This window comes from Cajanus cajan, chromosome 2, assembly GCF_000230855.2.
Source record: "Cajanus cajan strain Asha chromosome 2, NIPB_CcT2T_4, whole genome shotgun sequence".
Classification (NCBI taxonomy): Eukaryota; Viridiplantae; Streptophyta; class Magnoliopsida; order Fabales; family Fabaceae; genus Cajanus; species Cajanus cajan.
In genome coordinates, this window is record NC_138518.1 from 8,585,220 (window position 1) to 8,657,308 (window position 72,089).

Genomic DNA, 72,089 nt, shown 5'->3' on the forward strand with positions numbered 1-72,089 from the left:
AATTACACAATTGTATGCTAAATTTTTAATTTCACTAGCTTACCCTTTTGTTGTTTTTCCATGTTTTTGGACTGCGATGATCATACTATGTATGGGAGCAGGGCAGGAATAGAGGTGCGTCTTGTGGTGAGGTTGGTGGACCTTGCAGCTGTTTTGCTTGGCGATGTTGTTTTGCTTGTGGCTACGTGGGGTAGTAGCATTTGGTTGTATTTTTCTTTAGTACACTTTAACTCTAGTCAGACTGGAACCTTGTATATTTATATATTCTAGATCCTATATTCATATACTTGTTCTATCTGTCTGGTGTTTCTAGTGTGCTATGCCGAGTGTAGTGACCTCGGGTCGTTACACTTTAGTGGTATCAGAGCAGTTCGAGTCTAGTGGACACTCTTTGGGGGTGGTCCCTTTAGGCTTTTTGCTGTGTTAGCTCTGTGCTGTGTTGTTTTGCTGTGATGTCTGCTGTGCTGAAAATTGCTGTGCTGAAATTGTTGCGGTGATTTGTTGTGCTATTGATTTTGTGTGGTTTAGTTACTGTTTACTAAAGATGTTGTTACCTTTGTAGAAGATGACTAGGACAAATGAGCAGATAGCCCGTGCCCTAGAGATGTTGGCCATGGCTATGCAACAGCAAAATGCCTATTTTGCTAGGATGGAGGCTGAGAGAGCTGCAACTGGTGCAGCAAGACCTGCAGGGTCACAGGAGATCCGGGATCTTGCTGAGTTCCGGAAGTGTAATCCCCCACAGTTTGCAGGAGATGCGGATCCAGAAGTGGCTGACCGCTGGATCCGTGAATTAGAGAAGATCTTTACAGTACTGGGATGTCCTCCAGAGAGGAGGTTGGCATACGCTGTATACATGCTTGTTGGGGAGGCTGAACATTGGTGGAGAGGCACCTATCAGATGCTTGCTGCTAGGGGAGTTACAGTGGATTGGGAGTGCTTCCGGACAGTGTTTATGGAGAAGTTCTTCCCAGAAAGCGTGAGGCATGCCAAGGAGGCAGAGTTTATGCGATTGCATCAGGGTGGGATGACAGTATCAGAGTATGCGATAAAATTCGAGCACCTAGCCCGTTTTTATTCGCAGGGTATGCCTGAGGCTTGGAAATGCAGGAAATTTGCAGATGGATTAAAGTATGAGCTGAAGAGGATGGTGGTGCCTATGGCCATCACGGAGTTCCCAGCCTTAGTGGAGAAGGCGAAGGTAGTTGAGCAGTTGGAAGGTGGCAACCGTGTGGCGAGGACTATTGGGGGACCATCTGGGTCCAAGAAGGGTGAGAGTCAGAGGAAACCATATGACAGGCCCCAACCATAGCAAGGGGGTTCTGTTTCTAGGCGATCTTCCAGTGCTGCTAGTGGAGGTAGACAGAGCGGAGGTGCTACTCTGAGATGTTTTAGGTGTGCTGGGCCCCACTTTATCAGGGACTGTCCGCACACGGAGAGCCGTTGCTTCAGATGTCATCAGATGGGCCACGAATCGGCAAACTGTCCTACGAGGGATAGACCAGAGAGGAGCACTCAGAGGAGTAATGTACAGAGGGCTGATACTCAGAGGAGTAGTGCACAGAGGGTTGATACACAGAGGGGTGACAGACCTACTACTGCTGGTAGGGTATTTGCTTTGACGGGTGCGGAGGCTTCGACTTCTTCTGATCTTGTGAAGGGGAAGGGCAAGGCCGCTGGTAAGGATGTGATGATTCTATTTGACTCTGGTGCTACGCATTCATTTATATCATATGCATGTGCTGCTTTGTTGGGTGTGCCTGTGTGTGAGTTGGGGTTGAGACTACTTGTGTCGACGCCCGCTTCTACTTCTGTGATCGCTTCTGAATTATGCGTGGGTTGTCCAGTTATGGTGAATGAGAAGAAGTACAAGGTGAACTTGATTTGTTTACCTTTGGTGGATATTGACATAATCTTAGGGATGGATTGGTTATCTGCCAATCGCATCCTTATAGACTGTGCCAATAGGCGGTTAATTTTTCCTCAAAAGGAGGATGAGCTGTTGATCTCAGCTGTCCAAGCTGAGTCCTTGCTGAGGGATGGGTCGGAGTGCTGTCTTCTGCTTGCTGCCACGAGTGTGGAGACCGAGAGGATCTTAGCTAGTATCGATGTGGTGAGGGAGTATGCCGAGGTGTTCCCTGACGAGGTGCCTGGGTTGCCTCCTGTTAGGGAGATGGAGTTCAGCATTGACTTGGTTCCAAGTGCGGGACCAGTGTCAGTAGCTCCCTATAGGATGGCTCCTGCTGAGCTGGCTGAGCTGAAAGATCAGTTGGAGGACTTATTAGAAAAGCAGTTGGTGCGACCGAGTGTTTCGCCGTGGGGTGCCCCTGTGTTGTTGGTAAAGAAGAAGGATGGGGGTAGTCGACTGTGTGTTGATTACCGGCAGCTGAACAAATTGACCATTAAGAACAAATATCCACTTCCCCGGATAGATGACTTAATGGATCAACTGAGGGGTGCGTCGGTGTTTTCTAAGATTGACTTGAGGTCGGGATATCACCAGATTAGGGTGAAGGAGGGTGACATACCGAAGACTGCTTTCAGGACTAGGTATGGTCACTATGAATATGTTGTGATGCCGTTCGGTGTGACCAACGCCCCCGCAGTGTTCATGGACTACATGAACAGGATCTTCCGGCCGTTCTTGGATAAATTCGTGGTAGTGTTTATCGATGATATCTTAATCTATTCAAGGAACCCGGAGGAACATGGGGAGCACTTGAGGACAGTGTTGGAGATTTTGAAGGCGAAGCAATTGTATGCTAAGCTTTCAAAATGTGAGTTCTGGTTGGATGAGGTGAAATTCTTGGGCCACGTGATTTCAGCAGAGGGGATTGCTGTTGATCCGGCTAAGGTGGAGTCGGTGTTGCAGTGGGAGCGCCCGAGTACTGTCACGGATATTCGGAGCTTTGTGGGCTTAGCGGGTTACTATCAGAGGTTCATTGAAGGGTTCTCTAGGATAGTAGCGCCTCTGACCCAGTTGACGAGGAAGGAGCAGCCGTTTATTTGGACAGATGCCTGTGAGCAGAGCTTTGAGGAGTTGAAGAGAAGGTTGACTACTTCTCCTGTGTTGGTGTTACCGGATTCTGGTGAGCCTTTTGACGTGTACTGTGATGCTTCTCATCAAGGTCTGGGGTGTGTGTTGATGCAAAACGGGAGAGTGGTGGCATATGCTTCAAGGCAACTGAAGATTCATGAGAGGAACTATCCCACTCATGACTTAGAGTTAGCAGCTGTGGTGTTTGCCTTGAAAATTTGGAGGCATTATTTATACGGTGCTCGGTTCAACGTTTTTAGTGATCACAAGAGTCTGAAGTACTTATTTGATCAGAAAGAGCTGAACATGAGGCAGAGGCGGTGGATGGAGTTTCTGAAGGATTATGATTTTCAGTTGATGTATCATCCGGGCAAGGCCAATGTGGTGGCAGATGCGCTAAGTAGGAAATCCATCCACATGTCGAACATGATGGTGAGGGAGCTGGAGCTGGTTGAGAAGTTCAGAGATTTGAATCTCTGTGTGAAGTTAGCTCAGGATCACATTAGTTGTGGGGCAGTTACCATAACTAATGAGTTCTTGAGGCAGGTTGGACTCAAGCAGTTGCAGGATGAGGAATTGGTGAGACTTATTGGTTTTTTGGGCACCGAGAAAGCTGCTGGTTTTGAGCTGGGAGAAGATGGGATTTTGAGGTTTAGGGGCAGGATTTGCCTACCTCAGGATGCTGAGCTGAAGAGAGCTGTGCTGGAGGAGGGCCACAAAAGTAGGCTTAGCATACACCCAGGTATGACTAAGATGTACCAAGACCTCAAGAAGACTTTCTGGTGGTCTGGTATGAAGAGGGAGATAGCTGAGTATGTGGCGGTCTGTTTGACCTGTCAGAAGGCAAAGATTGAGCATCAGAAGCCGAGTGGGTTAATGCAGCTGATGGAAATTCCGGAGTGGAAGTGGGATAGCATTACTATGGATTTCATTGTGGGGTTGCCTAGGTCCGCTAGGAATAGTGATGCTATCTGGGTAATTGTTGATCGGTTGACCAAGTGTGCGCATTTCTTGCCTGTCAACATGAAGTGGTCCTTAGAGAAGCTGACACAGTTGTATGTGAGGGAGATAGTACGGTTGCACGGGGTGCCTTCCAGTATTATTTCTGACCGAGATCCGAGGTTCACTTCCAGATTTTGGCAGAGTCTACACCAAGCTTTAGGCACAAAGCTGAAGCTGAGTTCTGCTTATCATCCGCAGACGGATGGTCAGTCGGAGAGGACGATTCAGTCTTTGGAGGATCTGCTGAGGGCTTGTGTATTAGACCATTTGGGTAGCTGGGAGGAAGTCCTACCGCTGGTGGAGTTTACTTACAACAACAGCTTTCATGCTAGTATTGGTATGGCGCCATTTGAAGCCTTGTATGGTAGGAGATGTAGGACTCCTCTGTGTTGGTATCAGGATGGTGAGTCAATGATTGTGGGACCAGAGCTGATCCTACAAACCACTGAAAAGGTGAAGATGATTCAAGATAAGATGAGGACTACTCAGAGCAGGCAGAAATCATATGCGGACAAAAGGCGTAAGCCTTTGGAGTTTGCTGAGGGGGAGCATGTGTTTCTAAAAGTGACTCCGACTTCTGGTGTGGGCAGAGCGCTGAGGGCAAGAAAGTTAACACCAAGATTTGTGGGTCCCTATCAGATCATACACCGGGTAGGTCCAGTTGCTTATCGGTTGGCTTTGCCACCGTCCCTTTCAAACCTGCACGATGTGTTCCATGTCTCCCAGCTGAGGAAGTACGTCCATGACCCGAGCCATGTGGTGGAGCTAGATGATGTACAGGTGAAAGAAAATTTGACGTATGAGAAGTTGCCAGTAGCTGTGGTTGATCATAAGCTGAAAGAGTTGAGAGGCAAGTCCATTCCTTTTGTAAAGGTGCTGTGGGATGCAGCTACTGGTGAGGCTACTTGGGAAGTCGAGCAGCAGTGCCGAGTGCAGTATCCGTTTCTTTTCCCAAGTGAGTCTGTTTTCGGGGACGAAAACTCTTGTTGTTGGGGAGATTGTGAGACCCCCGTACGGATTTGTTTTTTTCCCCAACTCACTTTTTCTCTCAAGCACTCTCACTTGCACATTTCACTCTCTCAAATTCTCTTTTGTTCTTCTTCTCAAAATTCTGTCTCAAGGTGGGGGTGTGGAGTAGATTCGGGTTGCTAGCTGAGTAATTGGAGTTCTCTTTTTCCCTCCTTCGTCGTTCAAGCTTCTCATTCTTCTCCTTTTCTCTCCATTCAAGTTTGCTCTCTTCCCGGAAGTTCGGATTCTTCACCGAGGTAAGGGAAGCTAGTTTTCTTGTTGGGGTTTGGCTGAAATGAGTCTAAGAACTCGTGTGGTAGATTTTAATTTCGGATTTTTGGCTGTTTGGGTGACACATTGAGTTTTGGGGACTTTGGGGTTCATGAGAAATTTGGGTTTTTCTTGATTGTTACATGCATGGGTGAAAAGATACTATTTTTGGACTCTAGGATGAGAATGTGGTATTTTGGATGGTTTGCATGTTGGATTGCTGGTTGTTTTTGCAGGTTTTGAGCAACTTTTCGAACTTGGGGAGGTTACTGATGAGTTCGCGCTGAGCGCTGTTCTTCGCGCCGGGCGCGCGACCACCAGGAGACTCTGTTTAGGCAAGCCCGCCGGGCGCAAGGTTGTGTGCGCTGGGCGAGCTTGCAAATGGGGGTCTCTGGTTGGCCCGTGCCGGGCGTGACTCGATCTGCGCTGGGCGCGATATCAAGAGTAACATGTTTTTGGGATACTTGGACTGCACTAGGCGCACTTTTGGACTCGCTGGGCGCGGAGGCTCCTTGGGAGTCTCTGCCAAGGGCACGCCGGGCGCAATTGTGAATTGCGCTGGGCGCGAGACCCTGGTAGGTCTCTGCCTTCCCCACGCTGGGCGCGGATTAGGCTCTGCTGGGCGCACGAGACTCCTTAAGTCTCTGCCAGACAGGCGCTAGGCGCAATTTGGAATTGCGCCAGGCGTAGGAGAGCCCTGGTGCTCTCGGGTTGAGCCACGCTGGGCGCGGATTAGGCTCCGCTGGGCGCGCGAGACTCCTTAAGTCTCTGCCAGACAGGCGCTAGGCGCAATTTGGAATTGCGCCAGGCGCAGGAGAGTCCTGGTGCTCTCGGGTTGAGTCGCGCTGGGCGCAACCTCGAGTGCGCCGGGCGCACAAGGAGATGATGATTTATAGGATGTTGACTGTTGAGTTGTGCCGAAATTGTTAAGCAATGATGTTATACGCTGAACCAAGCGAAGTTGATGAATATGTTGTGATGATTAGGGGATTAAGCTGAGATAAATATGTTAGTGGTATTAGAGGTGTATTGTTGAGCTGGAATCAATCGATTAATAAGAGAAACTATATAGTATAGCGGTATTATAGACCGTTGGGCCGAATTGTAGAAAGTAATAATTTTGTTGAATTGTTGTGCTGTGCTGTGTTGTGTTGTGCTGAGGTATGCTGGGTTGGGTGATACTATAGCCGCTAAGTCGGTGCTGTTGTTAGCCACACATGTGGTGCTGATTCTAACCGCTAAGGCGGTGCTGTTGTTGCCGCTTTGCGGTGCCGTTACAGCCACTAGAGTGGTGCTGTTATTGCCGCTTTGCGGTGCCGTTATAGCCACTAGAGTGGTGCTGTTGTTGCTGCTAAGCAGTGCTGATTTTGCCGCATTGCGGTGTTGATATTGTTGAGTGGTATAAGCTGTACAAGTGTGTTGATAACTGTATCTGTTGTTATTTATATTGACAATTACACAATTGTATGCTAAATTTTTAATTTCACTAGCTTACCCTTTTGTTGTTTTTCCATGTTTTTGGACTGCGATGATCATACTATGTATGGGAGCAGGGCAGGAATAGAGGTGCGTCTTGTGGTGAGGTTGGTGGACCTTGCAGCTGTTTTGCTTGGCGATGTTGTTTTGCTTGTGGCTACGTGGGGTAGTAGCATTTGGTTGTATTTTTCTTTAGTACACTTTAACTCTAGTCAGACTGGAACCTTGTATATTTATATATTCTAGATCCTATATTCATATACTTGTTCTATCTGTCTGGTGTTTCTAGTGTGCTATGCCGAGTGTAGTGACCTCGGGTCGTTACAACTAGGACTAGGGGAGATGTTTTCGAAGTTGCTCATCCCATTATGTGGATTGAGATAGTTGTGGTGCTCTAAGAGTCCAATTTGTTGAAAAACCCTCCTTGGAAAGTTGTCCCTTGGAGTAGACGTTGTGTTGTTTTCCTCTAGGACTTAGTTGATCCCGTGTGTGGGCAAGGTCAAGGCACATGTGCACAAAGCGATCACGATGTAAGGGCCAGGCCGAGCTATACCGATTACAAGCGGCCAATTTGAGTAAAGTACGAAGTCGGGAACTTAGTTCCTAACCGAGTATCAGAAGGTTGTAGTATTTGGAGGATAGTCGTTAGGCTAATCCCATAGGTGGCTTAGTTAAGCTAGCTAATGCCGTGGTAGGCCTAAACCCAGTTGTTCTATCCTGACATAGTACTATACTTCCTTGTTTAAGTGGCAAAGTCTGAGAAACCGTTATCGTGTTGTGGATTGGTATCCAAATTTGTTGTTTACCTAGCAAGCCCGAAAAGGTTTTGCGTTGTCGGTTCGGTAAAACCTAACCACTTAGACTGTTCACCCATGTTGTAGGAGATCTTCGAGTTGAAATGCGTGACGACGCATAAGTTGTTAATGAGTTGATTTGTTGTTGATACGAGTTGTATATATGTTGTTGTGTTGTTAAGCTGTGATTGTGTTGTATGTTGACCCTGTTAAGGATGATGATAGTGTTGTTATGTTGTAAGTTGCTTTTAAACATGTGTTGTTGAGAGATGTGTAATACATGTGTTGGTTGTTGTTATGATGAATATGGTAACTATTTCAAATGGTTTGTACAGTAGTTGTGTTGAAGTATTGATCAGTGTTGATATGTTGAATATAAGTTGAAATGATGTTAAGATGTATAGTATATGTGTTGTTTGTCTTCTGTGTCAGATGTGAAGATGATTATATAGTCGTTGTGTTTCATATTTATGAGTTGTTTATTGTCTTTAGCTTATCCTTGCATGTTTCCATGTGGTTTGGACTGCAATGATCATACGTTGTATGGGAGCAGGAAAGGGAAAGGCTGGGAGATAGTTGCTAGAGGCCACAGGAGGTGCCTGGAGATGGATATTTTTTTTGTAGGCTACTTTATAGTAGCATATTTTGTTGTATATAACTGGTTTCTGTTGGTTGCTTGATTAGAAACTTGTGTTGTAAATATTTTATTATACTATTTTAGTATATATATTCCAATAGTGTGTAGTGTTGTTTCGTAGTGTGACGGCCACAGCGGGTCGTTACACCAAAATTTGATAGAATCAAAATAAAAATAACTAAAATTAAGAGGATTAAAATAGAAATAACTATACTTAAGAGGAGTAAAATTAAAATAATATTATTTTAATTATACTAAACTTCTATTTAAGCTAAAAAAAAATTAAAAAAAAAACTTTAATTTGCATTTATACAAAGCAAAAACAAAATAGAGACAAACTAAAAAAATTAAACCTTAAACATAAAACTTCATAAAAGTTGAGTAACGTTGTCATTAGATAAAAAAAATCTTGGATTCCTCATAATATACGTTTTTATGTTAACAAAATTGAATGTTTTTGTTAAAAAAAAGATTTTTAGATCATATAAAAAGACAAAATTAAATAGACGATTGGTTACAATGAGTTGTAGTCTTTCAAAAGAATCACTTCGTTTGTCTAAGACGAATATGTTAAATATATATCATTTATGATGTTTGATAATCAAATCATTTTTTGTCTATGTTATTCTTTAATAGATCATAGGATTAAAAGCTTTTGTGATACTTGAACATCAAAAGGGAACGAAGATTTGCTTTTTGTTAGAGGAAGGACAAGAAAATATCTCAAAGTATGTGAAGTCTTAGATAATATCTTTTTTAAATGACTCACACAACAACTTTTGCCATTTTGTACTTTAAAAGTATAATTAGTCTCTTTGATCAGATAAAATATGACAATTTAATAAAATGTATTTAATGTACCAATGGACATTTGATTCTAAAAGGAAGGTAGATGTAAAAAGATGAAGTAAGCTTGTGAGAGAAGTTGAAAGATTTTCAATGGTCATCTTCTTAAAGCGCGCGCGCACACACACATATATATATATAGAAGCTTGAAGACTGAAAAAGAAAAATAGAGAACAATTGTATAAATTCATTCATTCTTTCCATAAATCTCTAAAATTAAATTAGTTGTATCACATCTTCTAAGTAAGATGGAACAACAAATGATTTTTCATCTTAAACTTTGTGTTATAGCTTGAAGCCTAAAAAAGTTTTATTGTAAAAAATACTTGGTTGTTGAAGTCTATAGTGGTTTCATTGTTCAAAAAATATTTGGATAGTTGTTTAAAGAGACAAATTAAAGAATATTTAAGTTGAATTAGAAATAACTTGTAAAAAAATACTTATATCTTTCCAAAGATAATGAACTATTGATTTGATAAAAAAATTGAACATAATCTTAATATAAAAATATTATGTGTTCTTTGCTTTTAACTCTTTGTCTGCATTCTTAAGATCTTATATTACTTTATTATTTCAAAAAGTGTTGAATTTTTTTATTAATATTATTCAACTTCTTTTTAACACCTTTTTTTTTTCTCTACAATATTTATAACCTTCATGTTATGAATAAAATATATAAAATGGAGGATAACAAAAACAAAATATTTAATATAATAAAAATATCAAAATAGATGATAATTCAAGAGCATGAAATAATAAAAAATAATTTTTTTAATATAATCTATAAGACTTGTGTAAATTTTTCTTTATACCATTTTGTTCATTTTTTATGTAATAAATTATTATACGCTATAAATAGTCCCGTTAAATGGGATTGATTTGACAATCAGCAAACAAAGTATTAATTTTAATGAAAATAAATATTTCACGGCGCCATAAATCGAGACATATGAAGAAATATTGATTTTGATGAACATATTTGTCATATTTTAATTTCAATTTATATAATGTTTAAATCTTTTTAAAAATTTATCAAACTAATTTATTTATTACAAATTTTAATTTAATAATTACTTTAATTTAATATGGACCATTAATTGTTAAGTAGCTTTCACTCCATGCTTGGTGATTTATTATTAGTTAATATTCTCCTATTAATAAAAGTTAACTTTTTTGGGTTACGAGCTGCTACACACCCTATACTTCAGTCAATGCTCGCAAGTTGCGGGAATGGCTTCACTAATTTTTTAAATTTGAATTGTATGAAAATATTAAATTATTTTGCACAGTTAAATATATATTATTTTAAGTATGCAATCAACTGATGTAATCTCAAATCCAATAGAAAAATGATTGAACCTTTAAACGTATGTGACGAAAATCATTCTAAATAATTAAAATAATAATTTAAATTATAAAATATTAAATTAAATAATTATTTTATAAAAAATTTATTAAAAATATTAATATTTTAATATTCAAAACATGATTCCAAATTTGATTTCAAAACGTATATCGTTGCTCAATAATTCAATAATGTACAGACCAACAACACCGAATAAAAAATAATATTACAAACCGACAGATTGTCGCTAATTGCTATTTATAATAGTAATAACTTACCTTTCGGTCAAGTCGATAGCAGCATTTCAGCTTCTTCATCATTAAATCTTGATTTTAGTCTTCATATCTATTTTTATTTTTATTTATTTAAAATTTTTATAAAATTAATAGATTTTGATTTGATTTATAAAATACTTTTTTATCTTTATAAAATTATTATTTATAATTAATAATAATAATTTTAAGATAAATAAATAACATTTATTTTAAAGATTATAAAAAATTTAGTAGTACTATACATTAAAATAATGTCATTAATAATTACGAGTAATATTTTAAATAATCACTTTTTTTTTAAATAAAAACATAAATAATTAAAGATAATTATATAACTTAATCAATAAAGCAGTTTTAAATTTTAGAAAAATAAAAAATTATATAAACTAAATTTAAAACTTGCTTAATTTATAATAATTAAAAATATATTTAAGTATTTAGCAATGCATAATGGTATCCTGAGAGTTTTGGATAATATGATAATTAGATTTAGACTAGATAAATAATTAAAAAAAAATATTCACGAAGAGGAGAATTATTCGTTAATGTTTTATTTAATATGAGAAAAACTCAAAAAAGAAAAAAAACAATTATGTTGCTTAACAATTCTTTTTCTCTTTTATACATATAGAGAGAGAGATCGAACACAAGTCTACTAATTAAAAAACTGTACTTACTACTATATATAGTCTACTAATGAAAAAACTATATACTTACTACTATATATATACTTTCACGAACGAAAACACCCTATTATTAATAAATATTGCTATTAATACTGTAGAAATAAAAAAAATAAAAATAAATTCGTTGATATAAGAAAGTGGTATGTATTAATTATTGTATATTACTACGTATGGTATTATACTATTATTTCCTACGGTGTATCACGATCAAATCCTTTCTTAGGAGAAAATAAAATATCATTGAAAAGAACTAATATATTAACCATTCGCTCACCATTATAGAGTTGACATATTAACCATTCAAATTTTCAACAAAATTTTGACCGAAAACACGTCTGAATTAATTATGATTAACGTTTATATTTTTTTTTAATTATAAAATATAAATTTTAATTAAAAAGAAAAAAAAAAGCTTTCTAAGGATCATTCGGAGGACAGCATTAATAAATAACAAACAAAAGTCCTTAAAAAGAAAAGGAAATCTATTTCGCGGTACAAACATGGCTCCCCATTTACAGAAACCCGACAGATTCAACAATGAGAAAGTTATTAAGCATTCAATTAATCAAACGCAATTAAAAAAAACAAAAAAAAAAACAAAACAAAAAACAAAAACAAAAACCCAGAAACAAAAGGGTAAACTGAATCACTTAAGTACCTCAGGATAGATCTTGAGATAGCATCAAAGACACGAACCACTTCTAACAATGTTGTTGATCCGCAAATTTAGTACACTTGTCACCTTCATCCATGAGATGTCGTCAATCCAAAGTCATTCTAATGGATTTTGGCATTACAACAAAATATTGGTCTCTGATTCTGAATGCCCCGACTAATCATTCCAGCAAGGACTCAAGTCCTTGATAGAAAAGACGAGAAAACTCCTCCATTTGATCCTTGGTCAACGCCAACCCAATCTCAATCCCTCCTTGATCTCTACACTCCGAAAGCGAAAACGCCCCCGTTTTATCGATCGAAGTAACATCCACCTTCTTAGGCCTCCCAAACCCAAAATCAATCCCATAAACCTCAAACCTCGGAGACCCCGCAACCGAAAACAACCTATCACCAAGCACACCCTGAATCTTCTTCATCCAATTTTCAGCATCATGCAACGCCCCACTCTCCTCCAACCCTCGCAAAACCTCACTTATCCCTTCAACGCCCTTCACAAACCCATCCTCCCCCAATAACTCACTCTTCTCCACCACCACCATCTTCGGCACCACACAGTTCCCGAAATACGTTTCCGATATAACCGCATCCAAACGCCCCCTACAATCCACCGTGATCACAAACGCCGCTTTCTCTCTCTTCGGCGTGTCCACCTTCACCGCGCACGCCAAAACATAACCACACGTGACGGAAAACGATGTTACCTTAACCTTCTTTCCGACAACCTTAGACTCCGCTAACTTCTTCAGCTTTTGGATATGCGAGGGCCCCAACTCGAAAAACCCTTTCACGACGTCGTTTTGCACCCCGTCCAGCGACCCCCACGCTTTCAAGCTTCGGTTGTTGGCTTCTCCGCCGAAGTTCAACCACGAGTTGGCGTAGGCCTCACCGATCCCCGAAGGGTCACGGATCATAGACCTGTCAAACGAGGGTGTGAGATGTTTCGGTAGTGAAGGAGGGTTTTGAAGGTGAGAATGAGAACAAAGGTGTGCCCATGCTTTCAAGAACAAGGTGGAGGATTTTCCGTCGAGGACTGCGTGGTGTGTGGTTATGCCGAGGCAAAAGCCTTGGTTTGGGAAGAGGGTGACTTGAAGGGCTAAGACCGAGGCTTGCTCGTGGGAAGAGGTTAAGTGGGGTACGAAACGTTGTCGTTGGGATGCTTCACAGAGGTTGGAAGAGAGGGTGTTGAAGCATGCGTGGGATTGGGTTACTGTGAGGGGGACGGTGTTGCCGGGGACGTAGGTGATGAGGGGTAAGGGTGAGCTTTGTGGCCATGTGATGGTGCCGGCGAGAGTGGGGAAGTGGTGGAGAGTGAGGGAAAGAGAGGCTTTGAGGTTTGGTAGAACTGTGTCGAAGAATGAAGTGTTGGAGAGAGGGTAGAAGAAGAGACGCTCGACGGGGGGGAACCTTAGCCAAAGGACGTCGAAGAAGGTGAAGGGGAGGGAGGTTGGAGGGGTTTCTGGCGGCGGAGATACGTGGTGGACTTGGTGGAGTTTCAGGGTTGGTGATTGTTCTGCCATGAGGAACAGAGAGAGAGAGAGAGAGTGTGGGTAACTTGACGGTGTTTTTACTCTACCAAGTCTACTCTATCATTGACGAGTGCCGGTGGTAATACGAATTTTAATAGTATTCTGTAACACGAGGTGCATGTTTATTATATATTTTAGGGAAACATGTGAAGATATTTTGAGTTTTACTCTACCAAATCTACACTAGACAAGCAGCTGCACGTTGTTAGATACTTGTAGCATTGACGAGTGCCGGTGGTAATACAAATTTTAATAGTATTTTATAACATGAGATACATGTTTATTATATATTTTAGGGTAACTTGTGAAGATATTTTGTCTTTTGACGGTGTTATTATGGTACTTTTATAAGTTAAGGTACTTTAGCATAATCTCTTTTTTTTATTAAGTTATATGTTTTATATTTATATAATTTTTCTTTTCACATTTTAATTACGTTCTATTCTCATATTACTTATTTAATAAAAGTGTAGAAATATCATTTTAAAATTTATAAAACGTGAAATGAAAAAAATGTTTATATTAATTACTAATTTGATCAAACAAAAGATCATATGTCTAATTTTAATTTCTATTTTATTTGTTCACCAATTTTAAATACTCACAATGTTTCTAGCTAACTATTTAATACAAGTGTAAAATTATAACAATTAAAAAAATAATAAATTAATTATTATAATTTAAAATTTGACAATTTTAAAATCCATTGAATTATGTGAGTATGATAGAATTTCTCTATATTTTATTCAATAAAAATATTTAAAAATTATTAATGTTTGTTAAATGAATTAGTGTTGTGATTGGACATGAAATTATAAAGTCTTAAATTTGAGTTTTGTCTTTGTAAAAGTAATTATATTTTAATAATATTTTTTTATTATTTAAAAATAAAATTGTTTAAAAAATTGTCTACATCAAATTAGACTATTGTTTTTATATATATTATTGTTAGATCAAAAGGAAGTTTGAAGAATTAAAAGATAATCTTAAATCCCTTGAGGTGTTATAAGTTTTCATAATAACAAACAATTTTTTAAACGGATTAGAGTTTTATAAAATACTTTTTTATGACAACAATGAGAAGTCATGAGTTTCTCTTATAGAAACTATTTCAGACGAAGCAGATGTCATATTTCGTCTATAGGACGAATTACACCAGACGAAGTATATGATAAGGATTAATGTTACATTTATTTCTTGTTAAAAAGTCAAATTATTCTTTTAGAAACACTAATACTTTATTCCTTAACAGATTAAATGAAAGCTTTCAAAAAAGGAATGTCAAATCATTGTATCAGGATAAAAAGAGCAAGATCTCAGATTTCAAGGAAAAGGAACTAAAAAGGACTGTTCTACTCCAACCTCAATTACTCTACACTGACACCACTCTGCCACACTCAAAATAGAAGAAAAAAAATGATAAGTAGTTGCCTATATCAGATAGGGGATGCACACATCTCTGATCAGCATTTAATGCTTACATTAAATGCATCAACGGTAATCCCTATGATCAACCAAGAAGAAAAACAAAGTATTTAAATTTGAACATTGTTGCAACGGTCATCTTCGCTAAAACCATTATATAAGGGTTAAGCCTTCAAAGAACAAAAAAGAGAGAATGCACAATGTGAGTAAGAATGAATGTAACATGAATGATAGAGTGTGCAAGCAAAACAAAAGAAAGTGCTGAAAATAAAAAGCATCATACACATTGCAAACTCACGCAATAAGAAATACAAAGCTGAAGATCTACAAAGAAGATGTTCATAGAAAATCTTGTATAAAGTTCTTTGTAGACTACTTGTGCTTAATTTGTATAGCATCACGTCTAGAAAAGACGGAGTTATTCTTGTAACTCTTATCAATTGTATTTGTAAGGGTTGAGTCTAGAGATACTTGTTGAAAGAATACTTGGTGTTGAGCCTGGAGAAACTTGTTGAAAGAATACTTAGTGTTGAGCTTGAAGAATCTTGTTAAAAGAATACTTGGACATTAAGGCTGGAGAGGCTTGTGAAAATAATACTTGGTGATGAGCCTAGAAAGGCTTGTTGAAAGAATACTTAATGTTGAGCTTGGAAAGACTTGTGGAAAGAATACTTGGGTTTGAGCCTGGAGAGGCTTGTTGAAAGAATACTTGAATTTTGAACTTGGAGAGACTTGTTGAAAGAATACTTGGGATGACTTGTGAAAGAATATTTGTATCTTGTACAAGATAGTGAAACTCTATTTGGTTGGATTGAGAACTGGACATAGTCTCTAGGTTAGAGATGAATCAATATAAAAATACTTGTGCATTTTCATTTGTTGCTTTCCACTACTTCATCGGATCACTTTCCAACGTTTTGTCTGATTACTACTTCACTCCTAAAGCATGAGTTTTTGATATAAACTATTCAACTCCCCTTTTAGTGTGTATCATTTTCTCCAACAATTATAGATTAAAGTTTATGATAAGTTATATTTATAAATAAATATAATGTGTAAATATATAAATTTTATCTAAAATAATATTCATAAATATTTTAAAATAAATATATTATATTTTAAATTTATGATAAATAGATTTTAATTATCACATATTTTTTATTAATATTTTATTTTAAAATATTAATATTTAATTTATAAATAATTTTAATGAAAAAATTGAATTAGATAAAAAATAAAAAAAAACTTATAAATCCTTGTATTAAAGAAAAATTCTTAAAAATATTTTTATGTAAAATAAAAATTTATATTTAATATATAAAAAATGATTTATGTTACTATTCTGGAGATTTCGGTAATTGTATGATGATAGTTTTTCTGATTTTGTTTATTATTTAAATTAAATGTTCTTTTTTCATTTAAAAGTATCTTCCTGACCATTCAATTCATCCGAATCATCTTCCAAATTGATAAACATTTTACACTTGTCAACAATTTTATTTAAAATATTTCTTTAATTTGAATGTTTAAAAATTTTAAAAGTTGGAGCAAGTATATATTTTCCTACCAATACAGAAACATAATAAGACTCAAATATTTTTGGACCGAGTGAGTTAGTGTGAACCGGTGCACCCAATAGTAGCCGCCCACGAGCAGCAGTGAATGTTTTCTTTTTTTGGTTGGTTCTTGACACAAGATTCTAGACTGCAGGCGGCGGTTTTTTTTATTGGAATTTAAAAAAGCATGATGCACACCATTCCACTTCTCAGTCCACTTGCCCAATTATAATAAACTTCTATTTCAATTTTGGTTTAACCACGTTCTAACGTCAATTAAGAATATTTCCTCAAAAGTTTAAGATTCCAATAAATCTACCTTTAAATTGTTTATACCAAAAGGATGCTATCCGTATGATGCATAAGTATTTGATTATATATATATATATATATATATATATATATATATATATAATAAATTATTTTTATTAATTTTCATGTTTTAAAATATATTTTATTTATATTTTAAAGTTGTTGTTATCTTTATTTTATAAGAATTGAAAAGGTTGATTATATAATATTTATAAATTAATGTATATAATAAAGAAATAAATATTTATATTATTTGATTCTATTTAAGTAATGTATTATCTTTATTTTTATTTATAAAATTTAATTTAAAATAATTATTTATTTTTTTATATAAAAATTTAATTTATAGTGCTTATATATTAATTATTTTTAGGCTAAATTAAAATGTTCCTAATTAAAATATATTTTCTTAAGGCATCACTATTTTTATTGTAGGAATATTTTTTTTTTCATATGTCACTGTCTCATTTGGAGGACTATTTTGATTAACTTTATGTTTTTTTATTATGATCGCCTTGAAATGAGATTGACAAAAAATATGATGTTGCTTTGCACCATTCTTTGTCCGCCCAAAGAAAGGTAAAGAAAATAGACATGTTGCTGACATAGTAACATCTAGTACTCCGAAATATGTCTATTAGCAAGGAATTTATACATCTGCTCGAAGATAGTTCTAAGAAATGATTCGATAACTGGGAGAGCAATTACATACTGTTCAAGTAGGATATACACGTGGCATAAAATGGAGAAATCATTAAATGTAGGGTATTTACTTAAATTGATTCCCTTACAAATACAAACACCCTTAAAAACAAACTTTGACTATCGAATAGAGAATTATAAAATGATCCAAAGGGAGTTACCCATGAAATACGGAAGTTAGATATCACATGGGATCTGCATAGTAACCACCTCTTGAAACAATCTCTAAAGGCTACAAAGAGAATTATTCGATAGGTCATAAGGAGGTTGAGAAGTTAAAAATAGTTTAAGGAGGTTACTCACGTCACATAAAGTAGAGCGGTTGCATATCCACGTCGAAGTAACACAAAGTAACTACCTTTCCTTACCTTCTATAAATAAAGGAGGTAAACTCGTTCAAAAGGTCGAAAAATCATGCTTACAAACTCTCACAAACACTCACTACTTGCACATATGATTCTTGTGTATGAGATTGCTGAATATGATTTCTTAGCCATCTTTTTTCTTTTCTTTTCTTAGAATAGTTCTATTTTTAGTTTAAGTATAGTGTAACACTGTAGCTCCTTTGCTTCTTGGAATCATTATGTTTTGTAATTCAACAATTATTTGAAGCAAATAAGTCATGATTTCTATTATCAACATACATGTTGTCCATTCAATTTGCTTGAAAGTTTGCATGCATGAAACCTGTTTCGTGATAACTATTGATGAATATTTGGAGATCTTTGCATGATAATTTGTATGGAATTATAGACCTCGACTAGTTTTATATGTTGGTTTCGCTCTGATCATCTATCTTTTGTGCAAATAAGACTTATTCCAGGAAATTTTTTGTATGCTAAGAAAATGTATTATCTGAAGTCCACATCAAAGTTTCACGTAGTTTTAACGAGTAGAGTTAATCGTTGTAATTACGAAGTGTCTATTTGTTCTAACAATACATAAAATTGTATTTGTCACATACCTAAATTTAAAACTTTGCAAGTTCAAACGAAAAGGACTCAAACGAATTTCACCACAAACAATGTCTCACCCTTTGGTTATGTTTTCCAATAAATCAAGCAAAGTTTATTGGGGGTGTATGTAATAACATGAAACCATACATTTCTTTCCCTTTTCTAACATTTTGGATCACAAAAGTCATCTAGGCCATGCCACCGATTGATGTATATGGGTTTCTTTTACAATGGCCTATATGAAAAAAACAACATTAGCCCACTTGTAATTATTTTTATTTATGTGTTTTAAATGCAAGTTTGTGGTTAAGAAATAACACGGGAAAATTTGATACTAATGATGGAGTGATACGGAAAATGGTGTGTATATATGCAAGGCAATAACATTAGATGAAGTCGTTAGTCTTTTTATATATAGAAAAGAGTGATGATTAGTTGTACCGAAATTTTTTGTGCAACAACAACAAGAAAAACCCGTGATAGTGACACCTTAACAGCAAAAATTTATAAAAAATAGTCCTCTAAATGGTACACTGGCACATGGAAAAAGAAAAAAAAAAAAAAAGTAGCCCCCTTAATTTAAAAATGAAAAAAAAATAATTTTTCACTTGGGTTAGCAATACTACAACTTCAACTTTTGACACAAACAAGGGAATTGAAAGAATGAGTTGTATCGGAATCAAAAAGTACAACAAAGGGTTGTTCATCTACGAAACATGTATCTTGTATTAGATTTTTAGACCAAGAAACTTTAGTACCATTGAGGGCAAATACTCTCCTAGTAGCTTTCGATCGTTCAGACTGCAAACTCAAACTAATAATCTTTCCTCTCTTGGAAAATTGACAATAGGTACTAATATGGCCCTTTTGTTGGCAGTTAAAATAAGTTGCCTCCTTGTCTGGACATTGCATGACATCATGATCTGCACTTCCACATTTTTACATCTACGTATAGGTGTAGAAATTGACCCTCCAACTCTAGCAACTCCTCCACTTGCAAAAGCCCCAACAATAGATTTGCTTCCACTCCCACCAAGTCTATCCCCTTGAAACTTTGTAGGTGTAGAGTAAGGCTTACTCTTGCTCTAACCTCCAAACTTTCGATCTTTGGTCGAACCCCCACTCTTGTAGTGTGTAGCACGTGCTCTATTTTCTTGATTGTAGTTCCTACACTTGTTTACCAACGTTGGATAATGGTAGATATCTTGGTAGTTGATCATCATTTTCACCTTAGAATGAAGACAATTCACAAACTTAATGCACTTAGCTCACCACCCTTACCATGGTAATGAAAGCAGTAATGAACTAACTCCATTGAATCTAGAAGCATACTCAGCCACTATGCCATCTCCTTGCTTCAATTCCAAGAACTCCACCTCTCTTTGGCTTCGCACATCATCCGAAAAATACTTTTCCAAGAACACTCTCTTAAAGTTATCCCAGTTGTCAAGTGTGCCTCCAAACATCATTCTCTACCCTCCCACCATAAATGTGCATCACTAATCAACTTAAATTTTCCAGATTTGCCTTTTGGGCAGCAAGGCACTCCGTAGATTTGAAGATCTTCTCCACATAAGTTAGCCATACCATAGTAGCTTCTGTAACACCTCATTTTTCATAAAAGATAATATAAGTATTTTATTAATAATTTTGATATTTTTATTTTATTAATAGGGGTTGTTAAATATTTGTTTTAATTATGTAATATATTTTAGAATATAATATATGATATTTTATTAAAGGATAGTATAATATTTTATTAAATAAAGAAAGTGATTTTTGGAATAATTGTGGTTAGTATATTTTAACTAGAGGGTTAGAGGGAGATTAACATTTTTAAAGGAGGAGTTTTTTTATCAACCTTTTTTTTTACACAGTTTCACCTATGCGTTTTAGAGCTCGATAACAAGAGTAGGAAGGAAATTACTCTAGAATCATGCACCCGTTGTCTAGAGCTTATCCAAGTAAGGGGGAGTGAGAAACCTCGCTTTGGGTGTGGATTGTATACCAAGTAGTGGGATTGACCTTCAATCCTATGTATGTTGCGTGCCTATGTATGAGGAATTTTCTCTAATGTTTCTGTTCTACTCCTTATTCTTCTCACTCGTAATTGATGGCATGAATTATTTGAATGTAGGCTTAATTTTATGTTTTGATTAATAATTGTATGATATGTGGTACCTATAGGTTCCCATGGGAAATCCTAAGGGAACTTAATGTATTTTGAGTAAAGATATTGGTTGTACATGTAAATTGAATGATATAGAATGATTATTGCGTGCTATAGAATTCATTTTCCTATTTAGTTGTATGTTGGATAAATTTAAGGTGTGACTCGCAAATTATGTGTTTCTACTACATGTTCTTTCTGATACATTACTGGGTGCCACTTGGGGTACGTCAGGAGTCATTGAGGTATAAAGCAAAGTTTGCTCTCAGGGTCTCTTACGTCGAGCATGAGATGACCTTCGTTAAGTGCAAAATCTCCAAGGGTTCCCTGTAACGATTCCACCAAACATGAAAGCTCCAAGGGTTTTCTATGATGCTTTTGTCGAGCATTAGCAGAATTTCGCTGGGTGTGGACACTTTAGAGAGCTCTCGATGGTATTCTCACTAGGCGTGGACTCAGTCATATCGAGCCCAACCCAGACAAAGACCAATGTGGTCCTTGGAGGTGTTGCACCAAGCACAAAGAGTGTGCAGCTAGTGCCATTTTGCTTGTGAATTCTCTATTATACTTTTGTTGACTCCTATTGCTATAATTATGTGTTATGATACTGATGTAGATATGTTGTGATGACCATATATGAATGTATGAAAATGATTGATGAGTAATGTGATATGTGAAACTATGACATCATGTGAATGTAACACATAAAGTTTGTTTGCTATGCATTCTATGCACAAAAATGTTTTTGAAAAGGTACGGTATGGAATACATTGCCAATGAAGGTTCCTTGTGTAAAATCTTGGGAACCAACTTCAACGATAACTCAATTTGGAAGTCCTAGTCCTATCCTTATGAGCATGAGATGTATCTCAGTGGTCTTAAAAGCCCCCAAGGTGCCCCTATTATATGGACCCATTATCTCTGTCGTTGTCAACTGGTAGATATTGATGGTCTGTCCAAAGTATCAAGTTAGCGTAACCAATTATCACCTTGAACGTGATTTCCAACAGCGGGCATCCAAGGTTTTTTCAACGGTCGACCATACATCAACCACTCCCTATGGTCATCTCTCTTACCCCCGGGTATAGGGGGAACATGTAGTGTGCAAGGGTTTGTATACAATGTGTTCTTACCAGAGATCGGTCGTAGGGGACGATCTGCTGGGTAAGATCGGTGAGCCTCCTTCACTGGGTACGCTTGTTGTTCCAAGGCGGGGGTGGTACCTACAAAAGAGACTCCGATGCTAAAGTTAGTGTTTATGGGTGTATGAGTCTCGTATAAGTAATGCACGTACCTTTGTGTAAATTAGGGTTTCATTGGGCCTGAGATCAGTTATGACCTATTTAGATGTCGGGCTGACATTGCCTAGCACGTGTCCGAGGTCACTCCGCGCTGAGATGCCGAGCTCGAGCTCGGCATAGCAGTACGGATAGTACACTAGCCCCCCGAGCTCCGAAGACCGTGGGTCGAGGAGTTAATGCCGAGCTCGGTAGGGGGTCGTGACCCTTCGTGTACGCTTCTCTGCTGTACTGCCATGTGTCATAACTGTCACTTCGTGTTTCGAAACGCGTGGGCGGCGCGTTAATGGGAATGACGGTTACGTGATGATGGTAGTGCTTCATCATGATGGGGCCTCATTAATATGCTGTCAGTCTTGTCCCCTTGCTGACACGTGTTATTGCTGTTTTGAATTTTGAAGGCCCCTTTTCTCTCTCTCGCGCCCCTTCCCCTTTCACTTTACTTTTTTCCTTTGTCTTGCTTCCGACGCCTCTTCATTTTTCTCTGCTCATTCTCCGTCTTTGCTTTCTTTGTCTCCGTTCTCCTCCATCGCCTTCCTCGGCAACCGAGTTCTCATCTTCTGTTATTGTTCTTTCATTTGTCAAAGGAGTACCAGGTACTTCGATTTCCCTATCTTCTTCCTTTTCTCAAATTTTCTCATCTTCTTGATGGCTGGTAACAGTGATGCCGCTCCTTCCGCGCCTGCCAAGGGTAAAGGCAAGGCGCGCGGCAAGGTGGTGGCCGCCGAGACGGCCGCGACCAAAAAGAAAAAGGGAGGGAGCCAGCCCAAGGAACCCTTCCCCGTCATCCCTGGCTACGACTGGGCCAGGGGTGACGTTAGAGAATTCCAGAGTGTCTTCAAGTCGTTCATGGAGATAAATGCGATGTAGAAATCGCATAGGATCTATGAACCATCCATTTCTAAGCTTATCCGGCTTGAACCCTATCAGCCCGATGAGCGTGTATATATGGGGGGTACCTCTAACCCTCCTTTCTTTTACATGTACTAGTGTTTTTTCAGGGACTTAGACATATGCCTTCCCTTTACCCAATTTGAGTATGATTTTTTAAATTTTGTCAACTCGGCTCCTTGCCAGTTGCTAGGGATGGCAAAATGGGTCGTGGCCCGCGGGCCGGCCCGTTGGCCCGCCAAAAATTGGCAGGCTGGGCCCATCATTTCAGCTCGTCAACCCGCCAAGCCCGCCCCGCCAAACCCACCAACCCGGCGGGCCAAATAGCGGGCTGGCCCGTCACAGCCCGCCAACCCGCATAGGTGATTCCGTAATTAGGCTTCAGTATAAATAATAGGCTTTATATAAAAATAGAAAAAAATCAGGCCCAACAGGTAAAGAGATTAGGAACAGTTCTAGCCATCACACCGAAGAGCACCTTTCGCTTTCCCATCACACCCATATCCTTACATGCATGTTAATTTTTTTTTAGCAGTAAAGCAGAAGCAAGATTGCATAGCTTAAATCAATTGGCAATTGAGTTCACGCAGATTTTACCTTGATTCTGATGTATTTGACACTGCCATAATTTTACACTTCTCCATGCAATAGATGTATATATATATATATATATAACATAACTTTTTATGTGATTCATTTTTGTGGCCAATGCATACATTCTTACATAGACTAATTAAACTAAACGATTCATGCAGATATTATAGATTAACTAATTAAAAATGAAAAGAGATAGAAGTTGTTTATTTAAACATAAAATATTTTTTTTTTCATTTTTTTGCAATTTTTTTTTTGGCTATGCGGGCTGGCCCGCCGGCCCGTCAACCCACCCTTAGGCGGGGCGGGCCAACATTTTCAGCCCGTTTATCATTGGCAGGCTGGCCCGGCCCAGCCTGTTTTTGGCGGGCCATTGGCGGGCCGGGCTAAAACAGGCCAGGCTGGCCTGTTTTGCCACCCCTACCAATTGCACCCCAATAGTTGGGGTTTTTTGAGGGCCTTCCAGGTCCTGTGCTCGACCCTAGGGATAGAGGTATCTCTCCCTATTTTTCTTCATTTCTACCAACTGAAACTGGGTGTACCTCCCTATGGTTGGGTGTCGTTGAGCGGTAGTAAGGCGCTGGAGGACTATTTTCTCTCTACTCCCAGTCTTACAAGAATTTCAAACAAGAGTTCTTCTGGGTTTTGCTCAAGGAGGTCGACCCGCTGAAAGATGAGGTGTTCTACTTCGGCGGGTTGCCAAAGTTCCCTCTTTACTGGCGGCAGGCTCCGGCCAGGTTTAATGGGTCGGCCAATCTACAATTGACGGCCTCAGACGTTGTTGTCATTAAAGACCTAGAAGCACTTCCTCGTCCCTTGGATTGCAAGCTCGTTTTGTCGCTTGCTAACTCAGCGTACAAGGAAAGGGGTGTAGACTGTAGAGAGTGAGTACCTTGTTTTCGTTAGCTATCAGGGTTTGTAAAATTTTCTTTTACTGATGTATCTAATTCTTGTATTTGCAAGCATAATAAGCAAAAGCAAGTGGCGCGAGCTGAAGTCTCGCTACAACGTTGCCAAGATCGAGGTTCCTGAGCCTCAGGAGGAGGAGGTTGCCCCCCTGGAGACCCGCAGGAAAAGAAAGAGGGGGGAGAAGGAGGTCGGGGGGACCTCTGCCCCTCGCGATGCTGAAGAGGTGACGTCGAAGGCCGCTGATGCCAGTGCAGTCGACCTCATCGGGAGTCCTCCGCCCGAGGGAGCTCCCCAAGTGGCCGCTGAAGAGGTTGGCCAGTCCCCCGAGGTTTGTGCCTTTCTTTGTGATTTCCCCTCTATACTGCCCTTTTCTTATTTTTGACTTTGGAGAAAATTTTTGTCTTTTGTAGGCGGGGCCCGAGCCAGATGCCGCCGAGGCCCGGGTGGCGCCGAGCTCGGAGGCGCCAGAGTTGAACACATCTACTACTGCGTAGGCGGCCTCTACCCCAACTCCCACCGAGGTCAGCAAAGAGGGGCTGAGCTCTGAGGTACCAACACCTACTCCTGCAACCTCGGCGTCGCCGTCTAGTCCGTCGAAGGGGGCCCCTAGGAGTAAGTACCTTGCTCAACGCTTTGAGAAGGATCGCCCTCTGTCACGGTTAGATTACGTGAGTGCGTCGGCAAATATAGACTCATTGTGGAGTGTAGGGGTGACCGTGAAGACCTTATATCCCAAGGGTTCGTTGCGTTCGGTTGATCAGGCTATGATGGAGAAGGTCGGGCCAGTGGAGAGCCTTGATTCTGCTGAGGTCTTTCTGTAGAGGACAATGGCTATTGTGGACTACTAGAAGCATAGGTGGTCCAAGCAGCAGGGAGACTTTGAAAAACTGAAGGGCCGAGTCTGGCCGTTAGAGGAGAAAAACCGGGCGTTGGAGGCTGCCCTAGGAGAGGCCAAGAGGCAGAATGAGGCTGAACTTCAAGCCACGAGGAGGGATCTTGCAAGGGTGCAGAAGTCTATGGAGATCGTGTTGAAGGTTAATGAGGTCTACGCTGCCCAAGTAGGCGAGCTTCAGGAGCTCTCTACTTCTTCCCGGGGTAGAGTACGTTCTCTTAAAGACGAGGTCTTGGCGCTGAAGGCTGAGCTGGGGGAAGCTACTAAGAAGCGTCTCTACGATAAGGTGCTTCTTAGCGGCAAGGAGGAGGAGGTTGCGGCTCTGAAGGCGGACCTTGGGCAGCTGGCCGATGCCAAGGCGGAGCTGGAGAGGAAGCTCGTTGAGACTGAGCAAGCTGTCTTGTTCGAGCATAAGAAGGGATTTGTCAAGGCAGCTTGTCAGGCGAGGTTGCTGGCACCCAGAGTCGACCTCTCCGCTATGCATGTGGAGAAAGAGGTGCGTTTCGGGCGACTGGTGAAGGAAGACGACCTCCAGGACAGCTCAAGTGAGAATGCCTCCGCCTAGGCTGGTTTTGTAATAACTTAGCTTGTTTTGTTCTGCTTATTTCTTTTTCCCTTTGGATTCATGTGTTGAACTCACAAACATTGTCGTGTATATATCATTTTCTGTAAGTTTTGACCTCTACGCTTTTTGATGGTTCCATTTTGACCTTCGTTTTTGAACTCGTGTTTTTGCACTTATGTTTTTGTGCTTTTTGGGGCTCAGACTTGGCCTAGCGTAGATGCGTATTATGGTTCGAACTCGACCTTCGTTTTTGAACTCGTGTTTTTGCACTGATGTTTTTGTGCCTTTTGGGGCTCAGACTGGGCCTAGCGTAAATTCGTATTATGGTTCGAACTCGACCTTCGCTTAAGATAAGGTAATTCGTGTCAAGGTTCAAACTCGACCTCGGGTGGAATTTAGACCTCAGGGTTCAGACTCGACCTCAGTGTAAGATAATTCGTACCGATGTTCGAACTCAACCTTGGTCTAAGGTAAGATAGATCATACCAGGGTTCGAACTCGACCTCGGCTTAGATTAAAATGAATCGTACCAAGGTTCGAACTCGACCTCGGCTTAGAGTAAAATGAATCGTACCAAGGTTCAAACTCGACCTCGGCTTAGCATAAAGCATCTTACGGTAAAATGATGTAGAGTTAAGAGACTATGAATAGAAAAAGAATGAGTCATTTTATTAATGGTGTTGGTGTGCCTCGTTAAAAACCCTCTCAGCCAAAACACAGTTTTCTATTTTCTGGGACAAAAGACTCAGTCGAGAAAAGAGTGCACAGCTCATTCGTACAAATTTAGCTGAAATAGAACTTGAGATGCGTGGAATTCCAAGTTCTCGGGATGGCTTTGCCGCTAAGTTCTTCTAGTCGGTATGCCCCATTTTCTAAGTGTCGCCACCGGCCCGAAACGGGCTTTCGGCATTCGCGAAGGATGGTTGGACTCTTTTATTTGTTTAAAAATATGGATTGCCAGAGTGACTTATTCTCAAACTGAGACCTTGTCAAACGAGCAATTTTATTAAATGATTCACCAATCCATGTTAATCCCAAGCGGGACCCTCCATGGATTAGTGGTTTTCGTAGTAAAAGGGTTCGTGGAGTCGCCACCAATGTTTTACTCAAAACATTGGAAAAAGGGATAAGGCAATTGATTTTATAAATCAACTTTGGCCATTACAACCAGAGTCGGGTAAGGGAGTCGGTTACGCGTGGGGAAGGTGTTAGCACCCCACAGCGCCCCTTTCGGGTTCCCTATGACAGATTATTTCTAAAATAACAGTGTAAAATTACTAAATTACCCCTATTTATTATAAGCGATTATAAATTAACTATCTACATGATGACAGTTAAATATACACACAGAAAGCAGTAAAAGGAAGGATTTTGAAGAAGAAACCTTTGAAGCGTGCTTTTTATATATTTCGTAAAACTGGGAAGCTTTGTGGCGTTCCCTCGCTCTACAAGCCCGCTCGCTCCCTTCCTATAAAATTTTAACTATGGAAATCCGGAGGATTTCCCTTCGACTAGGTTCGATCCTCAAGCAAAAAGGCTCGGGGCTCAAGAACTTCGTCGGATCAACTCTCCAAGTGATTTCTAGGGAGAGCACTGCTCAAAAAACCCCAGAATACTCAAGGAGAGGGTTAAAACTGTGTGTGAAAGTGTAAATGACGTCCAATTGACGTCATATTTATAGGGAACAGGCGCAATACGGTCCCTGGAGCCAATACGGCCGTATTGAAATTTTTGAACTTCAATACGGCCGTATTGAGTTCAATACGTCCCGTATTGAAGTTTTTGAACTTCAATACGGCCGTATTGAATTCAATACGGCCCGTATTGAAGTTTTTGAACTTCAATACGGCCGTATTGAGTTCGCTGCGGCCGTATTGAAGTTTCAAGACTTCAATACGGCCGTATTGAGTTCGCTGCGGCCGTATTGTAGTTCAAAATACTCAATACGACCGTAGTGAACCCCTGAGAGGCCGTATTGGCTTCATTCCTCCCACTTTTCTTATTTTTGGCTATCCTAAGACCTCTAGACCTATAGAGAACCCTCCTTGGGCCTTCTAGGAGTCCTTCTGGATGATCTTCCTTCAGTCTTCGAGGGTCTTCAAGCTTTATTTCCGACCCGGACAATTTTAGGGGTCTACAGCTGCCCCCCCTTTACTTAGTCAAACGGCCTTTTGGTGTACCGATTGACAAGTAAAGGAGTTGACCCAATTGTCCGGGTAATGTGCCATCCTTCCGACTTGTAGTGTCTTCAGGTGGGAAAATTGTTGAGTAGCCTCTCCAGGTTGGTGCATACCTCCGCGCTTCTAGTCACTTTGGTAGCGTGAGTCTTGCCCTCTCCAGGGTGAACTTCACTCGATGCCCGAGCCGGAAGTTGTACACCGACGTGTCTCTGACGACGCTGATGGTTGAGTACCGCCTCTCCAGGCCTAGCCTCACTCGACGCCCGAGCCGGAAGCTAGACACCAGTGTTTTAACATCACTGATGATTGAGTACCGCCTCTCCAGGCTCTGCTTCGATTGTTTCTGACGACCTAGGCAGCTGAGTTTGCCCTCTCCAGGGTCAACTTCACTCGATGCCCGAGCCGGAAGTTGTACACCGACGTGTCTCTGACGACGCTGATGGTTGAGTACCGCCTCTCCAGGCCTAGCCTCACTCGACGCCCGAGCCGGAAGCTAGACACCAGTGTTTTAACATCACTGATGATTGAGTACCGCCTCTCCAGGCTCTGCTTCGGTTGTTTCTGACGACCTAGGCAGCTGAGTTTGCCCTCTCCAGGGTCAACTTCACTCGATGCCCGAGCCGGAAGTTGTACACCGACGTGTCTCTGACGACGCTGATGGTTGAGTACCGCCTCTCCAGGCCTAGCCTCACTCGACGCCCGAGCCGGAAGCTAGACACCAGTGTTTTAACATCACTGATGATTGAGTACCGCCTCTCCAGGCTCTGCTTCGGTTGTTTCTGACGACCTAGGCAGCTGAGTTTGCCCTCTCCAGGGTCAACTTCACTCGATGCCCGAGCCGGAAGTTGTACACCGACGTGTCTCTGACGACGCTGATGGTTGAGTACCGCCTCTCCAGGCCTAGCCTCACTCGACGCCCGAGCCGGAAGCTAGACACCAGTGTTTTAACATCACTGATGATTGAGTACCGCCTCTCCAGGCTCTGCTTCGGTTGTTTCTGACGACCTAGGCAGCTGAGTTTGCCCTCTCCAGGGTCAACTTCACTCGATGCCCGAGCCGGAAGTTGTACACCGACGTGTCTCTGACGACGCTGATGGTTGAGTACCGCCTCTCCAGGCCTAGCCTCACTCGACGCCCGAGCCGGAAGCTAGACACCAGTGTTTTAACATCACTGATGATTGAGTACCGCCTCTCCAGGCTCTGCTTCGGTTGTTTCTGACGACCTAGGCAGCTGAGTTTGCCCTCTCCAGGGTGAGTATTAGTCGTCGCCTCTCCAGACTTCGAGTACTGTCTCTCCAGACTTTGAGTATTGTCTCTCCAGACTTTGAGTATCGTCTCTCCAGACTCTGAGTACTGTCTCTCCAGACTTGTGCATACCTCGGTGCTCTCGACAACTGGGTAGCTGAGTACTGCCTCTCCAGGCTGGTGCGTACCTCGGTGCTCTCGACAACTGGGTAGCTGAGTATTACCTCTTAGGCTTTGAGATGATTTTGTCTCCACAGTCCACGATGCTGCTTCGACGGTTTTTCTGATTTTGTGCCGCTGAGGGCTGGATAACGCAGGGATCCGTCTAGGGGATGTGCAGTCATTCATAGGTTCCTGTGCCCCAACTTGCATTGCATTGTTGGTACCCATGGGGAATTTCTGAATCCTTGGGGTGTGGACACAGATGCTCTCTCTTTGAGTTGAGCGATGCCTTATGTTTGGCTGACGTCCTTTGACGTTGGTGGAGTATCCCGATTTATCCTTATTCGGGTATTTCTTTTTGATTTTCTGATTTTTGCTGCCTCTGTATAGGCTGTTATCCGCTGGGGATTCTGGATGTTGATTTTGTCTCCACAGTCCACGATGCTGCTTCGACGATTGTTTTTGATTTTTGTGCCGCTGAGGGCTGGATAACGCAGGGATCCGTCTAGGGGATGTGCAGTCATTCATAGGTTTTTGTGCCCCAACTTGCATTGCTTAGTTGGTACCCATGGGGAATTTCTGACTCCTTGGGGTGTAGACACAGATGCTCTCTCTTTGAGTTGAGCGATGCCTTATGCTTGGCTGTCGTCTTTTCGACGTAAGTGGAGTATCCCGGTTGTCCTTATTCGGGTGTCTCTTTTGATTTTCTGATCTTTGTAGCCTCTGTGTAGGCTGTTATCCACTAGGGGATCCTGTCATTCATTTCTTGACTGGCCTCTTCTGTTAGGCAGATAATCTTGATGTTCGATGTTTGGCTGGGCGCCAAATTCCGCTTGGGGAATTTTATTAATCTTTTTGATTTTCTTCTCCTTTTGTAGGGATGCCTCTTGAGTAGGCGATCGTCCACTGGGGATTGATTTTGATTGGCCTCTTCTGTTAGGCGGATTTTCTCAATGTTCATTGTCTGGCTGATAGCCGAATTCCACTTGGGGAATAGTTTATTGATCTTTTGATTTTCTTCTCCTTTTGTAGGGATGCCTCTTGAGTAGGCGATCATCCACTGGGGATTCTGGATTTTGTCTCCACAGTCCACGATGCTGCTTCGACGATTGTTTTTGATTTCGTGCCGCTGAGGGCTGGATAACGCAGGGATCCGTCTAGGGGATGTGCAGTCATTCATAGGTTTTTGTGCCCCAACTTGCATTGCTTAGTTGGTACCCATGGGGAATTTCTAACTCCTTGGGGTGTAGACACATATGCTCTCTCTTTGAGTTGAGCAATGCCTTATGTTTGGCTGACGTCCTTTGGACGTTGGTGGAGTATCCCGGTTATCCTTATTCGGGTATCACTTTTTAATTTTTGGATTTTGTTGCCTCTGTGTAGGCTGTTATCCGCCAGGGGATTTTGTCATTGGTTTTGATTAGCCTCTTCTGTTAGGCATATCACCTTGATGTTCAATGATTGGCTGAGAGCCAGATTCCACTTGGGGAATGATTATTGATCTTTTTATGTTTTTTCCTTTTGAAGGAGTGCCTCTTATGTAGGCGACTGGGGATTTGAAGTTCAGTGTTTGGCTGAGTGCCAGATTCCGCTTGGGGAATACTTATTGATATTTTTGATTTTTTCTCTTTTTGCAAGGATGCCTCTGAGTAGGCGATTGGGGAATGAGGGATCTTATGTATCCCAGAGTATTATTTAGGAAGCCTCTGCAGGCTTAGCCTCACTCAACACTTGAGTTGGAGAGCTATCTTCACTGAGGAAGTTTTAGTCCTTTGACTTGGATATTCTGCTCGGGAGATCGTACTTCCATTGGGAATTTTGTCGATTTTGCTTGATAGCTCTTGCTGGGGATTTTGAGTCCAAGAGCGTGAGTTGAGGTTCCCTCTGGGGAGTATTATTTCTGCGAGCCTCTCCAGGCTCATTTATTCTGTAAGAGTATTATTTCGACAAGCCTCTCCAGGCTCAATTATTCTGTGGGAGTATTATTTTAGCAAGCCTCTCCAGGCTCAATTATCTTGTGGGAGTATTATTTTAGCAAGCCTCTCCAGGCTCAATTATTTTGTGAGAGTATTATTTTGGCAAGCCTCCCCAGGCTCAATTATTTTGTATGGTCAGAGAGTATTGTTTCGGCGAGCCTCTCCAGGCTCGGTTATTCTGAGAGTATTATTTCGGCAAGCCTCTCCAGGCTCAATTATTCTGTGGGAGTATTATTTTAGCAAGCCTCTCCAGGCTCAATTATTCTGTATGAGGCGATTGATTTTCTAAATCTTTTGCCTTTTTTGTCGTTTTTTGGCTTTTTCTGTATTTTTGCCTCTTTTGTTAGTTTCGGCTTTTTCTGTATTTCGCCTTTTTTGTTGATTTTGGCTTTTTCTGTATTTTTGCCTTTTTTGTTAGTTTCGGCTTTTTCTGTACAGAAATGTCTTTGAGGAGTATTATTTTGGCGAGCCTCTCCAGGCTCAATTATTCTGAGAGTATTCTTTCGGCAAGCCTCTCCAGGCTCAATTATTCTGTTATGATGAGAGAGTATTATTTCGGCAAGCCTCTCCAGGCTCAATTATTCTGTATGGTTTCTGTTCAGCCCAAGAGTGCAAGCCGAGATGTCTCTTGGGGAGTATTATTTCGGCAAGCCTCTCCAGGCTCAGTTATTTCGTATGAGTATTATTTCGGCAAGCCTCTCCAGGCTCAGTTATTCTGTATGATGCGGAATCTCTGTCTTTTTTGTCGAATTTTCTGCTGTCATACACAAGCAATTTTCTATTTTTTCTATTTTATGTGATTGCCTCATGACGAGGTCTTTGAAAGTTTCTTTATAGCCAATACGGCCGTATCCATTTCAGTACGCCCGTATTGAGTTGAAATTTTGTTCATAACCCCCATTTTGGTACGGGTGTACTGAACATGGTGCGGGCGCATTGTTTTTTCTGAAGTTTATATATTTTTGTTTTTTTGTTTGTTTTTTCCAATAAACAGAGAATAAGTGATCTTCCAGTACACCTATCATCTGTATGCATGTATGCAGTATGATGCACCTAATTCTATTTGATTCATTTTTCAAAAGAATTAACCGATGCGTTTTTGGATTTTGCCATTCCTCCAGACGGGCTGTGCGCTGCCGATTTCTGTAACCGAGGAATGATGCGTGTTATATTGGGATTTGGTGTCATCAACCAAATGATCCTTCCCTTCCTTTAAAAGATATGTCAACCCTCCTATTGACCACTATATCTCCATGTTTCCACTAGATTATTCAAAAATCGTTGGGACAAGAGAGAAAAGAAGGAAAGGATATATTTTCAAAAGTTTGTGTTTTAGAGGGGATTATTTTATTTTTGAAAAATGTTTTTTGTAAGAATGGCTGGCCATGGTAGGCTTATTGTGTTTAGGTTTGTTCGATTAAACACTTATGAGGTTAAGCACATCTTTATTATTAATGATTGTGCTTTGACAACTTGGATAGCTTTTCTTGAGCCCCTTGTTGAATTCAATTGATGGTACCATCATGGATTTATTTTGTTCTTTTTCTTTTTGATGGCCCTTACTTTTGCCTAAAACACCCATTTGTGGTGTCTTAGCGGGCTTTTGTTTTTGTTTATTATTTTGTAACCCTAATTTTTGCCTAGGTCACCCTTTTGTGGGATTCCTAGCGGGTCTTATGCTCTTATTTTTGCGCAGCCCTCTTTTTGGGTTTCCTGTCGAGCTTCTTTTATATTTTTAGGATTTCTTTTTATCCACGATGACACTTATTGAAGCCAAGAAAAGGTGCTCCAAGTTGTCGTGCACACTTCCACGCAAAATGATGTGGGTTTATTGATTATTAAGACGATTTTAACCTCTCTTATGTTCATTCAAACAGGGTTAAATAATGTGGTTTAGAATTTTATTGCAAGCAAGAAAAGAAGCAATAAGAAATAATGAAGAATGATTTTATTATAATCATAGTGGAAACATGTGCCCTATCGAGGCTCGGGGGTCGGGCTGTCCCCGAGGAGTGATCTCTAATAGTCACTGAGTCTATACATCCCTATCGGAAGGAGAAAAACATTTTGACGACGACGACCGGCCTTGACGCTTGTGAACCGGCCTTCCTAAAGATCTGGCTTAAAGAACGTCGAGAAGGATCTTGATTCTTCTTCGTTCTTTGATCTTTGTTAGGGTTGTATCCTAACCCTTGTTTCCCCGGATTATCTTTGATAACGGGTAGCTCCGGGATTCCTTGGGAGTCCTTGCCTAATCCTTGTCCTGGCAAGTATCCATTCTTAGTGAGCATATGGGCTACCTTCTTCATTTCTTGGGGAAACGTCTCAACATTGGCAATTTCCAATGCTTGGAAGGCGGTTTCTAAAGCTTCCTCCGTTGCATCCACATAAGGTATGGTGGATGGCTTGCTGATGAGTATGTCATCTTCAGCTTGTACGGTCACCAGTTTGTCACCCACGATGAACTTGACTTTCTGGTGGAGCGTAGAGGGTACAGCTTTCGCATCATGAATCCAAGGTCGGCCGAGGAGACAGCTGTATGCAGGAGTAATATCCATTACTTGGAATTCAACATTAAAGATAGTGGGCCCAATTTGGATTGGAAGATTGACTTCTCCCACCACTTCTCTTTTAGAGCCGTCGAAAGCTCGAACGATCATGTTGCTCGGGCGCATTTGGACTCCCTTGATTGCCATTTGATCGAACGTTCTTTTTGGCATCACATTCAAGGAAGATCCGTTGTCTACCAAGACTTTTGCGATGTGATACTCCTTGCACTTTACAGAGATGTGCAAGGGCTTGTTGTGATTTGATCCCTCGGCGGGGATTTCTTCATCGATGAAGGTGAGGTGATCATTAGCCTTGATGTGACTAACAATCCCCTCAAACTTGTCTTGGGAGATAGTGTGCGACACGTATGCCTCGTTCAAGACTTTCAACAGAGCTTGCCGATGCGGTTCGGAGCATAGGATCAACGACAACAGCGTAATCTTTGCTGGCGTCCTATGAAGTTGATCCACGATGGAGTACTCGCTCACTCCTAGTCATGCCCCCAAGTCCAGCGATGTTGGAGATATCGCTGTCGGCAGAAGAGTGGATGTCGTATATCCACGACACAACCTTATTTGATTTGTAAGGGAAAGGCCTTGGAACTGTGATCCTTAATGGTGTTGGACCTTCCCCTTTGTTTGTCTTGATTACCAACAACGGAGTTGACGTGTGCTCGCTTGGCGCGGTTGTTGGCTTACACTTGATAACGAACGGCGTGTGATCCATTCTTTGAATATACGCATCGATTATTTCTTTCTTTTTATTAATGTTTATTAATGGATTACTAGGAGAGATGTATGAATGACTCCTAGATCTCTCCATGATCTATATGCATGATATGAGATGATGAGGTTGAATATGCATGCATAGTGTTTATTCAACTAAGCATTATCATGTTTTTAGGATGTTCCTAAGATGATGCATGATATTGCTTGGTTTGGATAAATAACCCTTTTTTTCTTTTTTCGGGTATTTTGTTTTGTATATATTTTTATTTTATTATTTTTTCGGTGAAAAGGGAAACTACCTACATGAATGCAATGAAGGTAGATGTTAACACCATGTACTAGAAGATCCTTATTCCTATTTATTTTTATTTTAAAAGAATAGGAATGTTGTATGTTTAAAGAAATGCAATGTATGCTCAAACAATTTCACATAAACAATGCACAAACAATTCACTCATCCACGAACAGTCACGAGCGAATCACGAGGTAGGGGTCTCCTGCAGAAAAGTGCATATTCAAGGAGGATCTAACTGTTCTCACTTGGTCAAAGGCCCCCAAGGTGCCCCCATTATAGGGACCCAATTCCTCTCGTCGTAGGTCGATGGAAAGCTCCAACGCACCGTCGGACTCAAGTTCATGGTTATCACCTTGAGTGATGTTTTCCGACAACGGTCTACGGGCACCTATAGACCCATTCGACAACCGGCCGTACTAACATCCACTCCCTATGGTTAATCACTCATGCCCCCGGGTATAGAGGGAACTGTTGTGTGCAAAGGTTTGTGTGCAGTTTTTATTTCAAACAATTGCGTAAATTTAAAAATACAACAGTTATTAAAGCCATATAATAAATCATGTTATCATACAAGCAAGGGGTAATGAAGTAATTTTAACTATTATTTGTTAAAATAATCTGTCACTAAATGGGACTGACTCTCGAGGCTTCCCCAGTGGAGTCGCCATCTGTCGCCACCGGCCCGAAACGGGCTTTCGGCATTCGCGAAGGATGGTTGGACTCTTTTATTTGTTTAAAAATATGGATTGCCAGAGTGACTTATTCTCAAACTGAGACCTTGTCAAACGAGCAATTTTATTAAATGATTCACCAATCCATGTTAATCCCAAGCGGGACCCTCCATGGATTAGTGGTTTTCGTAGTAAAAGGGTTCGTGGAGTCGCCACCAATGTTTTACTCAAAACATTGGAAAAAGGGATAAGGCAATTGATTTTATAAATCAACTTTGGCCATTACAACCAGAGTCGGGTAAGGGAGTCGGTTACGCGTGGGGAAGGTGTTAGCACCCCACAGCGCCCCTTTCGGGTTCCCTATGACAGATTATTTCTAAAATAACAGTGTAAAATTACTAAATTACCCCTATTTATTATAAGCGATTATAAATTAACTATCTACATGATGACAGTTAAATATACACACAGAAAGCAGTAAAAGGAAGGATTTTGAAGAAGAAACCTTTGAAGCGTGCTTTTTATATATTTCGTAAAACTGGGAAGCTTTGTGGCGTTCCCTCGCTCTACAAGCCCGCTCGCTCCCTTCCTATAAAATTTTAACTATGGAAATCCGGAGGATTTCCCTTCGACTAGGTTCGATCCTCAAGCAAAAAGGCTCGGGGCTCAAGAACTTCGTCGGATCAACTCTCCAAGTGATTTCTAGGGAGAGCACTGCTCAAAAAACCCCAGAATACTCAAGGAGAGGGTTAAAACTGTGTGTGAAAGTGTAAATGACGTCCAATTGACGTCATATTTATAGGGAACAGGCGCAATACGGTCCCTGGAGCCAATACGGCCGTATTGAAATTTTTGAACTTCAATACGGCCGTATTGAGTTCAATACGTCCCGTATTGAAGTTTTTGAACTTCAATACGGCCGTATTGAATTCAATACGGCCCGTATTGAAGTTTTTGAACTTCAATACGGCCGTATTGAGTTCGCTGCGGCCGTATTGAAGTTTCAAGACTTCAATACGGCCGTATTGAGTTCGCTGCGGCCGTATTGTAGTTCAAAATACTCAATACGACCGTAGTGAACCCCTGAGAGGCCGTATTGGCTTCATTCCTCCCACTTTTCTTATTTTTGGCTATCCTAAGACCTCTAGACCTATAGAGAACCCTCCTTGGGCCTTCTAGGAGTCCTTCTGGATGATCTTCCTTCAGTCTTCGAGGGTCTTCAAGCTTTATTTCCGACCCGGACAATTTTAGGGGTCTACACTAAGTCTTCTGTAACTCGAAATGGGTCATCCAGTTGGGTGCAAGTTTCCCCTCTGATGGGTCTTTCTGATCATCGCCTAGTAGCCGCCACACCAAGTCGCCGACCTAGAAAGAGCGTGGGCAGACGCACGTGTTGTAACTTCTAGAGGCTCGGAGCTTATAAGCTTCTTCGTGGATCCGAGCTTCTTCCTTGAGCTCGTCAATCAGGTCGAAGTCGATCGCTGTCTCTTGAACGTTTTGCTCACTGTCGAAGACTTGGCATCGGTGAGACGTCTCTCCGACTTCTACTGGGATCATTGCGTCGGCTCCATAGGTTAGCATGTAGGGCGTTTCCTGCGTTGTTGATTGGGGGGGTGCAATGGTATGCCTAGAGGATGCTAGGGAGCTCTTCGACCCATTGTCCTTTGGCGTTGCCCAGCCGCTTCTTGAGTTCTCGGAGTATCACTTTGTTTGCGGCTTTGGCTTGGCCATTGGTTTGGGGAAGCTCCACCGAGGTCAGGAGGTGTTTGATCCCGAGTTCATGGAGGAAGTCTTCGAAGCTCTGCGCGATAAATTGCCTATCGTTATCAGTAATTAGAGAATGTGGGATGCCGAACCTGCATATGATGCTCTTCTAGGTGAATTTTTGTACATTCTCGGTGGTGATCTTGGCGAGTAGGCATGCCTCGATCCACTTGGTGAAGTAGTCGATTGCCACTATGAGGAATTTGAGTTGACCCTTTGTAGGGGGGAATGGTCCGAGGATGTCCATTCCCCAATGGGAAAAAGGCCACGACGACATCATCTGGTGGAGAGCTTCGGGCGGTTGCCGATGTGCGTTGCCGAACTGCTGGCACTCCTTGCACTTTTGTACGTAGGCTTGGCAGTCTGACTTCAATGTGGGCCAGTAATACCCAGCTCGTTGTACTCTGGTCGCCATTGAGCGTGCTCCGGAGTGCATGCCACATATCCCTCGATGTATCTCCTCGATGACATACATAGCTTGAGGCTCGGCCAGGCATTTGAGCAATGGGGCGGAGATGCCGCGTTTGAATAGTTCGTCTCTAACAATGACGAACTTAGCTGACCGTACCCTCATCTTTCGAGCTTCATCTTTATCCTCAGGCAAAGTTCCCTCCTTTAAGTAATTCCAAATACCTGTCATCCATCTAGGTCTCCGCTGTCACTGGTGTTGACGACCTTGTCGTCTAAGCTAGGTGAATGCAAGGTCTCCTGGATTATGGTTCGATGTTGCCCAGGGCATTTGGTACTGTCGAGCTTCGATAGGAGGTCAACTCTAGCATTTTGTTCTCGTGGTACATGATGTATGGTGAACTCGTCGAAGGACGAGATCTTCTGTGATGCCATATGGAAGTACCTCTGTAGAAGGGTGTCCTTAGTTTGGTACGCCCCATTGAGCTGTTCTACCATGAGCTTTGAGTCGCTGTTGCAACTCACTCTCCGCGCTCCAAGGTCGTGAGCCAACCTTAGCCCTACGAGAAGCGCTTCGTATTCTGCTTGGTTGTCTGTCACTTTGAAGCCAAACTTGAGAGATTGCTCCAAGGTGACTTGATTTGGCCCTTCTAGAATAATACCTGCACCACCACCTTTAGAATTGGAGGACCCATCAACATGTAAAGTCCATACTTGTTGTTCGTCGGCCGATGTTGGAGTCAGTTCGGCCACAAAATCTGCCAGGCATTGGGCTTTGAGGGGCCACGACTTTCATACTTGATACCAAACTTGGACAGTTCAACTGACCAAGCTATCATCTGTCCAACGAGCTCCGGCTTCCTTAGGATTTGCTTGATCGGGTAGTCAGTTTTTCCGACCACTTGGTGACTCTGAAACTATGGTCGGAGACGCCGAGCTGCGGTGACAAGTGCCAGTGCGAGCTTCTCAATCATCTGATACCGTCTTTCTGTGTCTTGAAGGACTCGGCTGATGAAGTAGATCGACATTTTCACCTTCTGGTTTTCTTGGACTATGACTGCGCTAATTGCGCTTTCTGCCATGGCTAGGTAAAGGAGGAGGTCGGCGCGGTGATCCGGCCTCTGGAGGACCGATGGAGTTGTGAGTAAGACTTTGAAGCATTTGAAAGCTTCTTCACATTGGTCCATCCACTCGAAGTTCTTTGGCTTTCGCAGCAGGGTGAAGATGGACCCTGCCTTCTCTGCCAACCTGGGGATAAAATGGGAGAGGGAAACCAACCTACCTGCCAGGCGTTGGACTTCATTCACAGTCTGAGGGCTCTACATCTGGATTATGGCTTTGCACTTTTCCGGGTTGGCCTCAATCCCCCTGTTAGTGATCATGAAACCAAGGAATTTACCTCCTTGGACGCCGAAGACGCACTTCTCTGGGTTGAGGCGCATGTTGTGTTTTCTAATCTGGTTGAACATCTCGGCCAGGTCGGCAGCATGACCTTCGACCGAAGTGGTTTTGACCAGCAGGTCGTCGACGTAAACCTCCATGTTCCGCCCAATCTGTTAGCCGCTGGTAAGTGGCCCCTGCATTTTTGAGACCGAATGGCATCACTCGGTAGCAAAAGTTGGCGTGGTCGGTGATGAACGACGTGTGCACCTCGTCTAGTGGGTACATCATGATCTGGTTGTACCTAGAGTAAGCATCGAGAAAGCTGAGGAGGGTGTGCCCGGATGCTCCATCGACCAGTCTGTCAATGCTCGATAAGGGATACGAGTCCTTGGGGCATGCTTTGTTCAGATCGGTGTAGTCGACGCACATGCGCCACTTCCCCGAGCTCTTCTTCACCAATACCACGTTTGCCAGCCACGTGGTGTATCTAACCTCGCGGATGAAGCCCGCATTCAGTAACTTTTGCGTCTCGGTGATGATGGCCTCTCGCCTCTCATCGCCGACCATCCTCTTCCTCGGGGCCACTGGTTTCGCCTCCTTGTGAATTTCCAGCCTGTCATAGATAAAGTTAGCATCTATACCTGGCATGTCGATGCTGGACCATGCAAAGAGGTCGGCGTTCTTGGAGATTGCGGCTTCAAGCTGTCTCCGTAACTCTGGGTTTAGCTGTCTGCTTATTTTGGTGCACTGTCCAGGGAGTTTGCTGATCTAGAGGTCATCAAGCTCATCAATAGGACTCGACCTCTCCTCTTGGGAGTCTGACCTCGGATCTAGGTCAGCGATGTCCACGTGGGTGATGTGAGTGATAAGTGCTATGATTTCATTAAGTTTATGGCCTAGTTTGAAGCACTTATATCAATTTTCCTTGCTTTAGACTTTGTTTTTAACTCAAAACATATCTAAATTGTTAGGTGATCACATTTTGTTTTTGAATCATGTTTTTAGGTAACTTACAAGTATTTGGTTGTTGTTTTGTAGTTTAGGAGAAAGCTAGGAAAGAAGGAAGGAAGTCAAGCACAAAGTGGTGAATTTGAAGTTGAAGGAATTTTTGGTTAAGTTCCCAGGCTAAGCCCCAGATCCACGCTTAGCCTCAGCATGGCAGAGAATCCCTGGAACAGATTTTGATCCCCACGTTGAGCGTCGAACTGAGGCTTAGCGTGGATTTTGCTGACATGTCATTATTCACATAAGACAAAAGCTTTTATGACCAAAAAGGGAGATTTTCGAGGAGGGAAGCAAGGAGGATCATTCTTGGACTTTGTGTGGCGGCTGGAGAGCTCTGGAACCTTCAAGATCAAGCTTCTTCCTTTCTTCATCATTTGTAGAGTTCTACATGTCTATGTGTAGCTAAACTCACCCTTGTTAGGGTTTGATGTAACTAAACCCATTCTCATGTGTAAACTCTAAGCTATCAATCTAAGTTGTTATTCAGTTTTATTGCTTTTTTTCTGTGCATAATGCTTGTTATGGCTTGATCACCCTTAACTTGAACTTAAGGTTTTTAAGAGATTGAGAAATGATTTTAAACCTTTGACTTGAAATAGAGCAGCTAATGGTGCTTATTGCTAGAGATAGAGTAAATGCAATTGGTCTTTCTTAAGTTCTTTTTTTTTAAAGTTGGTTCCTAAGTTAAACTATGCAAGAGATTGATAGTTTAAGCTAGTAACTTAGATTCCAACTTGTAAGAGATTAGGGTTGGTAACTTTTGAGAGTGATTGATAAATTCTAAATAATAACTATTGTGAACTTAGTGATAAGCATGAGAGGAAGGTTTAGTGAAGTCAAACCCCAACAATTTATTAATATTGCATTAGAATCAAGTTTTGCACTCTAAGTGTTTACCAAAATACCAAAAAGAATTGTTATTGCTTGTTTACATTATTTACTGCAGCAAATCAAACTCTTATTGTTTTTCGGTAGCTTAGTTAGTATAACAAGTGAAATTGCAAAGTGTTGCGAAAGTCCCTTGGGAGACGATACTCATACTTTCATTGAACTACGTATACGATTTGGTACACTTGCCAAACGAGATAACAAGTTTCTGGCGCCGTTGCCGGGGACTTGCGTCTCAATACTTAGGCAAAGTCACTTGGATTACTAATCTAGGCTTTGATTCATTTATTCTTTTACATTTTGCAATTACTATATTCCTTGTCTTTTAATTCATTGTATCTGTGTTGCTGACTGTTTGTTGTAGCTTTGTGATTCTGGTTTATGCGAGGTACTGTTCCTGCTATTGATTTAGCTTACGACCCAAAAATTGAGAAAACAGCTAGGAGGAACAGGGGAGCAGTAAGGAAGCAAAGGTTACTAGCCAAGTAGGCACAGCACAGAGAGGCTACTTCGTCCTCTCTCAGTCCTTCTTTATCTGAAATCTTAGAGGAAGTTGAAATGGCAGAGGAAAGACCAAGATTTACTCTTGGTGATCATGCAGTTGCTATTGGTACTACTCATTTCTCTAGCATTGCCACTCCTGCAATCGCTGCCACTAACTTTGAGATGAAGCCAACACTGTTGAATCTGATTTAGAACAACCAATTTGCGGGTCTTGATCATGAGGACCCATATCTGCATCTCCATACTTTTATTGAGCTTTGTGGCACAGTGAAGATACATCAAGTTCCTGAAGAGGTGATTCGGATGAAGTTGTTTCCTTTCTCACTACTTGGGAATGCTAAGATGTGGCTCAATGCTCTACCACATCAAAGCTTAACCAGGTGGTCTGACATAGAGACAAAGTTCTTGGCAAGATTCTTCCCTCTTGCTAAGATAAATCAAGCAAAAAGTGAGATTGTCACATTCTCTCAGAAGCAAGATGAACTTCTATCCGAGGCTTGGGAGAGATACAAATCCTTGTTGAGGAGATGTCCAAGTCATGGGTTTGATGACCTTACTCAGGTTAATATTTTTCTGGGTGGATTGCAGCCACGGGTGAAAATTCTATTGGATGCCTCAGCTGGAGGTAGTATGCGTTTTAAAACACCGGAGGAGGCTATAGAGTTGATTGATGCAATGGCAGCAAATGATTATGATCTACCAGCTGAAAGGGAGTCAAGACAGAAAAGAGGAATTCTAGAGTTGGGATCTCAAGATGCTTTATTAGCTCAAAATAAGCTCTTGTCCCAGCAAATTGAGGCTCTTACCAAGCAAGTTGCTTGGATTCCACAACAACTACAATCCACTCAACATCAAGTTTTAAGTTGTGATCTTTGTGGGTTGAATCATCCTTACGGGTAGTGCATTGATACTTTCCCATCTCATGGAGAAGAGGTGAATTACATGGGAAATCAAGCTCGACAAGGAGGAAATTATGGTGGTAATTATGGGAAGAATTGGCAATCACACCCTAGCACAGGATGGAACCAGAATGATATTGCTCAATCTAGTAGACCTCCTATGCAAAGGCCCAACTTGTATGACAGGCAGTCTAAATTAGAAGAAACATTGAATCAGTTCATGCAAGTCTCAATCTCTAACCACAAGAATATTGAAGCATCTATAAAGAATTTGGAGATTCAAATGGGGCAGCTGGCCAAACAATTGGCTGAAAATTCTGGTGGAAATTTTTCAGCCAATACTCATACTAATCCAAAGGAGAATTGTAGTGCAATTACAACAAGAGGTGGTAAGAGAGTGGGTGTGTTGGAGGATGAGGAAGAGCAACAAGAAAACAAGGCTGAAGAGAGAGAGGGAGGTGAAAAAAATAATGAAAAAAATAAAAAAATAGAAAATGCAAAAGAGAATGTCATAGAGGGAGAAGAGTTGGCTGAGGAAGTTGCTGTTAAAAAAACAAAGAGCCAGCTAGCAAGAGAATTGAGGATGAAATCCAAGGTGTCTAGTACCAAGGATATGCCATATCCCCCAGCCCTAAGCAAAAAGGATAAAGAGAAGCAATTTGCACGCTTCATGGAGCTTTTTAAGAAGCTTTAGATCAACATTCCTTTCTCAGAGGCATTGGAGCAAATGCCCACCTATGCAAAATTCATGAAAGACCTCTTGACAAAGAAGAGAAAGTTCATTGAGCAGGAGATTATTGAGTTGGAAGCGGGGTGCAGTGCTATAATTCAAAAGAACTTACCTCCCAAGTTCAAGGACTCTGGAAGTTTTACAATTCCAATCATTATTGGGGACCTATCAGTTGGAAGAGCACTGCTAGACTTGGGTGCAAGCATTAACCTCATGCCCTTGTCTATGTTAGATAGAGTTGGCCAAGTGGTAGTAAAACCGACCCGCATGACTTTGCAACTAGCTGACCGGTCTATCAAGTATCCCTATGGTGTGATTGAAAACATGCTTGTTAAAGTTGAAAAATTCATATTTCCAGCTGATTTTGTGGTTATGGATATGGAAGAAGACTCTGCTATTCCTATTATCTTGGGGAGGCCATTTATGAAGACTGCACGAGCAATCATTGATGTAGAGAATGGTGAATTTAAATTGAGGGTCCATGATGAGGTGATCACTTTTAATGTATTTGAAGCTATGACCCATCCGAATGATAAAGGTGCTTGTTTTCGAATGGATGTGCTAGATGAGGTAGTGCTTGAGGCTACTCAACAGCTAAAAAAGTCATCTTCCCTTGAATGTGTGTTAACTGATACTATGGATGAACTCGATGAGGAGGATGTGATTGAAATGTCTGAATGCTTGAAGCACCTAAATACTTTCAAGGAGATTTCACCTAGTGATGCCAACCATAAGGAGTTGAAAGGTGACAGCACACTAGTGAGCACTAAGCCAGAGTTGAAGATACTTCCAATTCACCTCAAATATGTCTTTTTGGAGCCAAATGGTGAAAAACCAATAATCATTAGTAACTCCCTGTCTCAACTGGAAGAAGAAAAATTGATTAAAGTCTTGCAGGTGCATAAGGAAGCTATAGGGTGGGCCATTTCTGACCTTAAAGGCATCAGTCCAACTTACTGCATGCACAAAATAAACATGGAGAGTGATTACAGGCCAATAGCTCAGCCTCAAAGAAGACTAAATCCCATTATGAAGGAGGAGGTGAGAAAAGAGGTTCTAAAGCTCTTGGAAGTTGGGATGATATATCCAATTTCAGACAGTGAGTGGGTGAGCCCCAAGTCGTGCCAAAGAAGGGAGGAATGACTGTGATCACCAATGAGAAGAATGAGTTAATCCTAACAAGAACAGTAACAGGCTGGAGAGTGTGCATAGACTACCAGAAGTTAAATCAAGCTACTAGGAAAGACCACTTTCCTCTTCCTTTTATGGATCAGATGTTGGAGCGACTGGCCGGTTAAGCGTACTATTGTTTCTTAGATGGGTACTCGGGGTACAACCAAATTGCAGTTAATCCTGAGGATCAAGAAAAAACTTCCTTCACATGCCCATTCGGGGTGTTTGCTTACAGAAGAATGCCCTTTGGTCTTTGCAATGCACCAGCTACCTTCTAGAGATGCATGCTGGCAATTTTTGCTGATTTGGTGGAGAAATGTATTGAAGTCTTCATAGATGACTTCTCTGTTTTGGGGTCTTCATATGATGTGTGCCTAGAGAATCTTGAGCTAGTTTTGAAGAGGTGCATTGATACCAACTTAGTTCTGAATTGGGAGAAATGCCACTTTATGGTTCAAGAAGGCATTGTTCTTGGCCATAAAATTTCAGCTAGAGGAATAGAAGTGGACAAGGCCAAGGTTGATGTGATTGAGAAATTACCTCCCCCAATTAATGTTAAGGGTGTTCGTAGCTTTCTTGGGAACGTCGATTTTTACAGAAGGTTCATCAAGGACTTTTCTAAGATCGCCAAACCTTTGTGCACCTTATTAAACAAGGACCAATCCTTTCTCTTTGATGAAGAGTGCATGAAAGCATTTTTGACCTTGAAGAACAAACTCACCACAGCCCATGTGATTGTTGCTCTGGATTGGAGTGATGACTTTGAGTTGATGTGTGATGCCAGTGACTATGCTGTTGGAGCTGTCATGGGTCAACGGAGGAATAAGGTGTTTCACTCTATTTATTATGCTAGTAAAGTGTTGAATGGAGCACAATTGAACTATGCAACCACAGAGAAAAAGCTGCTAGCCATTGTGTATGCCTTGGAGAAATTTCGAGCTTATCTTATTGGAGCCAAGGTCATCGTTTACACCGACCACGCAGCCATTAAATACCTGCTCACCAAAGCCGAATCAAAACCTCGACTAATCCGTTGGGTCTTGCTACTGCAAGAATTCAACTTGGAGATAAAGGATAAGAAAGGTTCTGAGAATTTAGTGGCTGATCACCTCTCAAGATTAGTCAATGAAGAAGTTACTTGCAAGGAGGGTGAAATCAAGGATGAGTTTCCGGATGAAGCTTTGTTGTCAGTGCAAGAACGTCCGTGGTTTGCTGACATGGCAAACTTTAAAGCAACTGGTATCATTCCGGAAGACTATACTTGGCAGCAAAAGAAAAAAATTTTCCGTGATGCCAATTACTATGTTTGGGATGACCCTTATCTCTTCAAGGTAGGGGCTGATAATCTTCTAAGGCGGTGCGTAGCTCAAGATGAAGCCCAGAACATATTGTGGCACTGCCATAATTCCCCCTATTAAGGTCATTTCAATGATGAACGAACTGCAGCCAAAGTCCTACAATCGGGGTTCTTTTGGCCAACATTGTTTAAGGATGCCTATGATCATGCAAAGAGCTGTGATAGATGTCAGAGAATTGGAAATATTTCCAAACGCCATGAGCTACCATTGCAAAACATGCTTGAAGTAGAGGTCTTTGATTGTTGGGGGATCGATTTCATGGGGCCCTTACCTTCCTCTTACTCAAATGAGTACATATTAGTGGCTGTGGACTATGTTTCCAAATGGGTTGAGGCTGTGGCTGCACAAAAGAATGATGCTAAGACAGTGATCAAGTTTCTCAAGAAAAACATCTTCTCCAGGTTTGGTGTTCCAAGAGTTTTGGTCAGTGATGGGGGAACTCACTTCTGCAACTCTCAATTAAAGAAGGTGTTGGAACACTATGATGTGCGACACAAGGTGGTTTCTCCTTATCACCTGCAAACAAATGGGCAAGCAGAGGTCTCAAACCCGGAAATCAAGCGTATCCTTGAAAAGACAGTGAATGTAAGCAGGAAAGATTGGGCTCTCAAGTTGGATGATGCACTTTGGGCCTATCGTACTGCCTATAAGACACCTCTTGGACTGTCACCATTTCAGATGGTTTATGGTAAAACATGTCACTTGCCGGTTGAGATGGAACATAAGGCATACTGGGCTATCAGGTTCTTGAATTTTGATCCAACCCAATCAGTTGAGAAGAGACAATTACAGCAGAATGAATTGGAAGAATTGCGCCTCAATGCTTACGAGTCAGCTAAGCACTACAAGGAAAGGACAAAGTTGTATCATGACCGGAAGATTCTAAAGCGAGAGTTTCATCCGGGATAACTTGTGCTCCTTTACAACTCCCGGTTGAGACTCTTTCCAGGGAAGCTGAAGTCAAAGTGGTCAGGGCCATTCAGAGTTAAGCAAGTTAAGCCTCATGGAGCAATATAAGTGGAGCATGTTTCCTCTAAGGAGAGCTGGGTGGTAAATGGCCAAAGACTTAAACTCTACTTGGGCGGTGAAATTGAGCGAGCTTATTCCACCGTTGCATTGGAGAACCCCTGAAGCTTTGGTTTGTCAAGCTAGTGACAGAAAACGAGCGCTTTATGGGAGGCAACCCATCATTTTTAATCCAAAAACAAGTTAGAATGCCTTTAAATTCAATTATTTTGTGTTAGTGTGTTCTAGGTGTAGGTGCATGGTTTATCATTGTGTTTGCTTCTTAGTCGAGAAAGCATTGTGATTGTGAGGGCTTGAGGAACTTCATGTTGAGTTATGCTTGAAAAACTTGAAAATTTGCAGAAAAATTGAAATTCACGCTCAGCATGAAGTTCCAAGCTAAGCTATATCAGTGCAGAGGTAGAAAAATAGCTCTCTGGAGGTGCCAAAGCGCCAGTCCCACGCTTAGCCTCATAACTTAAACTTTGAAACTGGGAGTTCTTCCTGGAGCTGCCACACTAAGCCCCAGTCCCACGCTTAGCCTGGGAGTTCCTTTTTCATTAAATGCTGTCACACTCTCTCTCCAGACACCTATTTCTTTCCCTCTACCACTCCTCACTCTCTTACAAACACTCTCAAACCCTAAGTCTCTTTCTTTGCTTCCTTGGCCGTGTTTCTCTTGGTGTGGGTAGGCTCCATTTTCTGTCTTCTTCATCAAAGGCGCGAAGGTAAGTTCATCTCCTCTAACCTTGTGTGGTTCCCTCCATTGTATGTTTCTTGGTTCCATTTCTATTTTTCCTCACTCATCTAATACTCTTACCCATTTTTCGTGCAAACCCTTGTATCCATGGTGTTCTTGAGCTTATTTTCATGGTTGATGTTCCTTGATGATATTTGAACATTTGTGGTGGTATATTTGTGAATGGGTCTTCTTAAAACCCTTGGAAACCTTATTTTTGTGAATGTCCAGTACAAGATTCAAGTTATTTTGGTGTTCTTGGTGGTGGGTGAAGCCTTTTTGGGGCCAAAAGGGGAGCGCATTGCTGCAACCCTCACGCTGAGCATGGGCTGGGCGCTCAGCGTGTCTATGGAGTTAAAAAAAAAAAACCCAACTTGGTTGTTCATTGTTTTGCTTGATTTTGTGTCTTCCTAATTACATTCAATTATTTTGCTTTTGTAGCATGGCCAGGAGGCCATGATCAAGAGAAGGGGGGAGGTGATGCAGTTGTCGATGAAGAAGAGTCAGACGAGGCTGAAGATGATGAGGAGGAAGACTAAGCTGTTTCACTTTGGAAAACTGTGTTTTGTTATTTTGTTCTGTTATTTTGCTCTGTTATTTTGTTTTGATTATCTTGTTGTGTACTTCTTATTAACCCTTTACCTTTGGTTGCATACATATTTCAATGCCTCTGACTGTTTAGTTTTAAGGCATTTTGAAAACTGAAAAAAAAAAATCAAAATCAGGTGTGCATGTATCCCTTAGTGAACAAAGGTATTTTTAGACACAAGATCAAAAATGTTTGTGGTTGCACTCTAGGGATGATTAGAGATAGTGTGCGATTGTTACTTTTGTGGTTAATGACTGTGGCATGATACTTTTGAAAAGTTTTGAGCACCTTTAATAGCCCATGTGAGTTTTAGCCCCTCTTGCTTTAAGAGTGTTACCATTTGATTTCATGCGGTTGATTTTGCTTGAGTCTCTTTTGAGTTTGCATAGCATATGTTGTTTAGAGATGATCAAGGCAATTTTTCTTGTAAATTTGAGCCACTTGACCAAAAAGCCAACCTAACAGAAAAGTGAATCCATTGCACCCTACTTTGAGCCAAACAGTGAATTTATTGAGAACCTTGAAGCCCTTAAGAAAAAAAAAAATCTCCCACACCTTAGGCATAGGAGAGCAATCAAATTGATCATAAGGGGAGAAAAGTCTTAAGTTTGGGGTATTTTGGGGTGATCATTGTTGCTGAGCATATGGATAATTGTTGCATGTTATGGTTGTACCATTGTGGTCATTAGTCAATTGTTATTCAAATCAAAAAGAATTTCAAAAATCAAAAAAAAAAGAGGAAAAAAAATCAAAAGAGAAAGCAAAAGAAAAAAAAAAGAAAAAAAAATCAAACATCAAAAAGTGATTAAATTGTGTGAATAAGTGTGTTGTATGATCTATATGCTTTGGGTGAAGGTAGTATCTTGGGACTTCTGGGGATAGAGAAAGGAAGAAGAATTATACATGGTGATCATTAAGACTTGCTCTTCTACTCCTGTGGTGTCTTTTGTTTACCCAGAAAAACCAATTTCTTTTGTTAGCCCAGCCACATTACAACCCATGAAAGACCTTGTGATCTATGCATGATTATGTGACTGTTTGAATTTGATTGAGATGAAAAGCAAAGTTGACTTGTGTGATTCATTTGTGTAAATTTGAGAGATTCCCACCTAAATACACTTGTGTGATGAGAGAAACACTAATCTTGGTGAGGAAGAGGTTGTTCACTAATTTTCACTAGTATCATTGCCATGCTTGTTAATCCCTTTGGGAACTGTTGCAATACACTTCTGATATCAAATTGTGTGGGCACCACATTAATTGGCTGATCAAGTGTAAACATTTTTTTTTGGTGTTCAACTATTGGAAGACATGTATAGCTATTTTGTGTGATTACCAATTTTCAAATCGTGTTCAATTAGGAGATTAGGTTGTATCTTAACTTAGTTGCTTTATTTTTCTTTGCTTGAGGACAAGCAAGATCTTAAGTTTGGGGTATTGATAAGTGCTATGATTTCATTAAGTTTATGGCCTAGTTTGAAGCACTTATATCAATTTTCCTTGCTTTAGACTTTGTTTTTAACTCAAAACATATCTAAATTGTTAGGTGATCACATTTTGTTTTTGAATCATGTTTTTAGGTAACTTACAAGTATTTGGTTGTTGTTTTGTAGTTTAGGAGAAAGCTAGGAAAGAAGGAAGGAAGTCAAGCACAAAGTGGTGAATTTGAAGTTGAAGGAATTTTTGGTTAAGTTCCCAGGCTAAGCCCCAGATCCACGCTTAGCCTCAGCATGGCAGAGAATCCTTGGAACAGATTTTGATCCCCACGCTGAGCGTGGAACTGAGGCTTAGCGTGGATTTTGCTGACATGTCATTATTCACATAAGACAAAAGCTTTTATGACCAAAAAGGGAGATTTTCGAGGAGGGAAGCAAGGAGGATCATTCTTGGACTTTGTGTGGCGACTGGAGAGCTCTGGAACCTTCAAGATCAAGCTTCTTCCTTTCTTCATCATTTGTAGAGTTCTACATGTCTGTGTAGCTAAACTCACCCTTGTTGGGGTTTGATGTAACTAAACCCATTCTCATGTGTAAACTCTAAGCTATCAATCTAAGTTGTTATTCAGTTTTATTGCTCTTTTTCTGTGCATAATGCTTGTTATGGCTTGATCACCCTTAACTTGAACTTAAGGTTTTTAAGAGATTGAGAAATGATTTTAAACCTTTGACTTGAAATAGAGCAGCTAATGGTGCTTATTGCTAGAGATAGAGTAAATGCCATTGGTCTTTCTTAAGCTCTTGTTTTTAAAGCTGGTTCCTAGGTTAAACTATGCAAGAGATTGATAGTTTAAGCTAGTAACTTAGATTCCAACTTGTAAGAGATTAGGGTTGATTACTTTTGAGAGTGATTGATAAATTCTGAATAATAACTATTGTGAACTTAGTGATAAGCATGAGAGGAAGGTTTAGTGAAGCCAAACCCCAACAATTTATTAATATTGCATTAGAATCAAGTTTTGCACTCTAAGTGTTTACCAAAATACCAAAAAGAATTGTTATTGCTTGTTTACATTATTTACTGCAGCAAATCAAACTCTTATTGTTTTCCGGTAGCTTAGTTAGTATAACAAGTGAAATTGCAAAGTGTTGCGCAAGTCCCTTGGGAGACGATACTCATACTTTCATTGAACTACGTATACGATTTGGTACACTTGCCAAACGAGATAACAGTGAGCCACTGTAGGAGGGTCACCTTTGCGGAGCTCCTTGAATGGTGAGACCTTCAAACTTTCGGCGTAGCATTGCCGAGCTGTCTTCTGGTTTTCCTTGACGGAGATGACCTTACCACCACTCCCTGGGAATTTCATGGTGAGGTGCGGGGTAGACACCACGGCCCCGAGTTGGTTCAACGCCGTCCTTCCGATGATTATGTTGTAAGACGTGTTGGCTTCCATGAGGAGGTATCGGACCATGATTCACCTTGAGTCGGGAGAGGTTCTAAAGGTCGTCAGCAGGTCTACATACCCTCGAGTGTGAACTCGTTCCCCTGCAAAACTGACTAGGGGTTCTGTGTGAGGTTGGATGAAAGAGTGAGGGATGTCTAACCTGAGGAACGTCAACCAGTATAAGATGTCAGCCGAGCTGTCTTGATCGATCAGTGTCTTGTGAACCTCCCAGTTGGCGACGTCCACAACGATGACCATTGGATCATCCTGGTTGGGGCAGACGCTAGAGTAGTCGTCATCGGCGAAGGTTATCGGTGGTGTGGTTTGGTGCGGGGCTGAGGTAGCGGAGTGAACATTGTTGATACTGTGCAGGTGTTTTTTTTGCGCCGAGCTGCTAGAGCCGCCCCCTGCGAAACCACCTGCGATTGTGTTGATTACTCCCCGTAAGGGAGCTGACCCTGTGTCTTGGCTTACCTCGGCCTGCACTGCGCCACCAGCATTTTGTTGAGATCCAGAGGGTTGGTTTGTGCGGGTGCCTGCGCCGCGACCTCGCCCTCGTCCTCGCCCGTTGTAGCCTCCTCGGTGACCTTGCTGCCGCTGGACGTATTGTCCGAGGTGTCCCGCCTGGACGAGCTCCTCTATACGATCTCTAAGTGTATGGCATTCCTCGGTTGTGTGACCATGGTTCTTGTGGTACCGGCAATGCTTTGATATGTTCGCGTTATTGGGACTGTGTCCGGGTGGTGGTAGAGTGAGCAAGTTTTTGTTGCTGGCTTCCTCTAGGATATGCACTCGGGGCGCACTCAGGGGGGTGTAAAAGTTGTACCTCCCCCTTCTGCTCGCCTTAGCAGCCTTCTTGAACTGACTATCGTTGGTAACCTTCATTTTATCCTTGTGACCTTGGTTCGACTTCGCCTGTAACTTTTCGCGAACCTGGTCGCAAAGAGTAGAGTGCTCTTCCATCTGGATGTAGCCTGCAGCTCGAGCACGGAGTTCGTCCATGTCAACGGGGGGTCGCCGACACAGGCTGTCGACAAACGGTCCTGGCTTAAGTGCCATGAGCATGGCATGTAGGGCGACCTCGTGATTCAAATTTTGAATCTTAACCGAGATGCTGGCAAGGCACTCCATGAACGTCCTTAGTGGTTTGTCATCACTCTGTCTGAGACTGGCCAGAGCAGCTGACGTAATATGATGAGGCCGGCTCGTCGCTACTGTGCCATAAACCGTCTAACCAGGGTGTCAAAGCTGTCAATTGACCCTGTCGGTAGTTGAGTATACCAGACGAGCGCTGCACCCTAGAGCGAGGTCAGAAAAACTCTACACAGAACAACATCGTCATTAGTGTATAGGTTTACCTGCGTGACGTATAGGTCGATGTGCTCGTCTGGATCCATCGTGCTGTCGTAGCGGTCGATGTGGAGGGGCTTCCAGCCAAAGGGCAGAGGCGTCTCCATGATACCGTCCACAAATGGATGGCGACGAATGCCCGCCCGATTTCCAGGGGCCTGGGCAGGAGCATTGCTGACTTCATGGGCCGACCTATTCGTTGGTGCTTGCGACCAATGTGTGGCAGGCTTGGGAGTTGGTGCTCTAGGTGCAATCGGTGGTTGAGAAACCGAGTGCCCCTCTTCCTCGTGTTGGTTACTCGGTGGAGGGGGTTGATCAGAAGGGCGTCGAGGAAGCTGTGCGCGAATGCGCTCATTCCCGGTGCGTAGCGCCGCTAGGTCAATTTCGTTTACGGCGCGCAGCGCAGCCAGGCCGGTTTCGTGCTTGGCACGGATGCTTTGCAGGTCGACGACATGTTGCTACCGCATCTGTTCGACCTGTTCGATCAATCTTCTCAATGCTGCTTTGTTGTCTATGCTTGTCGTGCGATCTACGTCGTCTGTTGCTCGTCTACTATGGCTTCGGGTGAAAACCATAAGCGTGGCCGATAAGAGCTGTCTTGATCAGCCCCACGGTGGGCGCCAAATGTTCTTACCGGAGATCGGTCGTAGGGGACAATTTGCTGGCTAAGATCGGTGAGCCTCCTTCACTAGGTACGCTTTCTGTTCCAAGGCGGGGGTGGTACCTGCAAAAGAGACTTCGATGCTAAAGTTAGTGTTTGTGGGTGTATGAGTCTCGTATAAATAATGCACGTACCTTTGTGTGAATTAGAGTTTCATTGGGCCTGAGATCAGTTATGACCTATTTGGATGTCGGGCTGACGTCGCTTAGCGCGTGTCCGAGGTCACTCCACGCTGAGATGCCGAGCTCGAGCTCGGCATAGCAGTACGGATAGTACACAATGTATTTTAAACAGGTGCAAAAATTTAAAACAAACATGCAAATATTAAAGTCATACTAAAAAAATAGATATTTACAAATAAGGTAAAAGCGGTAAAAATTTAATTATTATATTTTCCATCCTAAATTCATCAATAAATGGGCCTGACCCCCTTTAAGCTTTTCTAAGAGATTCGTCATCTGTCGAAACCCAAAAAATTTTGAAATTTTGATCTTTTCCACATATGCTTTGGACTTCCTACTTGAAAATCTCATCAGTTTTGGAATGCCCAAAGGCTGGACTAAACCTTCACTGATGGTTTTTGAAAAGGTTTGAATTAGTCGCCACTGATATTTTATTTAAAACACTGGAAAAAAAAGAGTTTTCAAAAATAGATTAAGGCCTTTATAACCAGAATCAGGTTCGGGGGTTGATTACGCATGGGAAGGTGTTAGGCACTCCACAATGCCCTAATTCAGTACCCTGTGATAAATTTAGCATAATAAAAAAACATAATTAAATTATTACCCCATTTTGTTCTATTAATCATACAATGATTTACATTATATTAATTTACAAAACATATATTAATTTACAATGATTGACAGTATTTCGCTCTATAGAAGCCTCACAGACACTCAAATATATATATATATATATATATATATATATATATATATATAGAGAGAGAGAGAGAGAGTCAAATCTGACAGGTGTTTACTATGTGTGTGTGAAGTGTGGAAGACTGAGCCCTAGGCATGCTTATATAGGCACCCAGGGGCGGGGAACGACCCTTCCCAATGTTGGAACGACTGTTATGGGCCTCAAAATATCACTAGGTTGGCTGATTGGGTAGGTTCGTTCCCAACTATATTTTGTGTCATTTTTAAATTAGGAATAGTCGTTCCAAGGTTGGGAATGGTCGTTCCATGCCTCAAACTAGGGTTTTGAGTCTTCTAGGCTTCTCGGTGCCGTCTCGATCCATTTTAGTGTCTTATTGGGCCCTCGGGGGCTGCTCTTCTCGTCCTAGAGGCCTTTCATCCTGAACAAGGGTAACCCAAATAAAATCTGGTGTCTTTTACTTTCTAATGTTTGATACGACATTGGGTGCTACTTGCGTCTCAACGAGTGTTGGGGTACCTGAGAGTAGGGTTCACTCCTTGTTCTTTTTGCATCGAGTGTGGGATATGCCTTGCTAGGTGTTAATGAGGCCACGGGTCTCTATGATACTCACGTTGAACATGGATTGAGGCTCGTCGGGTGTGAGGGTTCTAGGGGAGTCCTTGTTGCTATCTTGCTAGGTGTGATATGGGTCACATCTAGCATGAGTCATCCTGGGAGTTGTGAGTGCTCTTAGGATATGCCACATAGGGCGCGTAAGAATTTTCGTCGGGCACTAATTGTATATGAAGGATGGTTCCTTATGAAAGTTAAGAGACGTGAGCATTAATTTGAATGTTGATGAGTGTTGAATGAATATGTATGCTTGATAGATTGCTTGAATGAGATACTTGATTTCTTTTGACAAATTATGTATATGGTAAAGTGTATGTATCATTGATAATAATTGTGAGCATGAAAATTGTATGTGTGACAAATTGTTGAGTATATATATATATAGTTATTTCATGATATAAAGAGTTTGTGTGTGACATGCATTATATGCACGTAAATCAGTAAATTGAGAAATCATTTTATATGCATTACTATCTTGAGATTGGTACCACATGCATCAAATTAAGAGTCCGTTCCCATTGCATTCCATATTTGCATGTAAATTAATTATGATCGATGTGTTGTAAATGAGTGATTGTGTAATTGTGATATGAGTTATTGATAATGATAAATATTTGTTATTGTTAGGTTATTGTATTAATAATGTATGGATTGTGTTTGACTATTTATCTTTTATTATATGTCATGAACTAGAGTGAAAAGTTTTCTCACTCCCATTTGTTTCCATGTATTGGCTATATGTATGTTGTTACAAGTAATGCTCAATAGGATCCTGATGATGTCGATGACGAGACTTAATCTTTGTTTTGGAAGCGCTTTAATATGATATGTGACATCGAGGCTTAGATTAGAAATTTTCTAATTTAATTTTTAGTACAAGAGTTATGTTTAATTTTATATTTCCCCATTAGTATAGAGTTTATTTTAGAGTTTGTTATGTGATACTCTTTACCCCATGTTAGAGATTTCACTTAGATTATTTATGCATGGATTGGATTAGTATTTTTATATGTGTCAAGGAGTTTTAAATCTATCTACGTATGTAGGGTAGAGGGTGTCACCATTTTCTCATTTTCAACACTTTCAAAAATATAATTCTCTTTGTAAGTAACTAAACAATCCTTTATTCCTTTATTTCTCTTATCAAAATTTTAAGTTTGTTTTTTTAAATAGTATAATATGGGGAATTTTTTACTGAAATAAAATTTTTTAAATTTTTTTTTACCAAAATAACACCTGTTCCAATTTATTTACAGAAGTAGCACCTTTTACTGTTCACACTCAGAATTCGATTCCTCGGGAACCGAATTCTGAGCTGTTAATTTTTTTTTTGCTCAAAATTCGGTTCCCAGGGAACTGAATTCTGAGTAGTGTTTAAACTTTTTTTTTCTTTTCTGTTTGTAGCTAGCTCGGGGGGTGTGTGAATGTTGAAACTGGAACGGCCCGTTCTCCAAGCAGAACGGACCGTTCTGCTTGCACGCGTAGTATGTTATTTTTGAAACTAGAACGTCCAAGCAGAACAGCCCGTTTTGATCCATTCGTCATGTGTGTATTTTTGGATCCGGAACGGCCCGTTCTGAAAGGAGAATGGGCCGTTCCGGATTCAGTTTTACACCATGCTCAGATCCAAAAATGCAAAAAAAATAAATTAAAAAAAAAATTTAACCGCTCAGAATTCGGTTCCCCGGGAACCGAATTCTGAACGTGAACAATGAAAGGTGCTACTTGGGTAAATAAAGTGGTACAGGTACTTTTTTGGTAATTTTTTTTTAAAAGTTTTATTTTAGTAAAAAATTCTAATATGGGTTTGGGTCAACCATTGCCTTTTTCAAGGCTAGTCCAACAATGACAAAAGTCTAAAAGGAGAAGCATATTTTATATTATTTATCTATTTAATGTGAGCTCTATTTTAATATAGTATGATTTTTAATTAATATTTTATTATTTGATATGATACATGTTTTTATGAAATGTATTTTATTAAAGTTAAGTATATATTATTTTAATTAAAAAGGAGGAAGTGTATTTGATTATTTTTAATTATTTTATATAAAAAAGAAGGGAACATGTAGTGGAAATTTTGTTGTTGTTGTTGTTATTATTATTATTATTTAATTTTATTTGAGAAAAGGGAGTTACGGAAGTTATCAGGAGTTAAGGGGAGAGTTTCATTTTCATGCTTCTGACTTCACTCTCCTCTCACGCTTTTGAAGAACAGTGAGAGTTCCAAGAAGAGGAACAACCGGATTTCATTCGTGCTTCGACTCCTACTCATCAACGTAAGGGGAGAGTGAGAAATCTCACTTGGGAGTGTGGGAATAACTGTTAGGTTTATGAAATCCTTTGCCTGATGTATGCCTATGAAAATAGACACTTTATGAATGTTTTCTGTTTTGCTTTTTGATTATTTTGTTGCATCTTCAAATCCTTTTTCCCAATATTTTTCAAAAAATGAAACAAGACCTATTAATTGATAAGCAACATTTATACGCATATCTTTGGATTACAAACTTTTATTGAGTTAACTGCAAATAATATATCATACTAAATAGTCATGCCTAACAAAAACTCAAAATTTTCAAGTTTATAATAAGTTGCTAAACATTCAATTTCACTTTTAATTTTAGAATAATCACTAACTTCAACTATTTTCAATAAAGAATCTTTTATTTGTGTTTGCATTGATAACTTATTCACCCATTTCATTAAGTAATATTTCTTTACTTTCATTTTCATTTGCATCAACATTGCTAATTTGTTCATTCAAGAAGCACTCACCTGGATTTTATATTTTTCTTTTGTTTATTTTATAAATTTATCAATGGATCCCTTTTGCGATTCAATTAAAACTTCAACTCTTGTTTTGTCTTTTAAGTTTAGAATAACCTGATTCATATTTTCAGGTCATTTATATATTTTTATATAAAATCAATGAATCTTTTCTAAGTAGATCAAATTATAAAGAAAATAAATCATTAGACTATGAATAAAAAAATTTAGAACAATAAAACCTGATTGATAGAAGATTTCTTCACAACTTCACATGAAAGTTTCTTTCTAAATCTCAAGAAATTAATTTTTTCAAAAGTATTTATTCTCACTGTATCAAGTATTAAAATAATAAATAATTAATTGAAGGAAATGAATATGCAATACAAAAATGGTTACTATTTCTAAACAATAAAAAAATTAAATTTAAAATTATTAAGTGATCGGACTTGACTTGATAATAATAAATAAGTAATAACTTATCAAAAAAAAAATTGATTGCCGAATTGGTCACTTTTGGTTAAGCACATTCAATTCCGGGTCTAAACTCCAAATCCTATACTCAAGTCTTAATATTTAATATAATAATCATTTTTATTTTTGAGAATTGTAGAAAAGTTTTTATAATATATTTTATACAATATGCAAAGAAAGTTTAAACTTTCACGACAACCATAGAAACGTACTTTTAAGACCAAAATTTGTGAGTGATTTAGTATTTGAATAAGGAAAATACTTTATCCTCCGAAAATGAAAGCCGAAAGTTTGTCCGAATGATTAAAAAATTATTATTTTTTAATAAATTTATTATAAAATAATTATTTTATAATAAATTTATTATAAAATAATAATATTTTAATCATTCGGATGAATTTTCAACTTTTGTTTTCGGACTCTGTAGCAAAGCTCTTTGAATAATGATGAGAGAATGTCAGAACGTGGTTATTGTTTTGTTGATCAACGAAATACTTTTTTTGTCCTCTACAGTGCTGTAGATGCTTACAAGTTATAACCTTACACACAGTCGGTAGTCACTAGGGATGGTAATGGGTCTTATGGGGATGAGTAATAGTAAACTCGTCTCTCGTTCCGCTGAATGAAAATTGACCTCGTACTTATCTCATATTCGCGCGAGTATCCATTAAGCGGGTATCCATGAATTTCTTGAATATCCACGGATATCCATGAATATTTATAAAATTTTTAAGAAATTAAAAAAATTATATTATAAAATTTTAAGTTTATATTTTAATGTCATTGAAATATTAAAAATAAAAATTCAATGTTAATGTTGAACTTTTATTTAACGTTAATTTTGTCGAAATAATAATAAAAACTCAAGATAATCAATAACTTAAAATACATCAATCTCACAAGTAAGTTAAAGTCTCATTACAAAGCTACAATAATTCAATTTCATAATTCTAAATGAAAGTACACAACTTAAAATACATAAATTTTATTGGTCCAATCAAAGCTAGAAAATTAATCAAATTACATCCAACATAATTTTATAACATGCTTAACACATGTCGGTAATTTTATCAACCTCATTTTTGTAAGAAAATAAGATGAGAGAGTGTAGTTTTAGGATTATGTGGTACAAGGATAATTAGGATATTTAAGAAATAATATTAAACGGGTACCCGCGAGTATGAATATCATCATACCCGCCCCCGCCCCATTTATAAGTGGGTAAAAAATTATCCTTCCCCATTATCCGCGGGTACCCAATTAGCCTATCCATTTATTATCCGTAGCGGATTTTATCCACAGATACCCGCGGGTGCAGATATTTTTGCCATCCCTAGTAGTCACACACACATTGTCTCACTTACACTGTCATAGTGAGAGAAAAAGGCTAATAAAATTAGAGAGAGTGGTTGCCAAATAAAAAAAAATTGAGTTCAATTAGTATTGGGGTTAATAGAGTTTAAAGAGTGAGACACAGAGTCAGAGAGAATAAATTAGAAATAATAGTAAAAGTAGGAGAAAAGTCACAAAGAAAGAAATAGGCAAAAAATACTAATTTGGTCTCTTATAATATTTTAAAATTTTAATATAGTCTCACTTTAATTTTTTGTTTCAATTTGGTACTCCAATAAGTTAAATCATTGCAATGTCGGACTTTCCATCCAAATTTCTTAAACAGAGTTAACTGTTAGCCACGTGGATGCCACATAGATGCATAGGTGGCAAGGTCCCATGTCTTCCTCCTCCTCCTTCTTTAATGCATTTGGAACGGCCCGTTCTGGTCCCAGAATGCCAATCACAAACGGTCAATGATTATAGTTCACGCCTGTGATTCTAAATCACGATTGTAAATTATACTACATTTGGAACGACCCGTTCCAAATGAAAAATTAACACATGACGAGTGCAAACAGAACGGGCCATTCTGGTTTCAAAATGGGTCGTTCCAGATGCATTAAAGGAGGAGGAGGAGGACATGGGACTTTGTCACCTATGCATCTACGTGGCATCCACGTGACCAACAGTCAACTCCGTTTAAGAAATTTGGACGGAAGGTCGGACATTGCAGTAATTTAACTTATTGAGGACCAAATTGTAACTAAAAAATAAAGTGAGACTAAATTGAAATTTTAAAATATTATAAGGGACCAAGTTAGTATTTTTGCCAAATAAATAATAGCTTATGGGATGGAACAAATCACTATTAATTAGAGAAAGAATTGGTTACATAATTATTATTTATTTAAAATAAAATTAATATTTATGAGGAGAGAGAAAATTATGATAAAATGAGTCTTTTTCCAGAAAAATTATTCAGTTGCTGTTAATAATGTAATATTATTTATTTTTTATTTTTATAAATATTAGTAATAAGTATTTTTTAGGGGCCCTATAAGTGACTTTTTTTAGGGACATAAAGAGAGTGCTTTAGTAGTTTGTGAGTTGGGCCGGTCCTCCTTCACACCAATTAACTTGAATTGTCTTGATTATAAGTAAGACATTCTTTAACAAAATATAAAGGATATTAAGAACAACACTTGAAAATGAACTTGGTAAGATTTCAATAGGTTTTAAAAAATTATATATTTTTTAAATTATAAATTATATTTATTAAAATTAGAAACTAAATATTTATAAAACATAAAACAAAATTTAATATATTGACAAATAAACAAAAATATTTTTTACTTATAAACAATAATAATTCCATATTATTTAGTTATTTACTATTTTCTATGACTAATTTTTTAACCAAATTCAATTTCTTATTTTTTTTTATTAATATATATGTATATATATATATATATGCTAATTAATTACAATTTTAAATTATTTGTTATTTAATACTTATTAAGATTACAAAGATGGTCGCAATGAGAATTAAACCTAGGTCCTCATACTTCTAACTACCTCAGTCTCTCTCCATCCAACCACTAGGCTGATCCTAGTGGTTTCAATTTTTTTTTATATTTATTAATACTAAAAAATAATTGATTATAATTAATTACTTTAATTATAATTTTATTAAAAAATTTGATTGGATTTAAGTTACTAAAAAAATTTGATATTTATTTGATTGTGTTAAAAAGTAATTGATTGAAAAATACAAATTAAAAAACATGATTTATGTGAGAAGGAAAATAGAAAACAACATAAAAGATAAGGAAAAAAAAAGGATTATGAAGATTGAAAATATGAGAAGAGAATACTCAAATCAAGTCTTAGTCATGTACATCTTTTTAAGGCACTACTAAGTCTTGACACCATAAAGCCACCATCTACAATTCTATATTGAACACAAAAAGATAAACAAACAAAAAATTTGATACTAAAAACACAAAAAATAAAAAGGAAAAAACTAATGAAGTATGAGTATAGGTGAAAGAGAGAATACAACATGAAATATTTCACTTATGGACTAACAAAAAGAGTTATAAGATTATTAAATAAAAACATTGAAAACATTTAATTAACATTAAAAATCATTAAAAATATGATGTCTAATTGGTGTCATTAAATTTATTAAAGACTAATAATTTAGTTTTATAATTAATAGAAAATGTTTGAATTTTTAAAGGGAGAAGAGTTTTAGAAAATAAATAATTTTGAGTGAAATTTTTTTTAAAAAGACTATTGTACCTTTAATGATATAGATATATAAAGGAATACTTCCCATTAGTCTCCATTTTTTTTTAGATATCTAAACTCTTTTATTATACGTACCATAATAGTAGGTGAAGGAAAAGAATACAACATGAATAAAGATTACTTATGCACCAACAAAAGACTTAACATTAAAAATAATTAAAAACATGATGTCTTAATTGGCATCATTAAATTTATTAAAGAGTAATAATTTAGTTTTTATAATTAATAGAAAATGTTTTTTGAATTTTAAAAGGGAGAAGAGTTTTAGAAAATAAATGAGCCTCCTCAACTGTGTAGTTTTGAGTGGAAATATTTTCAAGAAGACTATTCTACCTTTATTAACATAGATATATAAAGGAATACTTCCTATTGGTCTCCATTTTTTTAGATATCTATACTCTTATTATATGTACCACAGTAGTAGGCGAAGGGGAAGAATACAACATGAAATAAAGATTACTTATGGACTAACAAAAAGACTTATAAAATTCATAAAAATAATCAAATAAAAATCATTGAAAACACATAATTGACATTAAAAAAAAAAAAAAAAAAACTTGATATCTTAATTGGTGTCATTAAATTTATTAAAGACTAATAATTTAATTTTATAATTAATAGAAAATGTTTGAATTTTAAGAGGGAGAAAAGTTTTAGAAAATAAATGAGTCTTAATGTAGTTTTGAGTGAAAATTTTTTTTTCAAGAAAACTATTCTACGTACCTTTAATGATATAAATATATAAAGGAATACTTTACATTAGTCTCTTTTTTTTTTTTTTTAAGATATCTATACTCTTTTATTATATGTACCACAATAATAGGTGAAGGAGGAGAATACAACATGAAATAAAAAATAGTTATGGATTAACAAAACACTTATAAAATCCATAAAAATAATCAAATAAAAACCATTGAAAACACATAATTGATATTAAAAATCATTAAAAACATTATGTCATTGGTATCATTAAATTTATTAAAGACTAATAATTTAGTTTAATAATTAATAGAAAACGTTTGTGAATTTTAAAAGGGAGAAGAGTTTTAGAAAAAAATGAGTCTCTTCAACCGTGTAGTTTTGAGTGGAAAAATTTTCAAAAAAACTATTATATCTTTAATAACATAGATATATAAAGGAATACTTTCCGTTGATCTCCATTTATTTTAAATATCTATACTTTTTTATTATATGTGTTGAGTTTGATATATTATCTTATCTTTAGGATTATGTTTCAGGATATTTAGGAGTTTATCTATTTTTGTTTAATTATCTCTCTAGTATTATCTTTCTGTTTTCCTGCTTCTGTTATATGCCTATTTAAAGGCTTGATTATTCTTCAATAAAGGTATTCATTCTCCAATTTGTTTAGAACCTGTTCTTGATCTTTACAAATTGGTATCAGAGCTCCATCCTGGGGCCTGATAAATAAAAAAAGCAGCAGTCTTTGAGTGATTCACAAAATGAATGAGGATAAGAATTTCATGACACCTGCCATACCACGCTTCGATGGTCACTACGACCATTGGAGTATGCTTATGGAAAACCTTTTGAGGTCGAAGGGGTATTGGAATTTGGTGGAGACTGGTTATGCAGAACTAGCAAAAGGAGTAGAGTCAACTGAGGTGCAAAAGAAGGAGTTGGAGGATCTGATGATGAAAGATCTCAAAGTTAAGAATTACCTGTTTCAAGCCATTGATAGGACAATTCTTGAACAGATCCTAGAGAAACGCACAGCCAAACAGATATGGGACTCGATGAAAAAAAAGTTTGAAGGGAATGCAAGAGTGAAGCGCTCAATTCTACAAGCATTAAGGAGAGATTTTGAAGTGCTAGAGATGAAAGTTGGTGAAACCATAACTGAGTACTTTACTCGAGTTATGGCCATAGCCAATAAGATGAGGAGCAATGGAGAGAACATGAAGGAAGTCACCATCGTGGAGAAGATCCTTAGAACTTTGACTGAGAAATTTAACTATGTTGTTGTCTCAATAGAAGAATCTAAGGATATTGATACACTTTCTGTTGATGAACTACAAAGCTCTTTAGTGGTTCATGAACAAAAGTTTATCAAGCCAAACAGAGAAGAGCAGGCACTAAAAGTGAGTTCAGAGAACTCATTTGGCACAAGGGGGAAGAGACAGAGGCAGAGGTAGAGGGAGAGGAAGAGGAAGGCAAAACATCAATCGAGCCACAGTTGAATGTTACAAATGCCACAAGCTAGGCCACTACCAGAATGAATGTCCACTATGGGACAAGGAGGTGAATTATGCAGAGTTTGATGAAGAAGAAGAGATATTGCTCATGTCCTATGTTGATCTACCTCAAAATAATTCAGAACAAGAGGAGGCTTGGTTTTTGGATTCAGGATGCTCAAATCATATGTGTGGAGATAAATCAAAGTTTAGTGAGATGGATGAAATTTTTAGGCATTCTGTGAAACTTGGAAACAACACAAAGATGAATGTGCTTGGCAAAGGCAATGTAAAATTAAGCATAAATGGTGTCACTCATGTGATACAAGATGTTTTTTATGTACCTGAACTAAAAAACAATCTCTTGAGTATAGGTCAGCTACAGGAGAAGGGACTAACCATCATGATTAAGTCAGGAACTTGCAACATCTATCATCCACACAAGGGACTAATCCTACAGACCAATATGACTTCTAACAGGATGTTCATATGATCTGCTGGAACTCCAGAGAAGAAAGAAGCATGCTTCAACACTATCTCACATGATCTTCCTCATTTGTGGCATTGTAGGTTTGCTCATCTTAGTTACAAAGGTTTGAAACTGCTTCAAACCTTGAATATGGTACATGGATTACCCGAGCTACCTGCCTCTACAATTATGTGTACTGATTGTGTCAAAGGCAAGCAGCACCGTGAGCCAATGTCTAAAAAAAGTAAGTGGAGAGCAAGCCAAAAGTTGCAGCTGATTCATGCAGACATATGTGGTCCAATTACTCCAGCATCTAATAACCAAAAGAGGTACTTCTTGTGCTTCATAGATGATTATTCTAAAAAAGCATGGGTTTATTTTCTTTTGGAAAAATCAGAAGCTTTCTACCACTTCAAATGTTTCAAAACACTTGTTGAGAAAGAAAGTGGTCTGCTCGTCAAAGTTTTTTGTACAGATAGAGGAGGAGAATTCACTTCTTCAGAATTTAATGAATTCTGTGAGTTAAATGGGATAAAGAGGCAGTTGACCACAGCCTATACTCCACAACAAAATGGAGTGGCTGAGCGAAAAAATAGGACTATAATGAATCTTGTGAGATCAATGTTGTCAGAAAAAAATATTCCAAAGATTTTTTGGCCTGAAGCTGTAAAGTGGACAGTATATGTTTTGAATAGATCTCCTACCTTGGCAGTTAAAGGAATGACACCTGAAGAAGCATGGAGCGGTGAGAAACCTTCAGTTGAGCATTTTAGAGTATTTGGATGTGTGGGGCATGCACATATTCCGGATGCTAAGAGAACAAAACTAGAGAACAAGAGTATTAAATGTGTTCTTCTTGGTGTCAGTAATGAATATAAGGGGTACAAGTTGTATGATCCAGTCTTAAAGAAGGTAATAATAAGTCGAGATGTTATTTTTGAGGAAGATAAACAGTGGAATTGGAGCACAAACAACAAAGAAACTGTACAAGAGGACTTAGAATGTGAGGACAGTGAATTTGCAAACGATGATTGTGAACAGATTGATATCAACACAAATAAAGAAGGAGAAAGAGATGAAACTGATCAGGCTGCCGCTTCAAATAACATAAATCAGAGTGTCACAAGTGGAGAAGGTAGAGTGAGACATGCTCCAAGTTGGATGGATGATTATGTTTCAGGAGAAGGGTTATCGGATGGTGAAGATGTCATTAACATGGCTCAAATTGATAATTCTGATCCCATTTATTTTGAAGAGGCAGTAAAGAGTACTAAGTGGAGACAAGCCATGGAGGTTGAAATCAAAGCAATAGAGAAGAATCACACCTGGGAGCTGGTTGAGTTACCAAAGAATGCAAAAAAAATTGGAGTCAAATGGATCTATAAAACCAAACTGAATGAACATGGTGAGGTTGATAAATTTAAAGCACGACTGGTGGCTAAAGGATATTCACAAGAGCATGGAATTGACTACAATGAGGTTTTTGCTCCAGTTGCTAGAATGGATACAGTCAAAATGATTATAGCTCTTGCTGCACAAAGAGGATGGAAGATCTTTCAACTGGATGTAAAGTCTGCCTTCCTTCATGGAACCTTGAGTGAGGATGTTTATGTTGAACAACCAAAGGGGTATGAGAAGAAAGGAAGTAAGCATATGGTGTATAAACTGCACAAGGCTTTATACGGCCTAAAACAAGCACCACGAGCTTGGTTTAGTCGCATTGAGTCTTATTTTGTTACTGCAGGTTTTCAGAAAAGTCAGAATGAGCAGACACTTTTCTTCAAACAGAGCAAACTTGGTAAAATTCTCATCATCAGTGTTTATGTAGATGATCTCATATACACGGGAGATGATGAACTTATGATGGAAGACTTTAAGAGGTCTATGCATAGAGAATTTGACATGACAGATTTGGGAATGATGAGGTTTTTCTTAGGAATTGAAGTACTGCAGTGTTCAGATGGAATTTACATATGCCAAAAGAAATATGCTCTAGAGATTCTTAGGCGTTTTGGAATGGAAGAAAGTAATCCAGTATGCAATCCTATTGTACCTGGTTACAAATTATGCAGAGATGAAGAAGGAATCAAGGTAAATGAAACTCATTTCAAACAAATGGTGGGCAGCTTGATGTACATTACAACCACTCGACCAGATTTGATGTTTGTGGTAAGCTTAATTAGCAGGTATATGTCTCAGCCAACAGAAATGCATGCTAAAGTGGCTAAAAGGATTCTTAGGTACTTAAAAGGGACTAAGAATTATGGAATTCTGTATAAAAAGGGAGGAATTGAGGAATTGCTAGCCTACACTCATAGTGACTATGCTGGAGATTTGGAAGACAGGAAAAGCACCTCAGGATATGTGTTTATAATGAGTGGAGGCTCAGTTTCTTGGTCATCTCGAAAGCAACCAATTGTTACTCTATCCACACTAGAAGCCGAGTTTATTGCAGCAGCAGGGTGTGCCTGTCAAGCAGTATGGATGAGAAAAGTTCTGAAGGAGCTGGGTTATAAGCAAGAAGGAAGCACAGTGATAAAATGTGACAATTGCTCTACTATAAAACTGTCCAAAAATCCAGTTATGCATGGGAGGAGTAAGCACATAGATGTGAGGTTTCACTTCCTCAAGGATCTTACTAAAAATAATGAAATTGAGCTTGTCCATTGTGGAACACAAGATCAAGTAGCTGATGTGATGACCAAACCTTTAAAGTTGGACTCATTTCAGAAACTTCGAGTACAGCTTGGAATGTGTGAAGTTCCAGAATTAAACAAAGTGCATGACTGCAATTAGTTTAAGGGAGGATTTGTTGAGTTTGATATATTATCTTATCTTTAGGATTATGTTTCAGGATATTTAGGAGTTTATCTATTTTTGTTTAATTATCTCTCTAGTATTATCTTTCTGTTTTCCTGCTTCTGTTATATGCCTATTTAAAGGCTTGATTATTCTTCAATAAAGGTATTCATTCTCCAATTTGTTTAGAACCTGTTCTTGATCTTTACAATATGAACCACAGTAGTAGGCAAAGGAGAGTAATACATGAAATAAAGATTACTTATGGACTAAAAAAGAAACTAATAAAATCCATAAAAATAATCAAATAAAAACCATTGAAAACACATAATTAACATTAAAAATCATTAATAACATGATGTCTTAATTGGTGTCATTAAATTTATTAAAGACTATTAAATTAGTTTTATAATTAATAAATTGTTTGAATTTTAAAAGGGAGAAGAATTTTAGAAAATAAATGAGTCTCAACTGTGTGGGTTTGAGTGGAAAATTTTACAAGAAGACTATTCTACTGCTAATAATATAGATATATAAAGGAATACTTCCTATTGGTCTCTATTTTTTTTTAAGATATCTATACTCTTTTATTATATTTTTTTCTATTAACATATTTCTTAATGAAATAAGGATAAAGCAGAAAGAATATATATAAAAGAATAATTCTTTACTCTATCAATAATAACTACTAATTTATTTTTAACCACCCTTGGTCTCTAATTTGTTTAAGACTATTAAGGAGAGAAGAAAGACACTAAAAGGGGGATTGAATAGTATCAATAAAAATCTCCACACTTTTTAAAATAGTGAAGTATTAATGTGACAATGTAGGCAAAAAAAGAAGAGCAAAGAACATAAGGTGTATTTTTATATTGATTCGTCTTAATTATTGAGACTATGTCTAGTTCTTGATCAACTTGATCAAATACCACTATCTTTTACAAAGATACAAGTAGTCTTTCACAAGCCACTTTTGGCAGTATTCTTTGACTTGTCTATTCAAATAATTACCCAAGTATTCTTTGAACAATGAAGCCTTTCCAAATTTCAATAACGTAATATTCTTTAAAACAAAGCCTCTTCAGGCTTTAACATGTCAAGTATTCTTTGAAACAAAACCTCTTTAGGCTTCAAGCAATAACATAAAGTTAAAGTTGGGAAATCACTTGTTATTTCGTCTTAGTTTTAAGACTTTGATACCACCAAATTAAGTATAGAGTTTTGACAAAAAAATGAATGAATTTTCTTTTACAATGGTTGTTCTCTATTCTTTCCGAGTGTTCAAACCTCTTTATATAGGTGCTTCATGAAGATGAACATTGCAAATAATTGAATTTCTCTCATTGGTTTGTTTCATTTATCTTTGTCTTCCTTCTTTGTAGAGGAAAATGTCCATTAGTGCATTAAATGCATTTCATTAAATTGTCACTCCTTATCTGATCAAGGAGACTACTTATTTCCTTTAAGGTACAAAATGAGGAGAATTGTTATGTGTGTCAATCATAAATGGCTTTATATGAGACTTTGCACACCTCGAGGGATTCACTTATTGTTTCTCTGATGAAAAACATATATTCATTCCTTTTTGAAGTATGAGTACCAAAAAAGCTTTTATTCCTTCGATTTGTTAAGGAATAATATGGACAAAGATGTTTTGGTTATAAGACATCATAAATGACATGTAGTAAATCTATTCATCTTAGATAGACAAAGTGATTTGTCTAAAAGGCTACACATCATTATAATTCATTGTGTGTTTAATTTTGTCTTTCTAAGTGATCTGAAAAAAAATTCTTTAATAAAAATGTCTAAGTTTATTAGCATTTAAACTTATGTTTTAAAGGATTCAAGATTGTGTTGTGATTTAACAATATTTCCCTTTTTGATGGTGACAAACACATTTTTGAAAAGAGTAACTTTTTAAGTGCATCAGATCTAGTCAATTTTGATTCTAAGACGAATGATTAATATTCAAGATATTTCAATCAAAACATGTGCTTGCAATTTTTGATGAAGTAACATGTGAAGAATTACTATTTTCTTTTATCTAAAAATATATAATCACTTAGAGCGAAAAGAAATCATGACATGTTCAGAAAAACTATATATCATTTCAGTAGAGTTTATTAAGTTAAAAGATGATCTTGAATTTCTCAAGCTTTCAAGTTTTAATAATAACAAACAATTAAAACTCTTTTATAAAAGAAAATATCTTTTGCAAAATACACATCAGATGAAGCATAAGACGCAAAATGTTAGACGAATAATGTGTCATTTCTTACTTCCTAAAGTCTTAAATATGTATCATTTATAATGAATAACGACTACTTGTTGCATGAATAACTAATTCTTTAACAGATCAAACTAAGAAAGCTTGTTAGAACTCACAAATTTTTCAAAGTGAATGAAGCTTGCATAACAAACAAGGGCAAATAGATGCCTATAATCATGGAGAAAGTCCAAAAAGTTGATGCAGAACCTGGTCCTCCATAACACACACCACAAATAGTCCATTTAATAGCCTAAAGCTGATAAGTATCCTCCTTGATAAGATAAAAAGTTATAAGTTGGTGAAATACAATTAATACAAACATTTAATGCATTAACAAACACTTCTCACCTCAAGGAACTTATAATGAAGACAGATGAAGCAAGCTTAAGGTTTTGCAACGATCATTTTCACCTGGGCTATTATATAAGAAGCTTCAAGATTAGAATGAACAGGCTCTCTTGAAAAAATTGAAAAGAAAAATTCATTTTGTAAAGCCCTTTTTACTCATAATTGTTGTATCACATCTTGATAGGAAGACAAAAGCAACTTGTAAACCTTAGTAACTCTTAGTTATTTGGTTTGAGCTTGGAGAGGCTTATCTATAAAGGATTACTTGTATGTTGAGCTTAGAGAGGCTTGTTAGCAAAAGAATACTTGTCGTTTGAGCTTGGAGAGACTTATTTGTAAAAGAATACCTGTTCTTTAAGCTTGGAGAGGCTTTTCTATAAAAGAATACTCAATTTTAAGCTTGGAGAGGCTTTGTGTGAAAAGAATACTTTGGGTAGATTGCTTGAAGAAGAAATTCAAAGAACACTTAGGTTTGAGTCATAAGTGGCTTGTTGAAAGAATACTTATATCTTGTTTAAGATAGTGGAACTCAATCTAGTTGAATTAAGAACTTGACGTAGTCTCGGTAGTTGATACGAACCAATATAAAATATTGTGTGCTTTATTTGCCTCTTCTCTAACACTCTTTACTATTAGCGTTACTATTTCACTACTTAAAAAGGTGCGAGTTTTTTTATACATGCTATTTAAATCCCCTTCTAGTGTCTATCTTTTCTCTATAGTTTGCTATCAGAGCTCAACCTTTGATGGGTTTGAGAATTTAACCGTGTTAAAGGAAAAAGATCTATTATGAGAAGTAGTGAAGGCCAATTTATACTAGAAGGAACTTTTTTTATAAGGCCACCAGCCTTCAATGGAAAAGACTACTCATATTGTAAGGATAGAATTAAGATGTTCATTAACTCCATCCAATACTACCTTTGGAAGATCATCACACAAGGAGATGTATTTGTTACTAAGCTTGAGAGCCAATACACTCATGAGGGCAACAACATTCTACAGCTTAACAAAAAGTCATATACATCTTGGTGTTCTCCTTATCTAGAATTAAATTCAACAAGTTCTACATTTACTCAATGACTAAAGAAATGATGGAAGCCATCATGATAACCCATGAAGATACCAAGGATATTAGACTCAAACAAGATGTCACTCTTCAAAGACACTATGTTGTTCTCCATTAAGGAGAACAAAACCATTGACAAAATGTTTGGGAGGTTCCAAATAATTCTAAATGGATTAAAATCCCTAGTAACTAATATTAAGATCTTGGATAGCCTTCAAAAGATTTGATAGCCCAAAGCCACAACAATCCTAGAGGCACATGACTTGAAGGCTCTTACTCTTGACAAAATTGTTGGAGCTCTATGAGTTCATGAAGTTCACTTGAACAATATAGACCATCTTAAAGGTAATGAGTCTGTTGCTTTTTGATTTTTTTATTTTTCTTTAATAATTATAGATAATTAATTACAAATGAAATTTTTTTGAAAACTATTTTAAATTAAATTTAATTAATTTATATAAAACTTTTATGTTATATAATAAGAAATATTTATATTATATATTAAAATTTAATTTGTATTATAAATCAATGAATGTTAGTATGAAAGTGTAATTTTTCAATTTTAGGATGAATTTTAAAAGGTTTTATAGGAACATTTTTGAGACCTGAAAGTGATATTGTTGGATTGATTGACATAAAAAGTATAGGAAATAGTTGGGTGAAGGAAAAAATTAACTTAGTAGAGGCATAATAAAAGGCCATGAAGTGAGTCAATTGATATACTTTGTTGGTACGATTAAAGTAGTTAAACAACCTCTCAATCCACATGACATCTCAGAACATCATGACAAAATTAATTTTTATCCTTGCATTGCCTAACAACTCAAAAATATCATGATACCATACATATTTCTTCAACAACTGTCAAAGAAAATGATACCTAAAGAGTAATACTCATCCAAATGATCTCAAACCTATCTCAAAAGAAATCTAAGAGAATAAGCTACAACTCTTATGGAGACATGAGATTCTAAAAAGATCATTTTCTTAGCTAAAAATTCAAAAACCACCACAGATATATTCAGCGCTTACAACTAGACCTTTGATCACTAAAGTAGCTATAACTAGAGTTCTAGACCTCCATTTTACTTGATTCTAGTTGCATTGCAAAGATAACGTCCAAGATTACAACTTTTGTGAAGATCATAAAATCTAAATCTATCAATACGGTACTCATACTGGCACAACAAAACTGAAGCGAAAATATCCTCTACACCAGACAACAATAGTGTATCAATATATCTAAGGCCACAAAAATACCTCAACCCTTCCAAACTCACACCTCAAATTCATATTCAAGCTTCCCACTACAATCCTAAACCAAAAAAACTCACATATTTAGCACAACAGACTTAGAAAATAAAAATCACATGCTACCTAAACCATAAAAGGTTAACATCCAAGCACCAAAACTCAAGGAAATCACCGACATTTCAGCCTTTCATTAAGAACAGTCAACTCCAATTCTCAACATATAACCTCTTAAGATTCAATCGCTACAACTATAGGTTTTAGAAACTCCATCAACCGTAAACTCTTAATAAACTCGACAAATCAC

At 38.8% G+C, this 72,089-nt stretch overlaps 3 protein-coding genes across 3 annotated transcripts; 1 reads left to right on the plus strand and 2 right to left on the minus strand.

Annotated features, from left to right (window-relative positions):
- Nucleotides 1-11,820: 11,820 nt before the first annotated feature.
- On the minus strand, nucleotides 11,821-13,740 carry LOC109811028 (BAHD acyltransferase At3g29680). The gene has a single exon (XM_083067883.1). The coding sequence runs from the start codon at nucleotides 13,569-13,571 to the stop codon at nucleotides 12,213-12,215; it is 1,359 nt and encodes a 452-aa protein (XP_082924009.1). The 5' UTR covers nucleotides 13,572-13,740; the 3' UTR covers nucleotides 11,821-12,212.
- Nucleotides 13,741-37,530: 23,790 nt separating this feature from the next.
- On the minus strand, nucleotides 37,531-38,061 carry LOC109811036 (uncharacterized). Its single transcript, XM_020374671.2, has one exon. The coding sequence runs from the start codon at nucleotides 38,059-38,061 to the stop codon at nucleotides 37,531-37,533; it is 531 nt and encodes a 176-aa protein (XP_020230260.2).
- A 5,174-nt stretch (nucleotides 38,062-43,235) lies between these two features.
- LOC145954674 (uncharacterized) lies at nucleotides 43,236-44,381 on the plus strand. The gene has a single exon (XM_083069360.1). The coding sequence runs from the start codon at nucleotides 43,236-43,238 to the stop codon at nucleotides 44,379-44,381; it is 1,146 nt and encodes a 381-aa protein (XP_082925486.1).
- Nucleotides 44,382-72,089: the final 27,708 nt, after the last annotated feature.

Coding starts and splice junctions, on each gene's coding strand:
- LOC145954674 (XM_083069360.1), top strand. CDS start 43,236: ATGCCCACCTATGCAAAATTCATGAAAGACCTCTTGACAAAGAAGAGA.
- LOC109811028 (XM_083067883.1), bottom strand. CDS start 13,571: ATGGCAGAACAATCACCAACCCTGAAACTCCACCAAGTCCACCACGTA.
- LOC109811036 (XM_020374671.2), bottom strand. CDS start 38,061: ATGACAGGTATTTGGAATTACTTAAAGGAGGGAACTTTGCCTGAGGAT.